The sequence below is a fragment of the Zea mays genome, chromosome 1 (genome assembly GCF_902167145.1).
Source record: "Zea mays cultivar B73 chromosome 1, Zm-B73-REFERENCE-NAM-5.0, whole genome shotgun sequence".
Lineage (NCBI taxonomy): Eukaryota > Viridiplantae > Streptophyta > Magnoliopsida > Poales > Poaceae > Zea > Zea mays.
In genome coordinates, this window is record NC_050096.1 from 185,773,856 (window position 1) to 185,845,944 (window position 72,089).

Sequence of the window (72,089 nt, forward strand, 5' to 3'; positions counted from 1 at the left end):
TGTATTATGGGTACTGCGAGCTCTGCTTATACCCGGCTATGGGAGATGACTAAGCCTAGGACAGGGCTCTCCCAATTCTCGTCTCATGCTTTTGGTGGGGTGACATACCTAATGTTGCCACAGTATTTCGAAAACCCCGCAGGTGTTGTGGGTGCTAGTTAAATAAATGCTTCCTCTAAACTTGTCACTTCGGTGAATGCTACTTGGAGTTATTTGGGGGCCTGCGTGCCACCTTTATTGTAATAAATTTATATACTCCGATCTATGTTAAAAACTATGTGGAATATTGTAACACTTGATGCAGTGATTGTCAGTTCATTACGATCTTGGTTGCGAAGGAAAAGTTTGAGATCCTTCGCAATTTTACTAGACCCTGGGTTTATATGTGCTCAAGTGTGAGATAATCACTGCGGGGCAAGTGGTTTGCATACTTGATCTCTTATAAATCTGGTAGAGTCGCCGCATGGCCGCCACCAAAAAACCAAGAATGTGACATATGGCAAGGAAACATATGTGGGTTGAGGGGTACGAGCCTCTGGTTGATGATCAATGGCCACATAACCCCCATTTTTGTCGAAAATAGCCAAGAACGACCATTTTCTATAATAACGAAGGCTATCACCTACGGATTTTGACTAAGAAATGGTCTCCACCAAAAATCCAAGAATGTGACCTTTGGCAAGGATACATATGTGGGGTGAGGTGTACGAGCCTCTGGTCGATGATCAATGGCTAACAACCACCATTTTTGTCGGAAATAGCCATGATGGACCATTTTCAATAATACCGAAGGCTAACACCTATGGATTTAGACCAAGAATTGATCTCCACCAGAAATCCAATATTGTGACCTATGGCAATGAAACATATGTGGGGTGAGGTGTACGAGCATCTAGTCGATGATCAGTGGCCACACAACCCCCATTTTTGACGAAAATAGCTATGAACAACCATTTTCAATAATACCGAAGGCTAACACCTACGAATTTTTACCAAGAAATGGTCTCCACCAGAAAACCAAGAATGTGACCTATGGCAAGGAAACATATGTTGGTTGAGGTGTACGAGCTTCAAGTCCATGATCAATGGCCACACAACCCCCATTTTTGACGAGAATAGCTATGAATGACCATTTTCAATAATACCGTGGGCTCACAACTATGATTTTTTTACCAAGAAATGGTCTCCACCAAAAAACCAAGAATGTGACATATGGCAAGGAAACATATGTGGGTTGAGGTGTACGTCCCTCTAGTAGATGATCAATGGCCACACAACCCCCATTTTTTGTCGAAAATAGTCATGAACGATCATTTTCTATAATAACAAAGGCTAACACCTACAGATTTTGACCAATAAATGGTTGTTGGGGCGAAGGCGAAGACGCTACCCTTCGCTCTAGGCCTTCGCCATCTCGCTGCACCATCGGAGGCAAGATGACGGCATGGACCACCCTCCGTCCTCCTCACCGCAAGACGAAGGCCTCCGACGAAGGCCTACAGCGAAGTCTTCTCATCCCGCGTCCTCACCCAACCTGGAGGCCCACGTGGGATTCGACCCATTGTAACAGGCCCCGCACGGAGAAGCGTGTTACGGGCCCGATTTGTAATAGCTTTTCTGTAATGACAGTCTGTAACCCTCCCTTATGGGAATATTCTGGGGATAATCCAGGTGCCTGAGGGCATAAACGTCCTTGGGTCAAGACGTTGGGCACTCGGGCACCTATAAATACCCCCGTACAGTGCCCTTGAGAGGCTGGATTAACAGAGCAATTGCCATCTCGAGTTAAACCTTGTTCGCATTCTCTCTATTCCCCCATTGACGAAGCAGCGAAGGCAGCGCTGCTAGCCGAGAAAAAGGGCAAGGCTCTTGCAGACACCACCCACCAAGAAGCCTACGAAGACGACGCACTCAGTAAGAGACAGCGCAACGACTAACCAACTCCCGATGGCACCCTCCGCACCTACAGCTCCGGAGGACAGCCACAAGAACCACCCCTAGGCTTCGCTCCACTAGAGGGCGAGGACGCCACAGAGGATGGCGAAGTCATTGACATCTCAGTAGAAGAACAGCTACAGCTGCGGGCCCTGCGCATCAAGAACCGCAACCTCCAGAAGCAGAAAGAAATCCTCGAGGCCAAGCGCCAACGTGTCTCTGCGCAAGCCAAGGTGCGCCAGATGATACGAGACGAGGAGCAGAGGGCTCAGGAACTCGAGCAAGAGATTGCGCTCATGCAGCGCGAAGGCCAACATGACCTGTAGCATGCCCCCTCCAAAAGCGCGCGCCAGTCGGAGGCCTATTCATTCCTCAGCGCGGACCCTTCATCCCGCATGCTGCAGCTTTCCAAGGCATCAACTACCTTGATGAGCGGAGCCCCCTGGCACCGCAACTGCAAGTGTCACCATGGCCCGCCAACTTCAGGGTAGGGACCTACCCCAAGTACAACGACAGCACTGACCTAGCACAGTACATCATGAGCTATCAAGTCGCCATCGCATCATCCGGAGGGGACGACGCCACGATGGCCAAGTCTTTCATCATCGCCCTTGAGGGTCCGGCCTTGACCTGGTACACCAGGTTGCCCCCATTGTCCATCGACTCCTGGAGAAGTCTCCGGGACAAGTTTCTGCTCAACTTCCAAGGGTACCACCCAGACACCGATGCCTTGGCTGAACTGTCACTCTGCAAACAGCTGGAGAAAGAAACCCTACAGGAGTACTACTGCAAGTTCCTGACTCTCAAGTCACAACTGCCCTCGGTCGACGACCAAATTGCCATACACTACGCCATCAGTGGCCTTCGGGCTGGCGTCCTGTACAGTCACTGCATCAGGGACCCACCCAAAAACCTCCAAGAACTCTATCAGTTGTTCAAAAAGTACGCCAGATCCGAAGAGCTCCACCAGCACAAGGTCGAGTCTCAAAGAAAGCCTAAGGACCCCCCTCAGTCCAGCCGAACATGGACAAGACCTTCGCAGTTAGACTCCGGTTGGGACAGCCACAGTCTGCAGCAGGTGCATAACATTGCCAACCAGCACCCCGCCGGCGAGGCCCCTCGCCGTCAAGATTATCCCCCACAGGGCCGCGACAATGGCACGCGTGGTCGGGGCCGAGGACGGGCGCAGTAGCCGCGCAGATTTTACTGCCTGTTTCACGGCGAAGACTGCACGCATCCAACGAGGGATTGCCCGGAAACGAAGGCCACCAAGGACAGGATGTCTCGGGCACAACCCGCCGACAACCCAAGAGTTGTCGCGCACACATATCAACACCACCTCCCACAACCATACAACCACGCCCCCGCCCAGCATCTACCCAACCACGCATACCAACACCACCAGGAGGTACAAGTCATACCACCCCACTCCCGCCTCCGCATCAGCCAAACATCCACCACCAAAATCACCCCCAAGCACCAAAACAGGAAGACTTCGCTAATCAGCCGTATCGCGGAGTCATTCACATGATCACTGGAGGGTCCAGCGTCCACTTCGACATGAAGCGACAAAAGAGGGACCACTACCGAAGCATCAACCACATCGCCATCACCGGCCCAGTCGTGCAAACGAAGTGGTCCCATGTGCCGCTGACCTTCGACGCCAGAGGTGTTGATCTGCGCAGCGCACCCCACGTTGACGCCATGGTAATCAACTGCAGTGTGGCAGACCGGGACCTGCACAAAGTCTTAGTTGACAACGGCAGCCAGGCGGACATCATTTTCCTCCACGCCTTTGATCGCATGGGCATCAGCCATAGTTTACTCAAGCCTTCGGATAATCCCCTATATGGCTTCAGTGGCAAGGGCACCTTCCCTGTGGGCAAGATAGAGCTACCCCTGTCCTTAGGCGTAGCGCCCAATGCGCAAAGCGAACAGATCACCTTTGACATCATTGACATGGTCTACCCCTACAATGCCATAATGGGTCGAGGCTCTATCAACAACTTTGAAGCAGCCATCCATGGATTATACCTCTGCATGAAAATTCCTGGTCCGCAAGGCGTAATAACGGTGTACGGAAACCAGCAGACTGCGCGTAACATTGAGAGAGACTTCGTTCCCGGTCAACAGAACGTACACTGCCTTACGACGCAGCGCAAAGTCCCCGAGGCTACCCGCCCAGCCGCCAACGAGCATGAAAAGGCACAGCTGTAGAGCAACGGCGGAACTAAGACAGTTCCCCTTGACCCGGCAATGCCCAAGCAAACGGTCATCATAAGCGAAGACCTGACTTCACAAGACAAGGAGAAACTCATCTCCTGTCTCTCCAGAAATAAGGACGTCTTCGCCTGGTCTGCCCTTGACCTGGTCGGAGTCAGTCGTACCGTCATCGAGCACAGTATGGGCATCGACCCTTCGGTGCGCCCAAAGAAGCAGCAGTTGTGCAAAATGTCCAATGAAAAAACAAAAGCCGCCAAAGTCGAAGTACACCGCCTGCTGGAGGCCAATTTCATCGAGCCAGTCGCCTACCCTACGTGGCTCACCAACGTAGTCATGGTGCAAAAGAAGAGCAGCAAGTGGCGGATGTGCATCGATTTCACCAGTCTCAACAAGGCCTACCCCAAAGATAATTTCCTGCTTCCACGGATCGACAAGATCATCGATAGTGCGGCCGGATGCGAAGTCATGTCAGTCCTCGACTGCTTCTCTGGCTACCACCAAATATATATGAAGGAGGAGGACAAGGCTAGTACCAGTTTCATTACACCCTTCGGCACGTACTGCTTCATCAGGATGCCGGAGGGACTCAAGAACGCTGGGTCAACCTTCTCTCGCCTCACCAAGACGGTGCTCGAGAGCCAAGTAGGCCGGAACATCTTCACATATGTGGACGACATCGTCGTCGCCAGCAAAAATAAGGCGGATCACCTGGCCGACCTCGCAGAGACATTCGCAAACATGAGGGACGCACGACTTCGCCGCAACCCCGAGAAGTGCATCTTCGGGGTCCGCCAGGGGAAGATACTGGGCTACCTGGTGTCGCACCGCGGAATCGAGGCCAACCCAACCAAGATTTAGGCAATAATCAACATGACACCCCCGCAGTCAGCCAGGGACGTCCAGCGTCTAACAGGCAGATTAGCCGCTCTGAATAGATTCATCTCCAAGTCTACCGAGCGGAGTCTACCTTTCCTCAAGACACTGCGTGGCACGAAAGACTTCGCGTGGGGACCAGAACAGGCGGCAACCTTCGCATCACTCAAGCAGCACCTGTCAGACTTGGCTATCCTCACCAGTCCAGACCCTTCGCTGCCGCTGCTGCTCTACATCACCGCCTCACCACATGCAGTCAGCGCAGCCCTAGTCCAAGAGCAAAACAGGGAGGGCACGACTCGGCAGTGTCCAGTCTACTATGTCTCCGAGGTCCTCACGGCCTCCAAGTGTAACATGACCGAGTTGGAAAAAATCTCCTACGCAGTCGTCATGGCCTCACGCAAGCTGCGCCACTACTTCGAAGCATTCAAGGTGCGGTCACCTCGGACAGGGGACTGGGAGAGCTGCTCCGCAACTCGGAGGCGTCTGTCCGGATCGCCAAATGGGCAGCCGAGCTCTCCGACTACCATATCACCTTCGAACCTAGAACAACAATCAAATCGCAAGTCCTGGCAGACTTCATCGTTGACTGGACAGGGCCAGTAACGCAGCAGGACGAGCCTGCAGAGAAAGTGTGGACCATTCACTACGACGGCGCATGGTGCCATGCGGGGGCAGGCGCGGCTGCAGCCATCACATCACCCACAGGGGTCAAACACAGATATGCAGCACGCCTCAGCTTTGCTTTGGAGTCCGACAGATGCACCAACAACGTAGCAGAATACGAAGCTGTCATCCTGGGTCTTCGCAAGCTAAGAGCGCTTGGTGTCACCACCTGTATAATCAAAACAGATTCCAAAGTGGTTGCCGGCCAGGTCGAAAAAGAATATTCAGCAAAAGACCCCGCACTCATGCAGTATCTCACGGCCGTTCGCAGTCTTGAGAGACAATTTAAGGGCTTTACCTTGCAGCATGTGGACCGAGCCAAGAATGAGGAAGCCGACGCATTGGCCAAAGCAGCCGCCAGAGGCGAAACCTTGCCCTCCGATGTGTTCTACCACATCATCGGCACGCCAGTCGTCCATAGTCCAGAGGGTCTACAAATAACCAACGACACCGAGGGCCATCGCATAGTCAACCTCATCATGACCGAAGATTGGCGGGCCCCAATAACCCTATTCTTGCAAGGATATTACCATCCAAGCGACGTCAACGAGGCCAAGCGCCTCAAGCACCAAAGTCGGGACTTCGCAATCATTGAGGGCTAGCTATACAAGAAGGGGGTCAGTCAACCCATGCTCAAATGCGTCACCGAAATTGAAGGCATCCAGATCCTGCGTGAAGTCCACAACGAAACTTGTGGCTCTCACTCGGGGCCTAGGGCCCTCGCTGCCAAGGTGATCCGTCAAGGGTTCTACTGGCCCGCTATAATCTGCGCCGTGAATCGAGTCATGAGGTCGTGTGAAGCCTGCCAGAAGTTTTCTCCCCGATCGGGCAACCCTTCGCAATTCACAAAGCTGATTGCCCACACATGGCCACTTCAACGCTGGGGGCTGGACATTGTCGGGCCACTACCCATGGCCCAAGGGAACCTCAAGTTCACCTTCGTCGCCGTCGAGTATTTTACCAAGTGGATCGAGGCAAGGGCAGTATCCACAATAACGTCGAAGACTGCCCAGAAATTCTTCTGGCAAAACATTGTTTGCCGATTCGGAGTCCCGTCCGAGCTCACAGTTGACAATGGCAAACAGTTTGACAGCCAGGACTTCAGGGACTTCTGCTTCTCCATTGGCACCAAGCTTGCCTTCGCCTTAGTATATCACCCACAATCTAACGGCGTCGTCGAGCGCGCCAACGACAAGATTTTCACTGCCATCAAGAAACGGTTTCTTGACGACAGGAAGGGTAAATGGGCCGACCAGCTACCTGAAGTAGTCTGGACACTAAACACGACCGAATGCCGGGCGACTGGATTCACTCCTTTTCATCTACTATACGGATTGGAGGCCATGACCCCGCAGGAAATAAAGCACGGATCACCTCGAACAAGTGCATCAGCCGTCCCCGACGTAGACGAACCAACATCCAAAGACCTCATCGACGGAGACCGCGTCTTCGCCCTGTAGGCCCTCAACAAATACCAAGCTCAAACGAAGGCCTGGCACGACCACGCAGTCGTCCCCAGAGAATTCACCAAAGGAGACCTCGTGCTCGTCTGAACCACTCGGACAGAGTCACGGGGCAAGCTGGAGCCAAAGTGGGAGGATCCATTCATCATCAAGTCGAAGGTGTCCCCCCAGCGCATATAGGCTAACAACGCCATCCGGCGAAGACCTATACCATTCCTGGAACATTGACAATCTCCGCAAATTTTTTGTTTAAATCCTCAGGGCCTACGCGCCCTTGTAATTCACCAAACAGTATTATTCAGGCCCACACTCTTTTCCTCCCGGGGGGGTGAGGTTTTTAACGAGGCGGAGCCATGTAATATATCTGCAAAAATCCCCCACAAAAACTAAGATACAACATGTCGAAAAAGACCGCATCGACGGTCTTCGGCATTCGACCACTCCGAAGTCACCGCGAGAGGCAGCTAGACTACCCTCGCTTGCGACACTCCGCGCAAAAGTCGCCTAAGGGTGCAGCCGGAATAGCACAACAAGTGCGTTAATCAGTCTTTTATTCAAAAGACACTCCGCACAAAAGTCGCCTAAGGGTGTAGCCGGAATAGCTCGAAGTCTTTCATTTAAAAGACACTCCGCGCAAAAGTCGCCTAAGGGTGCAGCCAGAATAGCACAACAAGTGCGTTAATAAGTCTTTCATTCAAAAGACACTCCGCGCAAAAGTCGCCTAAGGGTGCAGCCGGAATAGCTCAAAGTCTTTCATTTAAAAGACACTCCGCACAAAAGTCGCCTAAGGGTGCAGCCGGAATAGCTCAACAAGAGCGTTAATCAAAGTCTCTTCCTTACAAGACACTCCGAGCAAAAGTCGCCCTAGGGTGCAGCCGGAGTAGCACAAGTGCACTAGTCTTTCATTTAAAAGACACTCCACACAAAAGTCGCCTAAGGGTGCAGCCGGAACAGCACAACGAGAGCGTTAATAGAAGTCTATCATTACAAAGACGCTCTGCACAAAGTCGCCCACGTACGCAGCCAGACAAATACAAGCGTACAAATATGGCCAACCGACCACATCACCATTCAAATTACAATTACACACACACGGCGAGGGCATCGCTCATTACATCGGCTCAACCTTCGAAATGATACCCATCTCCCTGTAATTAAATAGCATTATCCTCAATTCCTCACCCTCAAAAAGCTCCCGAAGATCCCCCTCACCTATGCTTGCCCCAATCGGCGAGGACAACAATTCTCGTTTACCAACCCCATCTACCCGAAGTCGGCCACGCTCCATCCCCATGCGACGGCGCCTACCGCTCTACGAAAATTCAGCCACACTTTGTTTTCCCACTGTAGGAAACGGGTGACACCTAAGAGGGGGGGGGGGTGAATTAGGACTTCTAAAACTTTCGCTAAACTAGGCCACAAATAAAACCTTAGAGCAAACCCTATGCAAATAATCAAACTAGAATGTGCAAACTAGGTTTTATCTAAGTGTTGCTATCTCTACCGCAATGTCTAAGTTTCAATCTACACTATATAAGCATGAATACAAGATTGAAACTTAAATGCTTAATATAAATGCGGAAACTTAAAGAGCAAAGTAGAGAAGCAAACTCGCATGGATGACGCCAGTATTTTTACCGAGGTATCCGGAACCGCACAAGGTCTCGACTAATCCTCGTTGGTGCCCCTACGCAAAGGGAAGCCCACGCGAGGGCTAAGCACCTCGGTCGAGTAACTCCGTAGAGAGCCACGGGCCTTGTCCACGCGCAAGTGGTGCTCCGCTTCCGGATCCTCTCGGACGCTCCCCGCCGTCTCCACTATCGAGCTTCCGGCCGAAACGCCGCGGGCCTCGTTCCCTCCGGTACACGGTGGCGGCCGTGACACAAACACGGTTGTCACGGTCTCGCAAGACTCTCGCCCCACTCGGTACAATTACAACGGCTTGCGCAAGAGCCGAGGGATTGTGTGGTTTGTCTAAAGTCACTCAACTAACTAGGATTCACCTAGAGCAAGTGCTAATGCGGTCTAACTAACCTAAGCACTTCGCAAAGCACCTACGCTAATCATCGAGTGATTCTATTAAACACTTGGGTGTTTGAGCACTTGGAAATGTCTACAATATGCCTTGGTATGTTGCTTGGGCTCCCACTCCTCCAAATGGCCGGTTGGGTGAAGTATATATAGGCCCCAACTCAAATATAGCCGTTGGAAAGCAGTTCTGCAGCTTTCTGTGGCGCACCGGACAGGTGCACCGGACTGTCCGGTGGTGCACCGGACATGCCATGTGTACTAGCCGTTAAAAGTAGCCATTGTAGCTTCCGAAGATGGCGCACCGGACATGGCGCATCGGACAGTCCATGTCCGCTTGTCGTATTTTGGCCATAACTTTTAGCTCCGAACTCCGATTTCGATGATCTTGTACTTTTTGGAAAGCTTATGAAATTCTCTACATCTCAGAATTGAAGCCATATCAGTTTGAGTAAATTTGGCACACCGGACAGGCCAGTGTGCACCGGACATCCCATATGCTACTCTTGTTTTTTCAGCAATTCCGACTTCGTATTGTGGGCATAACGTTTAGCTCCGAACTCCGATTTTGATGATCTTGGACTTTTTAGAAAGCTTATAAAATAATCTACATCTCAGAGTTGAAGCCATATCAGTTTGAGTAGATTTGATTTTGCGAAACACTTCCAATTTAGTCAGCCCTTCCTCTCAACTTTGTCAAGTTCACTTTTGTTTTGCATCTTTGTATCCCACTTCTACTTCTTGATGTGTTGGACTCTTAGCATGTATAAAGTGTCTTCAATATGACTTTGTAATGTCTTATATGGGTATTATAATGTCTTCTTTGAGGTGTTGCATCCTTAGAGCCTCAGTCCAATCCACTTTGCATCCTGTGAACTACAACACACAAACACTTGGAAAATACATTAGTTCACATGTTGTGTTAATCATCAAACACCAAAATCTATTAAGCCAAATGGCCCGGGGTCCATTTTATTTACAATCTCCCCCTTTTTGGTGATTGATGACAACACAACCAAAGCAAGCAAATATTACAAACATTTGAATATAAATATACAATCTACATGCTAGGATGCATGTTTGTCCCCATAATGTGAGATTATGGACTTAAGCCTCCTCCTAACTCCATAATTCACTTACTTCCTATTTTAGACAAAAATGCAAAAACCACTTGAAAGATCAAAATTTTAATTTGGTGGTGTTTGGTGTTTGATAACATTTTCATTGCTTTGGTCCCTACAACTTCTCCCCCTTTGGCATCAACCACCGAAAAGGAAGATATTAAAAGCATATAGGAAGCAAATAAGACTTGCCCTCTCTAAAGAATTATCAATTAATATCAATAGAAGCACTAAAAGATTACTCCCCCTAAATGAGTGTTCTCCTTTAGAAAGAATTTTCTCCCCCTTTAGAGACGAAGAAAAACTCCCTCTGACAGAGATCTTCTACTTAGGAAAAAGCATGTGAGAAATAGAGGTGTAAGACATAATTTGAATAGACTAACTTCCCTTATGCATAGGTAACAAAATATGAGTTAATAGTATATGCATTTATAGCAACATGGGAAGTATAAGATATGAAATATAGTCTAATCAAATATTGGAGAAGACATGTAAATGATACTAAATGTAGTCTCAAGGATACCAATTGAAAGTCAATTGCGGACCAATTGAAGACAATGGCAGGCTTGTGAGAGATAAGAATTCTTGTAGATTTGCAGTGGAAGCTTGTTGTCTTTCTCCGGGGACTTCATTTTCCTTACAATGAGACTACTACATGAAATAGACTTGAAAACAGGTATTAGTCTCAAAGACTTAGATTATAGAGCAATCTCCCCCTGAAAGTATGAAAACAAGTTTTGAATTCTTATAGGAGACATGCACTTTGATTTGATATCAAGAGGGGCAGATTATCCATAATCCGAGCTTTGGCACATATAAGTTAAATGATACCAATTGTAGGATATAAGCTTTTGATGCATTAGTGTCATTTACTTAGGGATGTTAAATAAGCTAAGTGACATGCTTAATTAAACATTTTAAACCATGTAGGTTTGCTCAAGAATATGAATTTGAGAACGAGTTACCCTACCATGTGATTTACCTAGTATGCATGCATTGTTAATCTAAAGTAAGTACCAAATGAAATACTAGGCATGAAAGGTAAAACTAGATACAAGAAAATAGATACGCATATCTAAAAATAAGGAATACAATAAATCTAGTTACCTTAGTCATGGGTGGAGAAATTTGGGTCCAAAATATTCACTAACCCACTTGGCAATAAACTTGATCCAACATGATGTATCCCATGATATACATCCCAACTTTGCCAAGTCTCCAAATTCCCCGACGACCTTCGGTCCACTCACTTCCCTTTTGGGATCCAAACCTTCTTGGTGCTTTTCATAGTTGAAATTATTTCCTTTGGCACCCAGATGCGTTTGGCCCCCTTTCCTTTGTTGGCTTGCTTGTTGGCCTTGATTGCTATCACCTTTCCATTCTTTTTCTTCTTGATCAAATATGGTGTAGCAGCCTTTTTGTCGATGTAGGTGTTGGAGATTTTGCTTGATGTCTTTTGCTTGAGCTTTTGCCTTTGCTTGTCCTCGGTCATCGCCTTGCATTGGAAAGACTTGTGGCCTTCCTTGTGTCATAGTCTACAAATCACAGTTTCTCCCTCCATAGGCTTGTTCACTCCCGCAGTGGTGTTATCCTATGGAGGTCGGATTTGTTTGGCTTTGCCTTTCTTGACATACAAAGCCTTGCCAAGGCGAGCCACTTCTTGCCTTAATTGCTCATTTTCCTTTGCAACCTCATCTGAACATGTTTCTACAACAATATTCTCAACAAGAACTTGGTTGCAGGAGTTAGATTCATCAATTAAATCAAAGCAAGAAGTAGAAGCATCCTTTTTAATAATTTCAGGAATTTCAACTAAAGATGCTCCTCGGGTGCTACCAATGTTTTCTAGCTTAGTAGTTAGCTCATTGTTGTGTATGCTAAGAATTTCCATTTTCTCTAGCAAATTTTCAATAACTTCTTGAGAGCTAGCTAACTTAGCCTTAAGTTTTTCATTCTTTTTCATAAGGCCATCATCGGTAGCAGTGGATGGAGCACTAGACTCTAATAGCTCAATTTTAGTTGACAGCTCACAATTTAAGTTTGCAAAAGTTTCAAATTTTTCTAGCAAACCTTTATAATCATTTTGGGAGCTAATCAACTTATTTTTCAAAGTTTTAAGTTGAGCTTTTTGCTTAGTGCAAACATCTTGGAAAAATTTAACGGCTTCCGCAAGTTCATCTACGGAGGGCTTTCCCTCACCATCATCATCACTACTACTATCATCACTAGAGGATGGAATGCTCATTTTACCTCTTGCCATAAGGCATTTGTGTGATGACCGTGATGAGCGTGATGAGGATCGGTGGTTGTGTGTCCTTGGAGGTTCATCATCACTTGAAGAATCATCCCAAGTTCTGACACTTGTTAGCGCCTTGCCTTTGCTCCTCTCCTTTTTGGGTTCGGCCATAGTTGGACAGTTGTCCCTGAAGTGGCCCTTCTCCCCGCATGCGAAGCACCCTCCCTTTCTTTGCTTTTTCTTGTCAATGTTAAAGAGAAGATCTTCGACCTGCAAGGGCACACCCATTAGATTAATCTCGCGGATCATCCCCATTACCTTTCCGACGCGTCGGATTGTTTCTTCGTCCTTGGAGGATGATGTGCATGGTTGATTATCTTCATCATCATCACTTTCTTCTTCTTCCTCTTCTTCACTTGAGGAACTTGGAATGGGAGCCTTCTTTTTGCCCTTCCTTTCATCACATGCAAAAGCATATGGCTTTGAGGAAGTTGGCTCCTCTCCCCGACACATTTTTCGCGACATCTCAAAAGCCACGATTTTCCCAATCACAATGGTCGGGGTCATGTTACTCAAGTCCTCCATATTGTGAAGGATGGTGATGATGCTCCCATATCTTCGTTGTGGTAGCAGGGAGATAATCTTCCTTACAATGTCCGCATCACCTAGCTTATTTATGCCAATAGAGTTGAGCTCATTGATGATTAGATTTAAACGAGAATACATGTCTCTAACAAGCTCATCATCTCTCATAGCAAAAGAATTATACTCATTTAAGACTAGGCAATGTTTTTGCTCACGGACATTTGATGTGCCGTCATGGAGCTCATGCAATTTTAGCCAAATCTCATTAGCAGTTTTCAAGGTAAATACTTGATTAAAAATATCCATGCTAAGAGATTCATACAAGCAATTTTTGGCTCTAGCATTTAAATGAATTTCTTTTTCCTCACTCGTGGTGGGTTTCTCGGGATTCTTGGGGGTTTCATCCCGTCATGAGTGACTCGCCAAACACCTAGATCAACGACCTCTAGGTAACAAGCCATTCTAGCACTATAATATGGGAAGTTAGTGCCATCGAAGTGTGGTGGCCTATGGGTATCCATCCCTTCCTCTAAAAAGCGTCAGCTCTTTTAGCGGTGAAGCTAAAGCGTTTCAAATGAGCCAAACCAGGCTTTGATACCACTTGTAGGAAACGGGTGACACCTAAGAGGGGGGTGAATTAGGACTTCTAAAACTTTCGCTTAACTAGGCCACAAATAAATCCTTAGAGCAAACTCTATGCAAATAATAAAACTAGAATGTGCAAACTAGGTTTTGTCTAAGTGTTGCTATCTCTACCGCAATGTCTAAGTTTCAATCTACACTATATAAGCATGAATACAAGATTGAAACTTAAATGCTTAATATAAATGCAGAAACTTAAAGAGCAAAGTAGAGAAGCAAACTCTCGTGGATGACGCTGGTATTTTTACCGAGGTATCCAGAACCGCGCAAGGTCCCGACTAATCCTCGTTGGTGCCCCTATGCAAAGGGAAGCCCACGCGAGGGCCAAGCACCTCGGTCGAGTAACTCTGTAGAGAGCCGCAGGCCTTGTCCACGCGCAAGTGGTGCTCCGCTTCCGGCTCCTCTCGGACGCTCCCCGCCGTCTCCACTATCGAGCTTCCGGCCGAAACGCCGCGGGCCTCGTTCCCTCCGATACACGGTGGCGGCCGTGACACAAACACGGTTGTCACGGTCTCGCAAGACTCTCGCCCCACTCGGTACAATTACAACGGCTCGCGCAAGAGCCGAGGGGTTGTGTGGTTTGTCTAAACTCACTCAACTAACTAGGATTCACCTAGAGCAAGCGCTAATGCGGTCTAACTAACCTAAGCACTTCGCAAAGCACCTACGCTAATCACCGAGTGATTCTATTAAGCACTTGGGTGTTTGAGCACTTGGAAATATCTACAATATGCCTTGGTATGTTGCTTGGGCTCCCACTCCTCCAAATGGCCAGTTGGGTGAAGTATATATAGGCCCCAACTCAAATATAGTCGTTGGAAAGTAGTTCTGCAGCTTTCTGTGGCGCACCAGACAGGTGCACCGGACTATCCGGTGGTGCACCAGACATGCCACGTGTACTAGCCGTTAAAAGTAGCCGTTGGAGCTTCCGAAGATGGTGCACCAGACATGGTGCACCGGACGGTCCGGTATGCACCGGACAGCCCATGTCCGCTTGTCGTGTTTTGGCCATAACTTTTAGCTCCGAACTCCGATTTCGATGATCTTGTACTTTTTGGAAAGCTTATGAAATTCTCTACATCCCAGAGTTGAAGCCATATCAGTTTGAGTAAATTTGGCACACCGGACAGGTCAGTGTGCACCGGACATCCCATATGCTACTCTTGTTTTTTTAGCAATTCCGACTTCGTATTGTGGGCATAACTTTTAGCTCCGAACTTCGATTTTGATGATCTTGAACTTTTTTGAAAGCTTATAAAATTATCTACATCTCAGAGTTAAAGCCATATAAGTTTGAGTAGATTTGATTTTGCGAAACACTTCCAATTCAGTCAGCCCTTCCTCTCAACTTTGTCAAGTTCACTTTTGTTTTGCATCTTTGTATTTCACTTCTACTTCTTGATGTGTTGGACTCTTAGCATGTATAAAGTGTCTTCAATATGACTTTGTAATGTCTTATATGGGTATTATAATGTCTTCTTTGAGGTGTTGCATCCTTAGAGCCTCAGTCCAATCCACTTCGCATCCTGTGAACTACAACACACAAACACTTGGAAAATACATTAGTTCACATGTTGTGTTAATCATCAAACACCAAAATCTATTAAGCCAAATGGCCCGGGGTCCATTTTCCTTACACCCACCACCCTTCGCCGTCTACACCCAGTACTCGCACCAGGAAGATCCTCAGCACCTTCCACACGCGACAAAGTCTCCGCCGCAGCCACATCCAACGCAACAAAATAATCCAAGCCTTCATCCGAGGACTCCTCCATCCAAGGAAACGAACTACCAGACTCACCGTAGGACTCAAAACATTCAGACATAAAACCAGGCACACTTTTCATCAGCAGGAACTACAATTGAAGTCTCCGCCGCAAAATCAGTATTGTCAGTAGTGATTGCTTGCGCAGGCCCAAATGTCGGAACCTGCACAGCAACCGAGGTTCAGTATCACACAGACAAAAAGTTCACACATGCAATCCCTAACCCCTATTCCGCCACCTGCGAAGGCTCGGCCGCCACCGCGGGGTCTTCGGTAGCTGGTGCGACCACCGCCTTCGAGGCGTCCTCACACGTCGGCGCAGGTGTAGCACTCAAGTTGTATACAAAGAATAATAGAGAAATCTCCTCAATTCTATGTGCCTCATTTGCATCATACAAAGAGCATACATAAAATTTAATGATGAATTGAAACAAAGGATACCACAATAAAATAAAGTGCATTTTGTTGGAGTTCTATATGTTTGTGCATTAAATAAAAATAATAAGGATAATAACAATGAGATAATAAATCTAAATGTTGAATTAAACCCTAAGTGGAAATTAGGGTTTGAAAATAAGGAAAAGAGAAGAGATATGAAAATATAAATAAAATGTATAAATAAATATCTTCAGGCTTAGTATTTTTAATTGCAAAAATAGAGTTTATAAATGAAGATCCACAAAAGTTTGAATTAAACTTGAATTCAAATTGGGTTTGAAAATGGAGAAAAAAAGAAGGAAATGGAAAAGAAAAAGAATAAAACCAACTAACCTACCTGGGCCACGGCGCATCAAATCGGCCCACTTCCCCATCATCCCTTGCGGCCCATTCACCGCGCCAGCCGCCTCTGTCCACTCCTCGCGCGGTCACTTACAGGTGGGCCCTGCATGTCATCTCCTCCATTCGCACTCGCGTACCAAACCGAGCTCGCGTTGGATCTTCGCCATGGAAAATTCCACCCGCGGATCTCGCGGAGGCCGTTGAAACTGAACCCCGGAGGGCTCGGGAACCTCCCGCTAATCTAGAGTTGACCGGCGAGCACTACATAAAGGGTCTGAGTTATGTTTTCACCTCTCCGTCCTCCTAAACCACCGCCGAGAGAGAGAAGCCACGCCGCCTCCGTGACCGCTCGCATACGTTGGCACCGGTGGCTCGATTGTGAGTCCAGTACCTTCTTCGATGCCCCGCGGTGCCTATCCGACCCTCACACAGGTGGATTGGGCGCTAATTGGGGCCTAATTGCTCATCGGAGCTGTGTGTGTGCCGCGGTTTCACTCGTCACCGTGGCCAGGGCTTCTACCACACCAATCGTCGGTAAGTCTTCGTCCGTCGTGTTCCCCCAGCTCTCTTCCATGTGTAACACTGTTCTGGTCGGGTTTGGGGCACTGGTGTGGCGGGAGGCAATAGCTCCGGCGAGTCACGGCCGCGTCGGGGGGCGGCGCCGCCGCGTGTCTGGTATAGGGAGAAGATGGGGCCACGTCCGTAGATTTGGGATTGGACGGCCCTGATTAGATCCTGGGAAAGACTCGTCGTAGTGATTGAATCCAAGCCATCTGTAGGGAATCGTGTGGATCTGGGGGTCGATGGCCTTCCTGCCGTTGGATCGTGATCCCGCGATCTGTATTACATACCGGTCCGGTTAAGTAATCGGTTGATCTGGACCCTCGGATTCTAATCGTGCGGTCCAGATCTAGCCATACCCCTTGGCGGTGCAAAACTTGCATAAGGACCCCTCGGTTTAGTCAAAAACAACCCGCCGTCCCGGGGCGCTATTCACTGAGTCTCTGGTTTCTTGCGCCAGAGCCCCTGCGCTTCTTAGGAAATGAGGCCCAGTCCAGAGCACGTTTAAAATGTATAAATGAATTAGTAAATGTATTTTTAATACAAAAATAATTCCTAGAACTTAGTTAATTCATAGAAAATTCATTTTAGCTCCAAATTTAGCCATTCCAATTTCTAAAATTTTGTAATAATATTCTTTATCATTTAGTATCACTGTTTTGACATGAAAGCAGTAATAAAATTAATTTGTCATTTGATTCTATTTTAAGCACATTAAATCTTAGAAATTCATAACTTGAATTCTATAACTCCAAATTTAGTGATTCCAATTCCTATGATCTCATTTTAATGTGTAGATTTTTACTGTATATTTTATTTGCATGTTTGATGTGATGTTAATTTATGCTGTACTATGTATGTATTGTGTTGATGCGAGTAGACGAGCAAGCCACTGTGGATTCTGAGGTTCAGCAAGTAGAAGTAGCTGAGCAGGAGCTCATTGAAGGCAAGTTGTGTCCTTGATCACTTACTTTTCCTAGCCATGTTCTTATTAATTTTAATGATCTGCATAGGTTAATTTTGATGGGAGCCTTTATGTTACCCCAGTTTTGATTACCTCTATACCTTGTTCACCCCTGAAATATTTTTGGGTAGTACTTGCTATTGCTTTATATGGATTGGGCATGGAGATACACTATTCATGATTATTCTGTTATTATCTTGTTATTATTACTGTTCATGTTAAGATCATTAAAGTAATGGGAACATGGAGCGACCACCCGGGAAAACAGTGCTACCACAAGGGTTTAATGGGACGCCCTTGGCTGATTAACTAGGAAAGCTAGTGGAGGGCTACCTTACCCGAAAGGGGCAAGGGCAGTAGGGGAGTGGTCAGTGTAGGGAGGTCCCTGGTTGATTTTGCTGCGATGGCGGTCAGCCAGGAACCCTGCATTGGAACTTCCTATAAACTGTAGCGGGTAGTCTGAAGCTAGTGGAACTTTGTAAAGGCCTCGTAGTGTTACCCTGCCTCGCTTCCTTGGTAGAGGTGTATGGGATTCATGACCCCTTGGCAGATGGGTAACACGACTTGTGGGTAAAGATGCGCAACCTCTGCAGAGTGTAAAACTAGTATACTAGCCGTGCTCACGGTCATGAGCGGCTCGGACCCTCACATGGTTAATTATGGAACTTAAATTCAATTTGACATTTGCATCGCATTTGGGATTATTTTACTATTACTGTTCTTTATTATTATTAAGGTTTGGTATTTACTTACACTTAGTAATTGCTAATAAAATTTTGACCAACTTATAAAAGCAATGCTCAGCCTCAGCCTTTATTCCATTGATCAGCCTTACACCTCATGAACTCCCACCTTTGGTGAGTTCATGCCACATTATTCCCCACGACTTGTTGAGCTATGAACGTATGTGAGCTCACTCTTGCTATCTCACACCCCCCCACAGAAGAAGAACAGGTGGTCGAAGAGGAGCCGCCTAACACTGAGGAGTTCGATCTGATCTAGGTGGCGTTTCTCGGTCGACATTGGCGCCGGCGATCCTTAGTTCGTTTTATGGTTATACTTTTATTTTGTAATAAGTCTTCCGCTATGTAATAAATACTCTGATGTTTTATGACATTTATCTCTATACACTCTGTTATTATATATGTTGTCTTCTTTGGCGCATGTATGAGATGCACCCGGCTTTGTTCTTTAAAACCGGGTGTTACAGAAGTGGTATCAGAGGAAATGTTGACTGTAGGACGAAACCTAGATAGAAATGGACAAAACCCTTACCTACTTACCTTATTCTGATTCATTCTATACTTACCTTACTCTGATTTTTTCTACACTCATCTTGATCCTGTCTCACTTTCTACTGTTCTACTCTGATCATTCTTACCTTTTCTATTCTAAGACAAGAGAGAATTTCACACCTTGGAATCCTACACCTATGATATTTTAAGAGATAGGAGACCTAAGAAAAAAATTAAAAATTATTTTTTCTATTAAAAATGTTGGTTGATTGTTCTGATGCTCAATGCCTGATTTGCTTCTTTGATTGATTGAAATAGTATAGACGGGCATCTTAGCATGTACCACTATAAGGTAATGTATTAGCTTTAGTTGGTGACACACTAAGCAACTTAGCTAATAAATCCCCCACAGTAACATTTCTCGTAGTTACTCGCCTTGTCTATAATTCTTCCTTTCTTTCGTACCCTATGTTTCTAACCTAGATGGGCAACCCCTATAGTGTTAGAAGAGAGCACTATAGATGTGATCCTTGGTATGACATGGTTAAGAGAGGCAAAGGCAGTTTATACACTGTGCTAAAGGAACCATAGAACTCACCAATTCCAAAGGACAAAGATTTGAAGTTGAAGTTGCAGTAACTACCACCATCAGACTAGCGTCATTCTTAGTAGATGAGAAGTTGGTGGGTGACAACATCCGTGCAGTTAGGGATTTTTCCGGATGTCTTTCCGGAGGAGTTATTAAGGATGCCACCAGATATAGAGAAGTTGAGTTCGTCATAGATCTCTTACCTGGAACTGCTCCTATTTCTAAACGGCCATATAGGATGTCTGTAGAAGAACTAAAGGAACTTAAGAAGCAATTAACAGAGTTACAAGAGGCTAGGTACATTCGTTTAGATTCTTCACCTTGTGGAGCGCCAGTTCTATTTAAACAGAAGAAAGATGGATCGCAAGGGATGAGCGTGGATTAAAGGACCCTTAACGATGTCACTGTAAAAAAAACAAGTATCCATTACCCCGCATTGAGGATTTATTTAATTGGATAAGAGGTGCAAGAGTATTCTTGAAGATTGATCTCCGATCGAGATACCATCAGATGAGGATTAGACCATCGGATATTCCCAAGACGGCTTTCTCGACTCGATATGGATTATATGAGTTCATTGTTATGTCATTTGGACTAACCAATGCACCAGCTTACTTCATGAATTTGATGAATAAGGTGTTTATGGAGTATTTGGACAGATTCGTCGTGGTGTTTATCGACGACATTCTTATCTATTCTAAGAATGAAAGTGATCATGAACAACATCTAAGGATGGTGCTACAGAAGTTGCGAGATAATCAACTCTACGCTAAGTTCAGCAAGTGCGAGTTTTGGATTGACAAGGTGCCATTCCTTGGTCATATTATTTCTAATGGAGGAATAGCAGTGGATCCTGCTAAAGTGAAGGAGATAATGGAGTGGAGAGTGCCCACTACAGTTACGGAGATTCGGAGTTTCTTGGGACTCGCAGGATATTATCGGAGATTTATTGAAGGATTTTCTAAGATTGCTAAGCCCATGACCTCGCTTTTGGAGAAAGGAAGAGAATTTAAGTGGGATGAGAAATGCCAAGAGAGTTTTGATCAATTGAAGGAGAGATTGATGTCACCTCCAGTACTGATTATGCCGGATCTGCAGAAGGGATTTGATATTTATTGTGATGCATGTGGCCAAGGACTTGGATGTGTGCTCATGCAAGAAGGACATGTGATTGCCTATGCATCTCGTCAGTTGCGGAAGCATGAACTGAACTACTCCACTCATGACTTGGAATTGGCAGCAGTGGTGCATGCACTTAAGATTTGGAGACACTACATTATGGGAACTAAGTGCCAAGTATACACGGATCATAAGAGTTTGAAGTACATATTCACTCAGAAGGATCTCAACCTTAGGCAACGCCGTTGGTTGGAGCTCATTAAGGATTATGACTTGGAGATTCACTATCACCCAGGCAAGGCAAATTTGGTTGCAGATGCCTTGAGTCGGAAGGAGCATGTTCACTCCGCTTTCGTTGTCCAGCTACCTGATGAATTAGCAAAAGATTTTGAGAGACTCAACCTGGGAATCGTTACACATACGGAAGGAGTGACTATTGAATTGGAACCTACCTTGGAGCAAGAGATTCGTAAAGGCCAGATTGGTGATGCCAAAATCCAGGAGATCAAGGATCTGATAACTGAAGGTAGAGGCCCGGAGTTCACAGAGGATGAGCAAGGCACGATATGGTTCAAGAATCGGATCTGTGTTCCCGACATTGATAGTCTTCGGGAAACTATATTGAAGGAAGCACACGATTCAGTTTATTCTATCCACCCTGGGAGCACTAAGATGTATCAGGATTTGGAGCAAAAGTATTGGTGGTATGGACTAAAGAGAGATGTGGCTGCACATGTGGCTATGTGCGATGTGTGCCAAAGAGTTAAGGCTGAACACCAGAGGCCAGCCGGACTATTGCACCCACTGAAGATACCTGAGTGGAAATGGGAAGAGATTGGCATGGATTTCATTGTTGGATTACCCCGCACGTCTGCTGGATATGATTCTATATGGGTGGTCGTGGACAGGCTAACCAAGGTAGCCCACTTTATTCCAGTGAAGACCACATATTCTGGAGCCAAGTTGGCAGAGTTGTACATGGCACGGATTGTCTGCCTACACGGTGTGCCAAAGAAGATCGTGTCTGATCGAGGATCACAGTTTACCTCTCGATATTGGAAGAAGTTGCACGAGTCATTGGATACAAGATTAAATTTTAGTTCGGCTTACCATCCACAGACTGATGGGCAGACTGAGAGGACTAACCAAGTGCTAGAGGATATGTTAAGAGCTTGTGCCCAAGCATGGTGGTAGTTGGGATAAGAGTTTGCCGTATGCGGAGTTCTCTTATAATAATAGCTATCAGGCCAGTTTAAAGATGTCACCGTTTGAGGCTTTATATGGCAGAAAGTGCAGGACTCCCTTGTATTGGAATCAAACTGGTGAAAGGCAGTTGTTTGGGCCTGAGATTATACAGGAAGCAGAGGAACAAGTTCAGCAAATAAGGGAGAATTTGAGAACTGCACAATCCAGGCAGAAAAGCTATGCTGATACCCAGAGAAGACTACTTGAGTTTAAGGAGGGAGATTATGTTTATTTGAAGGTGTCACCACTCCGGGGAATGAGAAGATTCAAAGTCAAAGGAAAGTTGTCCCCTCGCTTTATTGGACCTTTCTTAATCTTAAAGCGAGTGGGAGAAGTTGCATATCAATTGGAGTTACCAGATCATCTCGCGGATGTTCACGATGTCTTTCATGTATCTCAGTTGAAGAAATGTCTCAGGGTGCCTGAAGAACAGTTACCAATGGAGGACCTTAGTGTTCAAGAGGATTTGACTTATGCTGAGTACCCCATCAGGATTTTGGATACATTGACTCGAGTTACGAGGAATAAGGTTATAAAGATGTGCAAAGTTCAATGGAGTCACCACGGTGAAGATGAAGCAACCTGGGAAAGAGAAGAAGAGCTTCGCATAGATTTTCCCCACCTTTTCCCTAGATCTTCTTAAATCTCGAGGACGAGATTATTTTTAAGGGGGGTAGGATTTGTAGCACTCAAGTTGTATACAAAGAATAATAGAGAAATCTCCTCAATTCTATGTGCCTCATTTGCATCATACAAAGAGCATACATAAAATTTAATGATGAATTGAAACAAAGGATACCACAATAAAATAAAGTGCATTTTGTTGGAGTTCTATATGTTTGTGCATTAAATAAAAATAATAAGGATAATAACAATGAGATAATAAATCTAAATGTTGAATTAAACCCTAAGTGGAAATTAGGGTTTGAAAATAAGGAAAAGAGAAGAGATATGAAAATATAAATAAAATGTATAAATAAATATCTTCAGGCTTAGTATTTTTAATTGCAAAAATAGAGTTTATAAATGAAGATCCACAAAAGTTTGAATTAAACTTGAATTCAAATTGGGTTTGAAAATGGAGAAAAAAGAAGGAAATGGAAAAGAAAAAGAATAAAACCAACTAACCTACCTGGGCCACGGCGCATCAAATCGGCCCACTTCCCCATCATCCCTTGCGGCCCATTCACCGCGCCAGTCGCCTCTGTCCACTCCTCGCGCGGTCACTTACAGGTGGGCCCTGCATGTCATCTCCTCCATTCGCACTCGCGTACCAAACCGAGCTCGCGTTGGATCTTCGCCATGGAAAATTCCACCCGCGGATCTCGCGGAGGCCGTTGAAACTGAACCCCGGAGGGCTCGGGAACCTCCCGCTAATCTAGAGTTGACCGGCGAGCACTACATAAAGGGTCTGAGTTATGTTTTCACCTCTCCGTCCTCCTAAACCACCGCCGAGAGAGAGAAGCCACGCCGCCTCCGTGACCGCTCGCATACGTTGGCACCGGTGGCTCGATTGTGAGTCCAGTACCTTCTTCGATGCCCCGCGGTGCCTATCCGACCCTCACACAGGTGGATTGGGCGCTAATTGGGGCCTAATTGCTCATCGGAGCTGTGTGTGTGCCGCGGTTTCACTCGTCACCGTGGCCAGGGCTTCTACCACACCAATCGTCGGTAAGTCTTCGTCCGTCGTGTTCCCCCAGCTCTCTTCCATGTGTAACACTGTTCTGGTCGGGTTTGGGGCACTGGTGTGGCGGGAGGCAATAGCTCCGGCGAGTCACGGCCGCGTCGGGGGGCGGCGCCGCCGCGTGTCTGGTATAGGGAGAAGATGGGGCCACGTCCGTAGATTTGGGATTGGACGGCCCTGATTAGATCCTGGGAAAGACTCGTCGTAGTGATTGAATCCAAGCCATCTGTAGGGAATCGTGTGGATCTGGGGGTCGATGGCCTTCCTGCCGTTGGATCGTGATCCCGCGATCTGTATTACATACCGGTCCGGTTAAGTAATCGGTTGATCTGGACCCTCGGATTCTAATCGTGCGGTCCAGATCTAGCCATACCCCTTGGCGGTGCAAAACTTGCATAAGGACCCCTCGGTTTAGTCAAAAACAACCCGCCGTCCCGGGGCGCTATTCACTGAGTCTCTGGTTTCTTGCGCCAGAGCCCCTGCGCTTCTTAGGAAATGAGGCCCAGTCCAGAGCACGTTTAAAATGTATAAATGAATTAGTAAATGTATTTTTAATACAAAAATAATTCCTAGAACTTAGTTAATTCATAGAAAATTCATTTTAGCTCCAAATTTAGCCATTCCAATTTCTAAAATTTTGTAATAATATTCTTTATCATTTAGTATCACTGTTTTGACATGAAAGCAGTAATAAAATTAATTTGTCATTTGATTCTATTTTAAGCACATTAAATCTTAGAAATTCATAACTTGAATTCTATAACTCCAAATTTAGTGATTCCAATTCCTATGATCTCATTTTAATGTGTAGATTTTTACTGTATATTTTATTTGCATGTTTGATGTGATGTTAATTTATGCTGTACTATGTATGTATTGTGTTGATGCGAGTAGACGAGCAAGCCACTGTGGATTCTGAGGTTCAGCAAGTAGAAGTAGCTGAGCAGGAGCTCATTGAAGGCAAGTTGTGTCCTTGATCACTTACTTTTCCTAGCCATGTTCTTATTAATTTTAATGATCTGCATAGGTTAATTTTGATGGGAGCCTTTATGTTACCCCAGTTTTGATTACCTCTATACCTTGTTCACCCCTGAAATATTTTTGGGTAGTACTTGCTATTGCTTTATATGGATTGGGCATGGAGATACACTATTCATGATTATTCTGTTATTATCTTGTTATTATTACTGTTCATGTTAAGATCATTAAAGTAATGGGAACATGGAGCGACCACCCGGGAAAACAGTGCTACCACAAGGGTTTAATGGGACGCCCTTGGCTGATTAACTAGGAAAGCTAGTGGAGGGCTACCTTACCCGAAAGGGGCAAGGGCAGTAGGGGAGTAGTCAGTGTAGGGAGGTCCCTGGTTGATTTTGCTGCGATGGCGGTCAGCCAGGAACCCTGCATTGGAACTTCCTATAAACTGTAGCGGGTAGTCTGAAGCTAGTGGAACTTTGTAAAGGCCTCGTAGTGTTACCCTGCCTCGCTTCCTTGGTAGAGGTGTATGGGATTCATGACCCCTTGGCAGATGGGTAACACGACTTGTGGGTAAAGATGCGCAACCTCTGCAGAGTGTAAAACTAGTATACTAGCCGTGCTCACGGTCATGAGCGGCTCGGACCCTCACATGGTTAATTATGGAACTTAAATTCAATTTGACATTTGCATCGCATTTGGGATTATTTTACTATTACTGTTCTTTATTATTATTAAGGTTTGGTATTTACTTACACTTAGTAATTGCTAATAAAATTTTGACCAACTTATAAAAGCAATGCTCAGCCTCAGCCTTTATTCCATTGATCAGCCTTACACCTCATGAACTCCCACCTTTGGTGAGTTCATGCCACATTATTCCCCACGACTTGTTGAGCTATGAACGTATGTGAGCTCACTCTTGCTATCTCACACCCCCCCCACAGGAGAAGAACAGGTGGTCGAAGAGGAGCCGCCTAACACTGAGGAGTTCGATCTGATCTAGGTGGCGTTTCTCGGTCGACATTGGCGCCGACGATCCTTAGTTCGTTTTATGGTTATACTTTTATTTTGTAATAAGTCTTCCGCTATGTAATAAATACTCTGATGTTTTATGACATTTATCTCTATACACTCTGTTATTATATATGTTGTCTTCTTTGGCGCATGTATGAGATGCACCCGGCTTTGTTCTTTAAAACCGGGTGTTACAGCAGGGGCTGGTGCGGGGTCTTCGCCGGCTCCAGTCGGCGAGGGGGTCGACGAGGGGCCCTCGCCGGCATCAGATGGCGGCGCCGGATCCACACCCGCGGCCTCAGGCAGCGCGCCGTCTAGACCACCAAGGTCCTCGACCCCTTCGGCATGCGCCATCTGCAGCAACAACACACTTATTCAGCAAAACCACGCACGCCCACACATATAACCACACAAAAATAGCCTTTACCTGATCTATTGCCCGATCGGACCGCTCCCGGACCGTTTCTCGGCCGTGCGGGCCCCACATCCTATCGAAGAGCGCCCTCGCCGACTGCTTCAGCACAGGGTCCTCGACCTTGAAGATTTCGCGTTCAAAGTTTTCGTCCGATTGGTCGAAGACCTCGAAATGCCTGCACTCCTCGCGAGACAAATCATTCACGGCCCCCTCGTAGGTGACGAGGGAGGCAAAGGACATAAGACCCGTCATGATCGTTGGGAGCACCCCCAGCTCCTCCTGCATCCATTCAAGGAAGAGGAGGCCCGCTTCTTGGCCAAGCGCCTCGAAGGCAGCGGTCCGCGCACCCAGCTCCCGGTACGAGTCCACGAACTGCGCATGCGTCCGCTCAACCTCCGCGCGCGTCGAGGCCTCGCCTTTGTCCACGCGGTTGCGCAGGACGTCGAGCCTCGCCTCCAGCTCCTCGGCGAGTTGGTGGGCTAGACTGCCCTCCGCCCGCGTAAGCTTGGCCTCGGCTTGCGCAGCTTGCGCATCAGAAATGGCCTGGTTCGCCTCCCTCCTCTCCTCCGCCAGCTGGCGCCAGAGATCCGCCTTCTCGGCCTCCATGGTGGCCACCTTCTCCGACAGCCTGCGGCTTTTGCTTTTCACAGCCGACTTCTCCCGCACAGCATCCGCATGCTGTGCCCGGAGACTCTCGACCTCGGCAGCAAACTCCGCAGTCAAGGCACCCGACGTGACGTGGTCGGCGAAGTCGGCCGCCTGACACATAAACCCATGAGACCCGCACCCTCATAAAAACAACAACCGTCAAAGTCCAACACAACTTACATGCTTCGGCTGCTGCGACGCTTGCCTCAGTTGCTGGGACATGGAGCCCGCCACGTCCTTAGCGGCAGCGGCCGACAGAATCTCGCCGCTCGCGCAGAACGCAGCCCACGAGTCCCGCGTGGCACCCTTCGCCCCAATCACTGCTGTTGGCGAAGTGGCCGCCACCGGAGGCGGGACAACAGCCAGTTGCCCCACATCCGACCCTGCACCATGATATTGGTTAAATACCTAGTCTTAAAAGAAACTTACCAACAAAATAATCCCCAACACAGATGTCCGTGTTGAAGTCAGCAACACGCGCCGCCGCCTCGTCCGTACGCGCCAGCGAAGGCAGTCTTCGCCCCTTCGCGGGCCCGCCTGAGGGTGGCTTGCCCGCGCCAGAAGCAGCAGCCTTCGCACCAGTTGAAGCCTTGCTGGGCCCGGGGGCGGTCGGTTTCGCAACTGGCAATGGCTTACTACTGCCCGGGGTAGCAGATTTCGTGGCTCCCCGCGCCTTCTTCGCCTCACGAAAAGGATCCCCGATCCTAATGACCGCCCGGTGCTTCTGAGCAGCGTCTTGACGATCCTTCTCCATCACTACCGATACAACAACAACAATATTTTGCCCGTAAGGAAAAACCTTCAAGTCGTGAGCCATACGAGACGTAAAAAAGTCCTTGCCAGCCGTGCGGGGGATCAGAACATTCTTTGGCCATCGACCCCCGGTAACCTTCAGCATTCGCGCCGAAGACTCCCGGAGTTCGGGCGAAGACATCCCTCCCCCGAGGGCTGCGCACGTCCCCATCAATTCCACAGCAAAACTATCAGAGACCCCTAGTCCCCCACTGCAGTACCTATTTTTCTCTTCTTCGCGGCTGGGGCAGCCTCCTGAGAAGGGCCTTCCTCAGTCACGACCACTGGTCCTTTCCCGCGGCGGTCGACGGCCACGACAGCGTCATCCTCGGGATAGCCGCCATATGGCAAGCAATTCAGCCCGAAGACCCTATTCAGGCGAACGTTGGATCCACAGATATCCCAACTCCGCAGAGCCTCCGTCCTCGACACATAACGCCCCACAATCCGCACAACCCCCTCTTCCACTTCACGCACGAATGCGGCGGGATCCCGGCCACGCAGATCCAACGCGAAGGCAGGACTTCGCACTAGCTGCTCGCCCAGGGAGGGCATCTGGCGAGGGCATACTTCGCCCAACGCCCAGCCATGCGCCAAGGGCCACACTCCATAGCCGATGAATTACTCAACTAAATCGCGCCCGCTACTAATGCGGGCAGCGCAACGAAGAGCCCCTTCGTCACTATCATCCTCCACCACCTCAAACGGCAGGAACGCCACATAGCAGTGCGAGCACATCACAGCCACCGGGAGTCCTGGGAGGTCTTCGACTTCGCCTCCCACCACATAAAACCAATAATCATACCAATTGCCCCACTTGTTGCGGGCACAAGGAACCAACTCCACAACCTTCGCCGAAGTCTTGCCAGTCCTCGGCGTAAAGGTGCATGACCCAAACTGTGCAATCTTGCTTCCAACTTTCCTCTTCTGCCAATGCAAACAATAATTTTTGGCAAAGACCTCTACGTAGGGCTGACCGCCATACGAAGTCACAACCTAGACATACTTCGATAGGGCCACCACGGCATTAGGTGTCAATTGATGAATCTGCACGTCAAACCTCTGCAACACCTCCGCCACAAAATGATGCGCATGTAACCGAAGGCCCGTAGTAAAAAATGCCTCGAACACAACAATCTCACCCTCCGGCTCTAGAATCTCCTCCGCCCCCGGAACTCGTCCAACTCCGTTCCCAAAATACCTCAACTGCTGCATGTCTTGCACGCGAACCGAGGAGATCCGCGAAATGCCAAACTCCACCGTGTGGCCCGGGTGCAGCTCCACCGCCGCCAAATCGCTCATGGTTTCCTCAGACAACGATTTGCCCAACATCGTATTCACAGCGGATGATGAAGAAGACGACATTACTACGTACCGTCGGCGACGGCGCACAGTCTGCTTGACGCGGGCCAGATCTTCGATGAACAGGAGCAAGGAGGGCAGGCGAGCGGGCGAACAAGTTCAAAATGCTAGGGTTTTGCGGCGCACAGAAAGGTAAGAGAGCCTGAGTCGCACCGCACCCCCCTTTTTATACACAGGACACGACGCTTCGGGAACCCCGCAGTCCAACAGTACCACATCCGTCAACGGTCACATCAAAACCCCCTGCGGAACCACTTCGAGCGAGGGCAGCGTCTCCACCATCTAGCGATGTCTTCGGCACCAGATGACTTAGTCGAACCGGTCCCTCGGAGGGCAAATGTTGGGCGAAGGCGAAGACGCTATCCTTCGCTCCAGGCCTTCACCATCTCGCTGCACCATCGGAGGCAAGATGACGGCATGGACCACCCTCCGTCCTCCTCACCGCAAGACAAAGGCCTACGACGAAGGCCTACAACGAAGTCTTCTCATCTCGCGTCCTCACCCAACCTGGAGGCCCACGTGGGATTCGACCCATTGTAACAGGCCTCGCACGGAGAAGCGTGTTACGGGCCCGATTTGTAATAGCTTTTCTGTAATGACAGTCTGTAACCCTCCCTTATGAGAATATTCTAGGGATAATTCAGGTGCCTGAAGGCATAAACGTCCTTGGGTCAAGACGTTGGGCACTCGGGCACCTATAAATACCCCCGTACAGTGCCCTTGAGAGGCTGGATTAACAGAGCAATTGCCATCTCGAGTTAAACCTTGTTCGCATTCTCTCTATTCCCCCGTTGGATCATCTTGCCCAGAAGAGCAAGTTCCAACAATGGTCTCCACCAAAAATCCAAGAATGTGACCTTTGGCAAGGATACATATGTGGGGTGAGGTGTACGACCCTCTGTTCGATGATCAATGGTCACAACCACCATTTTTGTTGGAAATATCCATGAACGACCATTTTCAATATTACCGAAGGCTAACACCTACGGATTTTTGACGAAGAAATGTTGTCCCCCAGAAATCCAATAATAGCTTTCTCTATTATTTAAAATGGTCGTTCATGGCTATTTTCGACAAAAATGGTGGTTGTTTAGCCATTGATCATCGACTAGAGGCTCGTACACCTCGCCCACATATGTTTCGTTGCCATAGATCACATTCTTGGATTTCTGGTGATGACCATTTCTTGGGCAAACATCCGTAGGTGTTTGCCTTCGGTATTATTCAAAATGGTCGTTCATGGCCATTTTCGACAAAATGGGGGTTATGTGCCCATTGATCATCGACTAGAGGCTCATACACCTCACCCCACATATCTTTCCTTGCCATAGGTCACATTATTGGAATTCTGGTGGAGACCATTTCTTGGTCAAAAATCCATAGATATTAGCCTTTGGTATTATTGAAAATGGTCGTTTATGTCTATTTTTGTCAAAAATGGGGGTTGTGTGGCCGATGATCATCGACTAGAGGCACGTACTCCTCACCCACATATGTTTCCTTGTCGTAGGTCACATTATTGGATTTCTGGTGGAGACCGATTCTTGGTAAAAAATCCATAGGTGTCAATCTTCAGTATTATTGAAAATGGTCCTTCATGGCTATTATTGACATAAATGAGGGTTGTCTGGCCATTAATCATCAGCAGAAGCTCATACACCTCACCCCACATAAATTTCCTTGCCATAGGTCACTTTCTTGGATTTTATCTAGAGATAAATTATTGTCAAATTCGTAGGTGTTGCCTTCGATATTATTGAAAATGGTCATTCATGGCTATTTTTGACAAAAATGAGGGTTGAATGGCCATTCATCATGGACCAGATAATCGTACACCTCACCCCACATATTTTCCTTGCCATAGGTCACATTATTGGATTTCTGGTGGAGACCAGTTCTTTGTCAAAAATCTGTAGGTGTTAGCATTCGGTATTATTGAAAATGATCGTTCATGGTTATTTTCAACAAAAATGGGGTTTTGTTGCCATTGATCATCGACCAGAGGCTCATACACCTCACCCCACTTATGTTTCCTTGCCATAGGTCACATTCGTGGATTTTGGCTGGAGACCAATTCTTGGTAAAAAAATCCATAGGTGTTTGCCTTGGTATTATTCAAAATGGTCGTTCATGTCTATTTTCGACAAAATGGGGGTTGAATGGCCATTCATCATGGACCAGAGGCTCGTACACCTCACCCACACACATATTTCTTTGTCATAGGTCACATTCCTGGATTTCTAGTGGAGACCATTTCTTGGTCAAAAATCCATAGATGTTAGCCTTTGGTATTATTGAAAATGGTCATTCATGGCTATTTTCGATAAAAGTGGGGGTTGAATGGCCATTCATCATGGACCAGAGGCTCATACACGTAACCCACATATGTTTCCTTGCCATAGGTAACATTATTGGATTTCTAGTGGAAACCAATTATTTGTCATGAATCTATAGGTGTTAGCCTTCAGTAATATTGAAAATGATTGTTCATGGGTATTTTCGAGAAAAATTGGGTTGTGTTGCCATTGATCATCACCCAACATATGTTTCCTTGCCATAGGTAACATTCTTGGATTTCTGGTGGAGACCATTTCTTGGTCAAAAAACCATAGATGTTAGCCTTTGGTATTATTGAAAATGGTCGTTCATGCCAATTTTCGTCTAAAATGGGGGTTATGTGGCCATTGATCATCGACCAGAAGCATGTACACCTCACCTAGATATATTTCCTTGCCACAGATCACATTATTGGATTTCTGGTGGAGACCGATTCTTGGTCAAAAATCCATATGTGTTAGTCTTCAGTATTATTGAAAATGGTCGTTCATGGCTATTATTGACAAAAATAAGGTTGTCTAGCCATAAATCATCGACCAGAGGCTTGTACACCTCACCCCACATATATTTCCTTTCCATAGGTCACATTATTGGATTTTTTCTAGAGACAAATTATCGGTAAACTCCGTAGGTGTTAGCCTTCGATATTACTGAAAATGGTCGTTCATGGCTATTTTCGACAAAAATGGAGGTTGAATGGCCATTCATCATGGACCAGAGGCTCGTAAACTTCACCCCACATATGTTTCCTTGCCATAGGTCAGATTCTTGGATTTCTGGTGGAGACCGGTCTTGGTCAAAAATCCGTAGGTGTTAGCCTTTGGTATTATTGAAAATGGTCATTCATGGTTATTTTTTACAAAATTAGGGGTTGAATGGCCATTTATCATGAACCAGGGGCTCATACACCTCACCCCACATATATTTCCTTTCCATAGGTCACATTATTGGATTTTTTCTGGAGACAAATTCTTGGTAAACTTCGTAGGTGTTAGCCTTCGATATTACTGAAAATGGTCGTTCATGGCTATTTTCGACAAAAATGGGGGTTGAATGGCCATTCATCATGGACCAGAGGCTCATAAACTTCACCCCACATATGTTTCCTTGCCATAGGTCAGAATCTTGGATTTCTGGTGGAGACCGTTTCTTGGTCAAAAATCCGTAAGTGTTAGCCTTTGGTATTATTGAAAATAGTCATTCATGGCTATTTGACAAAATTAGGGGTTGAATGGCCATTTATCATGATCCAAAGGCTCGTACACCTCACCCTTATATGTTTCCTTGCCATAGGTCACATTATTGGATTTCTGGTGGAGACCAGTTCTTTGTAAAAAATCTGTAGGTCTTATCCTTCGGTATTATTGAAAATAATCGTTCATGGCAATTTTCGACAAAAATGGGCTTGTGTTGCCATTGATCATCGACCAGAGGCTCGTACACCTCACCCCACATATGTTTCCTTGCCATAGGCCACATTCTTGGATTTTGGCTGGAGTCCATTTCTTGGTCAAAAATCCGTAGGTGTTAGCCTTCGGTATTATTCAAAATGGTCTTTCATGGTTATTTTCGACAAAAATGGGTGTTGTGTGGCCATTGATCATCGACCAGAGGATTGTTCACGTCACCCCACATATGTTTCCTTTCCATAGGTTAGATTCTTGGATTTTGGTTGGATACCTTTTCTTGGTCAGAAATCCGTAGGTGTTAGCCTCCGGTATTATTGAAAATGGTCATTCATGGCTATTTTCGATAAAAATGGGGGTTGAATGGCCAATCATCATGGACCAGAGGCTTGTACACCTCAACCTACATATGTTTCCTTGTCATAGGTCACATTATTGGATTTCTAGTGGAGACTAGTTCTTTGCTAAAAATCTATAGGTGTTAGCCTTCAGTAATAATGGAAATGAACGTTCCTGGCTATTTTTGACAAAAATTAGGTTGTGTTGCCATTGATCATCGACCAGAGGCTCGTACACCTCACCCCACATATGTTTCCTTGCCATGGGTCACATTCTTGGATATCTGGTGGAGACAATTTCTTGGTCAAAAATCCGTAGATGTTAGCCTTCGTTATTATTGAAAATAGTTGTTCATGGCAATTTTCGTCAAAATGGGGGTTGTGTAGCTATTGACCATCAACTTGAGGCACGTAAACCTCACCCCAGATAAGTTTCCTTGCCATAGGTCACATTATTGGATTTCTGGTGGAGATCAATTCTTGGTCAAAAATCCATAGGTGTTAGTCTTCAGTATTATTGAAAATAGTGGTTCACGATTGTTATTGACAAAAATGGGGTTGTCTGGCCATTGATCATCGACCAGAGGCTCGTACACCTCACCCCACATATATTTCCTGGCCATAGGTCACATTCTTGGATTTTTTTTTCTGGAGACCAATTCTTGGTCAAAATCAGTAGGTGTTAGCCTTCGATATTATTGAAAATGATCCTTCATGGCTATTTTCGACAAAATGGGGGTTGAATGACCATTCATCATGAACCAGAGGCTCATACACCTCACCCCACGTATGTTTCCTTGCCATAGATCATATTCTTTGATTTCTGGTGGAGACCATTTCTTGGCCAAAAATCCGTAGGTGTTGTTAGCCTTCGGTATTATTGAAAATTGTCGTTTCGACAAAATTGGGGCTGTGTGGCCATTGATCATCTAGCAGAGACCCGTACACATCACCCCACATATGTTTCCTTGCCATAGGTCACATTCTTAGTTTTCTGGTGGAGATCGTTTCTTGGTCAAAAATTCGTAGGTGTTAGACTTTGGTATTATTGAAAATGGTCATTCATGGCTTTTTTGACAAAAACGGGGGTTGGATGGCCATTCATCAAGGACTAGAGGCTCATACATGAAAGTCGCCTAGAGGGGGGTGGATAGGCGAAACCTGAAAATTATAATTCTAAATCGAAACTAGATCCCTTAATTAGTGGTTAGAACAAGATTCACAATTATCGGAGTATAAAACTAAATCCTTTGCTTGCAACGAGTATTATTTTCAAAGAGTGCGGAATTTCATCAATAGCAATACTACTAGAAGTGGAGAATAATGCAAGAGAGCTTAGATAAGAAGAGGAGTAACACAAGTTCTTTCTTGCAAGGAGTTGCTTCTCTAAATGTGAATTTAACTTGAAGCAACACAAAAAGATATTATCAAAGAGTAGCGCAAGCGAACTTAGAAAGGGAGATAACAAACAAATCACAAGCAATAAACACAAGAGATACGGGTGATTTGTTTTACCGAGGTTCGGCTCTCGAAGGCATAGTCCCCGTTGAGGAGTCCACTAAGGACGAGTCTCTTTCAACCCTTTCCCTCTCTCCACCGATCACCAAGACCGGCGAGCTCTTCTTCTTCTCAAGGATCACTTAAGACCCCGCAAGGATCACCACACTCTTAGGTGTCTCTTGCTAGCTTTACAAGCCTCCAAAACTTTGGAGGAAGTTCAATGGGAGTCAAAACTCCACGCGCAAATGATCACAAGATGTAGCACACACTTTCTCTCAATGATTCTCACAAGGCTCTATTGCTAAACTCACACGAGAATCTCTCTTTTGCTTGATCTCTCTTTTGTGGCACTTGTGTTGGTTGTAGTGGTCTAAATCTTGTGTATAGGATGGATCAATGAATAGAGGTGGTTGGGAGGGCTTGGATATGTCAACTATATAACTTGGAATGTTGCTTGGACTCCCACACCTTGAAGTGGCCGGTTGGGGTGGTATTTATAGCCACCAACCAAATTGTAGCCGTTGGAGAAGGCTGCTGGCGATGGGCGCACCGGACAGTCCGGTGCGCCGCCACGTCACCCTGTCGTTAGGGCTTGGAGCTGGTCGACAGTCCGGTGCCCCTCTGACCTTCTGCTCTGACTTCTGCCGTGTTACTATGATGCACTGTTCATCCGTCAGAGTCGACCGTTATGCACAGATAGTCGTTGCTCCGCTGGTGCACCAGATAGTCCGGTGAATTATAGCGGAGCTGTGCCTGGAAACCCGAAGCTGAGGAGTTTGGAGTGTACGACCACTGGTGCACCGGACAGTCCGGTGCGCCAGACCAGGGAACACTTCGGTTTCCTTTTTGCTCCTTTCTTTTGAACTCTAACTTGTTCTTTTTATTGATTTGTGTTGAACCTTTGGCACCTGTAGAATGTATAATCTAGAGCAAACTAGTTAGTCCAATTATTTGTGTTGGGCAATTCAACCACCAAAATCATTTAGGAAAAGGTTTAAACCCTATTTCCCTTTTAATCTCCCCCTTTTTGGTGATTGATGCCAACACAAACCAAAGCAAATATATAAGTGCAGAATTGAACTAGTTTGCATAAGGTAAGTGCAATGGTTGCTTGGAATTAAACCAATTTATACTTTTATAAGATATGCATGGATTGCTTTCTTTCTTCTAACATTTTGGACCACGCTTGCATCACTGTTTTGTTTTTGCAAATGTTTTTGGAAATTCTTTTTCAAAGTCTTTTTGCAGATAGTCAAAGGTATATTAATAAGATTTCAAGAAGCATTTTCAAGATTTGAAATTTTCTCCCCTGTTTCAAATGCTTTTCCTTTGACTAAACAAAACTCCCCCTTAATGAAATTCTCCTCCTAGTGTTCAAGAGGGTTTTTCTAATTTGAAGGAAGATCAAAATATTTTAGATACCAATTTTGAAAAACTCCTCATCAAAATATAAATACCAAATGAGATAGAATTTCTTAGAGGAATACCAATTGAAAACATTAAAACCTTTATCTCAATTTTTTTTGAAATTGGCATGGTGGTGCAATCCTTTTGCTTTGGGCTAATACTCTCTCGACCTTTGGCATGAATCGCCAAAAACGGAGTCTTTAGAGCCCTTTTTACTTTCTCCCGCATTGGTACAGGTAAATATGAGTGAGAGATTATACCAATTTTGTGAGATGGCGGAATACTGGCAAAAGGATAGATAATACCGATGGTGTAGAGTGGAAGCGATGTCTTTGCTGAATACTCCATTTTCCCTTTCAATCTAGGACTTAATACACAAGATACTCATGGAAGCATATTAGTCTTAGCCTTGGCACATGAGAGATAGGAAATATGCAAATGTACCAAAGGGAAGAGACATGGTTAAAAGGATATGTCAATTAAGCGTAAACAGTTCTATATAATATAGATTGCTCCCCCTAAATATGTGCCTTGAGAGGAATACAAATTTTGGCCTTAAATGCCAAGTGCACATAATTAGGTTAATGAGAACATATCTATATCATAGAAACTGTGAAGTGCAATGTGTCATAATAAAAGTGTGATGCTCACGACAGACTATGCACTTACGAAAGCATGTTGAAAACATTTTAAGCAATTTCCCTTAAGGATTTCAAAGAGACTTAAGGACCCTCCACCTTTGAAACAAAGGTAGCTTATCCTCGTTACAAGGTTAAGCTTCAAGCTCTTTGACAGTAAAATTACTTCACCTAGTTTTAACAAAAATACATTAATGTTGGAATGAAATTTGTCGGGGACCATAATTAGGGGTACCCTCAAGGCTCCTAATTCTCAGCTGGTAACCCCCATCAGCTTAAAGCTGCAAAGGCCTGATGGGTGCGATTAAGTCAGGGATCAGTCCATTCGAGGGACTCGATCACGCCTCGCCCGAGCCTAGCCTCGGACAAGGGCAGCCGACCCCAGAGGATTTCCGTCTCGCCCGAGGCCCCCCTCCAGCGGCGAACATATTTCCGGCTCGCCCGAGGCCCTGTCTTCGCCAAGAAGCAACCCTGACCAAATCGCCGCACTGACTGACCAAATCGCAGGGGCATTTAATGCAAAGGTGGCCTGACATCTTTATCCTGACGCGCGCCCCCCAGCCAGCAGAGCCGAAGTGACCGCCGTCACTTCGCCGCTCCACTGACCGGCCTGACAGAAGGACAGCGCCGCCTGCGCCACTCCGACTGCGGTGCCACTTGACAGAGTGAGACTGACAGGCAGTCAGGCCCGGCCGAAGGCACCATAGGAAACTCCGCTCCGCCCGACCCAGGGCTCGGACACGGGCTAAGTCCCAGAAGACGGCGAACTCCGCTCCGCCCGACCCAGGGCTCGGACACGGGCTAAGTCCCAGAAGACGGCGAACTCCGCTCCGCCCGACCCAGGGCTCGGACACGGGCTAAGTCCCAGAAGACGGCGAACTCCGCTCCGCCCGACCCAGGGCTCGGACACGGGCTAAGTCCCGGAAGACGGCGAACTCCGCTCCGCCCGACCCAGGGCTCGGACACGGGCTAAGTCCCGGAAGACGGCGAACTCCGCTCCGCCCGACCCAGGGCTCGGACACGGGCTAAGTCCCAGAAGACGGCGAACTCCGCTCCGCCCGACCCAGGGCTCGGACACGGGCTAAGTCCAGGAAGACGACGAACCCCGCTTCGCCCGACCCCAGGGCTCGGACTACGCCCTGGCCTCAGCCTACGGTCTCCGCCTTGCCCAACCCAGGGGCTCGAACTCGACCTCGGCCACGGAAGACAGACTCGACCTCGGCTTCGGAGGAGCTTCCACATCGCCCAACCTAGGGCGCAGACCAGCCACGTCAACAGGAGGCGCCATCATCACCCTACCCCGAGCTGACTCGGGCCGCAGGGAACAAGACCGACGTCCCATCTGGCTCGCTCCGCCAGATAGGCAATGATGGCGCCCCGCATACTCTGTGACGACGGTGGCTCTCAGCCCCCTTACGGAAGCAAGAGGACGTCAGCAAGGACTCAACCGCTCCGACAGTTGTCCCTCCGCCAGGCTCCATCGCTCCTCCGACGGCCACGACATCACACCAGCTGGGTGCCAAGATCTCTCCGGCTGCCACAACGGCATGTACTTAGGGCGCTAGCTCTCCTCCGCTAGACACGTAGCACTCTGCTACACCCCCATTGTACACCTGGATCCTCTCCTTACGCCTATAAAAGGAAGGACCAGGGCCCTCTTAGAGAGGGTTGGCCGCGTGGGGACGAGGACGAGACAGGCACTCGCTCGAAGCCGCTCGCTCCCTCTCCCGCGTGGACGCTTGTAACCCCCTACTGCAAGCGCACCCGACCTGGGCGCGGGACGAACACGAAGGCCGCGGGATTCCCACCTCTCTCACGCCAGTCTCCGGCCGCCTCGCTCTCCCCCCTTCGCGCTCGCCCTCGCGCTCGACCCATCTGGGCTGGGGCACGCGGCGACATTCACTTGTCGGTTCAGGGACCCCCCGGTCTCGGAACGTCGACAGTTGGCGCGCCAGGTAGGGGCCTGCTGCGTGTTGACGAATAGCTTCCCGTCAAGCTCCAGATGGGCAGTCTCCAGCGACCTCTCCAACCCGGGACGGTGCTCTGTTTCGGGAGTCTTGAGTTCATGTCCCTCGACGGCAGCTACGACATGATACTCCTTCCACCGCCGCGCGACAACGACAGTGGCGGCCGACAGCCCGCCCGCCGGCGGCGGAATCGACGACGTCTTCCCCGCGTGGTGGAAGAACAACCTTCGAGCTCATCCCCCCTGTTCCCCGCCGACGGAGGGGAAGACGGGGCAACCAAGGCCAAGCAGGAGGCAGCGCCTCGTCGGCTGTCGAGCGAGTCGATCGCGCCGGCACCCCAACGGGGGGCGCACCGGGTATCGACTTCGCGCTTGAGACGAAGGCGAGCGCCGTCTCCCCGCGACACGCCAATCCCGAGCAAGCGGATGACGCCAGCACGCTCGCGAAAAGCTTGCTGGACGTCACCCTCGTACCTGAGACGACGGTGCAGTCAGTCCCCGACATGACATTATCGCCGCTCGTCGACCAAGAGGTACCGACCGATCCCCATCCCACGTCATTTGGATTTAGCCTCAACCCGCCTAGCGACTTCGCTTTGGCGGGTGCTCTCGTAGAGGCAAGTCCAAACCCTCTGGGGTTTCGTATGCGGTCACCTTGGGACCGGCTGACGGACGTCTCGACCTACGGGCCCTCTGGGTCCGAGGAAGACGACGAGCCCAGCATCTGTTGGGATTTCTCTGGACTTGGCAACCCCAGTGCCATGCGAGACTTCATGACCGCATGCGACTACTGCCTTTCCGACTATTCCAACGGTAGCCGTAGCCTCGGCGACGAGGACTGCGACCCAAGCCGCGAATGTTTCCACGTCGATCTAGGGGGTCCCTCCGAAGGCAACCATCTCGGCATGCCGGAGGACGGTGATCTCCCTAGGCCGGTGCCTCGCGTTGACATCCCACGGGAGCTAGCTGTGGTCCCCGTTCAGGCGGGAGACCATGACCCACAGCTCGAGCAAATTCGCGGGGTGCAGGCCAGGCTCGACGGGGGAGCAGGAGCGCTTGAGCCGATCCGCCGGGACGTCGGGCAGGCATGGGCGAGCCAACCCCCGGCCGGAGAAATACGTCATCTACCCCAGGGCTTCCAGCACCGCGTCGCCGACGACGTCAGGGTCAGGCCACCACCCACATCTAGTGGGGTCGGCCGGAACCTGGCTGCAGCAGCGATGCTTCTCCGCGCGATGCCGGAGCCATCAACCACCAAGGGGCGGCGAATCCAGGGGGAGCTCAAGAATCTCCTAGAAGGTGCCGCGGTCCCACGGGTCGAGAGCTCTGCCTCCCGAAGGCAGGGGTACCCTTCAGAACCTCATGCCGCGACTTCCCGATTCATGCGGGAAGCCTTGGTCTACACCGGGCGCACGCGCAACACAGCGCCTGCGGCCCCAGGTCGCCTCGGCAACGAGCACCATCACCGCGACCGTCGGGCCCACCTCGATGAGAGGGTGCGCCGAGGCTACCACCCCAGGCGTGGGGGACGCTACGACAGCGGGGAGGATCGGAGTCCCTCGCCCGAACCACCCGGTCCGCAGGCCTTCAGCCGGGCTATACGACGGGCGCCGTTCCCGACCCGGTTCCGACCCCCGACTACTATCACAAAGTACTCGGGGGAGACGAGACCGGAACTGTGGCTCGTGGACTACCGTCTGGCCTGCCAACTTGGTGGAACGGACGATGACAACCTCATCATCCGCAACCTCCCCCTCTTCCTCTCCGACACCGCTCGCGCCTAGTTGGAGCACCTGCCTCCGGGGCAGATCTCCAACTGGGACGACCTAGTCCAAGCTTTCGCTGGCAATTTCCAAGGCACTTACGTGTGCCCCAGGAATTCCTGGGACCTTCGAAGCTGCCGGCAGCAGCCGGGAGAGTCTCTCCGGGACTACATCCGGCGATTCTCGAAGCAGCGCACCGAGCTGCCCAACATCACCGACTCGGATGTCATCGGCGCGTTCCTCGCCGGCACCACCTGCCGCGACCTGGTGAGCAAGCTGGGTCGCAAGACCCCCACCAGGGCGAGCGAGCTGATGGACATCGCCACCAAGTTCGCCTCCGGCCAGGAGGCGGTCGAGGCTATCTTCCGAAAGGACAAGCAGCCCCAGGGCCGCCCATCGGAAGATGCTCCCGAGGTGTCAACTCAGCGCGACGCCAAGAAGAAGGGCAAGAAGAAGTCGCAAGCGAAACGCGACGCCGCCGACGCGGACCTTGTCGCCGCTGCCGAGTACAAGAACCCTCGGAAACCCCCCGGAGGTGCCAACCTCTTCGACAAGATGCTCAAAGAGCCGTGCCCCTATCACCAGGGGCCCGTCAAGCACACCCTTGAGGAGTGCGTCATGCTTCGGCGCCACTTCCACAGGGCCGGGCCACCCGCGGAGGGTGGCAGGGCCCGCGACGACGACAAGAAGAAAGATCACCAAGCAGGAGAGTTCCCCGAGGTCCGCGACTGCTTCATGATCTACGGTGGGCAAACGGCGAATGCCTCGGCTCGGCACCGCAAGCAAGAGCGCCGGGAGGTCTGCTCGGTGAAGGTGGCGGCGCCAGTCTATCTAGACTGGTCCGACGAGCCCATCACCTTCGACCGAGCCGATCACCCCGACCATGTGTCGAGCCCGGGGAAATACCCGCTCGTCGTCGACCCTGTCATCGCCGACGTCAGGCTCACCAAGGTCCTCATGGACGGAGGCAGCAGCCTCAACATCATCTACGCCGAGACCCTCGGGCTCCTGCGTGTCGATCTGTCCTCCGTCCGAGCAGGCGCTGCGCCCTTCCATGGGATCATTCCCGGGAAGCGCGTCCAGCCCCTCGGACAACTCGACCTTCCCGTCTGCTTCGGAACACCCTCCAACTTCTGAAGGGAGACCCTGACGTTCGAGGTGGTCGGGTTCCGAGGAACCTACCACGCGGTACTGGGAAGACCATGCTACGTGAAGTTCATGGTCGTCCCCAACTACACCTACCTGAAGCTCAAGATGCCGGGCCCCAACGGGGTCATCACCGTCGGCCCCACATACAAACACGCGTTCGAATGCGACGTGGAGTGCGTGGAGTACGCCGAGGCCCTCGCCAAGTCCGAGGCCCTCATCGCCGACCTGGAAAGCCTCTCTAAGGAGGTGCTAGAAGTGAAGCGTCATGCCGGCAACTTTGAGCCAGCGGAGACGGTTAAGTCCGTCCCCCTCGACCCCAGCGGCGACGCCTCCAAGCAGATCCGGATCGGCTCCGGGCTCGATCCCAAATAGGTAGCAGTGCTCGTCGACTTTCTCCGCGCGAACGCCGACGTTTTCGCGTGGAGTCCCTCGGACATGCCCGACATACCGAGGGATGTCGCCGAGCACTCGCTGGACATCCGAGCCGGAGCCCGACCCGTCAAGCAGCCTCTACGCCGATTCGACGAGGAGAAGCGCAGAGCCATAGGCGAGGAGATCCACAAGCTAATGGCGGCAGGGTTCATCAAAGAGGTATTCCATCCCGAATGGCTTGCCAACCCTGTGCTTGTGAGAAAGAAAGGGGGGAAATGGCGGATGTGTGTAGACTACACTGGTCTCAACAAAGCATGTCTGAAGGTTCCCTACCCTCTGCCTCGCATCGATCAAATCGTGGATTCCACTGCTGGGTGCGAGACCCTGTCTTTCCTCGATGCCTACTCAGGGTATCATCAAATCAGGATGAAAGAGTCCGACCAGCTCGCGACTTCTTTCATCACACCCTTCGGCATGTACTGCTATGTCACCATGCCGTTCGGCTTGAGGAATGCGGGCGCGACGTACCAGCGGTGCATGAACCATGTGTTCGGCGAACACATTGGCCGCACGGTCGAGGCCTACGTCGATGACATCGTAGTCAAGACGAGGAAAGCTTCCGACCTCCTTTCCGACCTTGAAGTGACATTCCGATGTCTCAAGGCGAAAGGCGTCAAGCTAAATCTCGAGAAGTGTGTCTTCGGGGTGCCCCGAGGCATGCTCTTGGGGTTCATCGTCTCCGAGCGGGGCATCGAAGCCAACCCGGAGAAGATCGCAGCCATCACTAGCATGGGGCCCATCAAGGACTTGAAAGGCGTACAGAGGGTCATGGGTTGTCTTGCGGCTCTGAGCCGCTTCATCTCACGCCTCGGCGAAAGAGGTCTACCTCTGTACCGCCTCTTGAGGAAGGCCGAGTGCTTCACTTGGACCCCTGAGGCCGAGGAAGCCCTCGGGAACCTGAAGGCGCTCCTCACAAAGGCGCCTATCTTGGTGCCCCCAGCTGCCGGAGAAGCCCTCTTGGTCTACGTCACCGCGACCACTCAGGTGGTTAGCACCGCGATTGTGGTCGAGAGGCAAGAAGAGGGGCATGCATTGCCCGTTCAGAGGCCAGTCTACTTCATCAGCGAGGTACTGTCCAAGACCAAAATCCGCTACCCACAAGTGCAGAAGCTGCTGTATGCGGTGATCCTGACACGGCGGAAGTTGCGACACTACTTCGAGTCTCATCTGGTAACTGTGGTGTCATCCTTCCCCCTGGGGGAGATCATCCAGTGCCGAGAGGCCTCGGGTAGGATTGCAAAGTGGGCGGTGGAAATCATGGGCAAAACAATCTCGTTCGCTCCTCGGAAGGCCATCAATTCCCAGATCTTGGCGGACTTCGTGGCTGAATGGGTCGACACCCAGCTCCCAACAGTTCTGATCAAGCCGGAACTCTGGACTATGTTCTTCGACGGGTCGCTGATGAAGACAGGAGCCGGCGCAGGCCTTCTCTTCTTCTCGCCCCTCGGAAAGCATATACGCTACGTGCTACGCCTCCACTTCCCGGCGTCCAACAATGTGGCTGAGTACGAGGCTCTGGTCAACGGGTTGCGGATCGCCATCGAGCTAGGGGTCCGACGCCTCGACGCTCGCGGTGACTCGCAGCTCGTCATCGACCAAGTCATGAAGAACTCCCACTGCCGCGACCCGAAGATGGAGGCCTACTGCGATGAGGTTCGGTGCCTGGAAGACAAGTTCTACGGGCTTGAGCTCAACCACATCGCCCGGCGCTACAACGAGACTGCGGATGAGCTGGCTAAAATAGCCTTGGGGCGAACGATGGTTCCCCCGGACGTCTTCTCCTGAGATCTGCATCAACCCTCCGTCAAGATCGACGACACGTCCGAGCCCGAGGTACCCTCGGCTCAGTCCGAGGTACCCTCGGCTCAGTCTGAGGCACCATCGGCTCAACCCGAGGCACCCTCGGCTCAACCCAAGGCACCCTCAGCTCGGCCCGAGGCGCCCTCGGTTCAGCCCGAGGTACCCTCGGCCCCCGAGGGTGAGGCACTGCGCGTCGAGGAGGAGCGAAGCGGGGTCACGCCTAATCGAAACTGGCAGACCCCGTTCCTGCAATATCTCCACCGAGGAGAGCTACCCCTCGACCGAGCCGAGGCTGGGCGGTTGGCGCGGCGCGCCAAGTCGTTCGTCTTGCTGGGAGATGGGAAGGAGCTCTACCACCGCAGCCCCTCAGGCATCCTCCAGCGATGCATTTCCATCGCCGAAGGTCAGGAGCTCCTACGAGAGATACACTCGGGGGCTTGCGGCCATCACGCAGCACCTCGAGCCCTCGTTGGAAACGCCTTCCGACAAGGTTTCTACTGGCCGACGGCGGTGGCCGACGCCACCAGAATTGTCCGCACCTGCGAAGGGTGTCAATTCTACGCGAGGCAGACCCACCTGCCCGCTCAGGCTCTGCAGACGATACCCATCACCTGACCTTTTGCTGTGTGGGGTCTGGATCTCGTTGGCCCCTTGCAGAAGGCGCCCGGGGGCTACACGCACCTGCTGGTCGCCATCGACAAATTCTCCAAGTGGATCGAGGTCCGACCCCTGAACAGCATCAGGTCCGAGCAGGCGGTGGCATTCTTCACCAACATCATCCATCGCTTCGGGGTCCCGAACTCCATCATCACCGACAACGGCACCCAGTTCACCGGCAGAAAGTTCCTGGACTTCTGCGAGGATCACCACATCCGGGTGGACTGGGCCGCCGTGGCTCATCCCATGACGAATGGGCAGGTAGAGCGTGCCAACGGCATGATTCTACAAGGGCTCAAGCCTCGGATCTACAACGACCTCAACAAGTTCGGCAAGCGGTGGATGAAGGAACTCCCCTCGGTGGTCTGGAGTCTGAGGACAACACCGAGCCGAGCCACGGGCTTCACGTCGTTCTTTCTAGTCTATGGGGCTGAAGCCATCTTGCCCACAGACTTAGAATACAGTTCCCTGAGGACGAGGGCCTACACCGACCAAAGCAACCAAGTTAGCCGAGAAGACTCGCTGGACCAGCTGGAGGAGGCTCGGGACAAGGCCTTGCTACACTCGGCGCGGTGCCAGTAGTCCCTGCGACGCTACCACGCCCGAGGGGTCCGGTCCCGAGACCTCCAGGTGGGCGACCTGGTGCTTCGGCTGCGACAAGACGTCCGAGGGCGGCACAAGCTCACGCCCCCTTGGGAGGGGCCGTTCGTCATCGCCAAGGTTCTGAAGCCCGGAACGTACAAGCTGGCCAACAGTCAAGGCGAGGTCTACGGCAACGCTTGGAACATCCAACAGCTACATCGCTTCTACCCTTAAGATGTTTTCAAGTTGATCATACACCTCGCACCCACGCAAAGTTTAGTAATCAAGGAAGGGTCGGCCTCGCCTCGGCAAAGCCCGACCCTCCCTCGGGGGCTAAAAGGGGGGGGGAACCCCCTCTGCGTCGAAATTTTCCTCGAAAAAAGATCTTTTCTGCCAGAATGTCTTTCGTGCTTTTTGACTACTTCGAAAGTGGATCCTGAAAACGATGGAGTACACATAAGCAGCCAAGGCTGACCGAGCCGAGGGACTCCTACGCCTCCGGGATACGGATACCTCACTCATCACCTTCTGCGATAAGTAACTCACGTTCGGATAAGTGATTCCGCGGACCGAACAAGTCTTCACGTTCGGAAGCTCTTCTGCCGAAGCGATCCTTCGAGCCTTCTCGACTGCGTCGGTGACAGAGCCCCATGGACGGGTAAGAGTGCGCGTAAGCGGCAAGGCCGACCGAGCCGAGGGACTCCTACGCCTCCGGGATACGGATACCTCACTCATCACCTTCCGCGAGAAGCAACTCTTGCTCGCGCAAACATTTCTGTTACTGACAAAAAAGTCCAGATACTCGAAACAAGAGGAAAAAAGACGCAGCTTTACAACACAGCGAGGGTGTGTTTTGGCCTCGGCGGCCGCAGGAAACGCACGCTACAAGACAATCCGATCCTGCAGGCTCGGATCTTGACGCTGGAAGGGAGCAGCAGCACCCTCGGCATCGACAACACTTTCGGCAAGGTCCGACCTAGCCTCGGACGGCGACACGGTCCGGAGATCTCCACTCCGAAGGACGATGTCATCGCCACGCCCGGGCTATCGCTGATAGGGTCTTCTCCGGGAATCCGGCCCGAGCAGGCGGCTCGGCCGGTCACCCTAGGGCCTCGGCCAGTTGTCCTCCAAGGACGTCATCCCGACCCGAGGCCTCGGCTGGTCAATTCTGGCGTCGGTCCCGCTAACGGACGGCCCGGCCAGGCTCCGGCCAACCAGGTTTTCTTTTCGAGCCAACTCTGCCGCTGTTCATGCTGACACCGCTACCCCTGGCCTTGGCTCATCGGAGAGCGGCCGAGGGGTTCCTTTAACTAAGCTAGAGAAGCCTCAGACAACAAGGCCGACCGAGCCGAGGGACTCCTACGCCTCCGGGCTACGGATACCTCACTCGTCACCTTTACACGGGGCGACACACGCTTGGTGAAGCGGTTCAGACAACCAACAGGCGAGTCTTAGTGCTCGAAAGTGAGGAAAAAACACGGCTCCGTGCCAAAATTACATACATGTTCAGGCCCCGACAGCCACAATGAACAAAAACACTGGCATTCAAAGTGCCATTACAAACGGAACTCCGGTTCCACCTCCGCAGGTACGAACAACCCCACTCGACGGGGGGGGGGGGGGGGGGGGGGCTGCGGAGCAATAGAAGACCGACGAACGGCGCGCCGTCGCCCGCTCCGGTAGCGGCAACGACGACGACTTCTGCCCCGGGGGGGGGGGGGCGAACAGCGGCAGCGATGACCTCAGGGCGGATGCCGCTGCCAGGAGGCCCCCCGCCCGTGCCCAAACTCGTGAGGCAAGGACGGGCAGAAGGCCGTAGAGTTGGAGGTCAGTCCGTGGGCGGCACTGGCTATCTCATCGGCGAAAGAACCTCTTCCAGCTGCCGTGGCGGAAACCGGCGCCGGGAGCGGCCCCGAAGCCACTCGGGTCCAAGAGCCGGGCACGCTGCAGCTGCCGGCGCCACAGACGACAACCGCCCTTCCCCCCGATCACTGAGGGAAGGAGCGGGCCACCACCCACGCGGGGGCCGACCCCAACTCGGCACACTCCCCTCCCCAGCCCTGGTGATGAAAATCCTTGAGGCTGAGGGAGGGGCAGAGGCCGCAGCCTGGCTCGCTTTCCCCCACCATCAAACTGGAGGTCACCGTCTTGGGTGACCGCCGGCGGGGGGATACAACCGGGCTGCATGATGAAAATCCTTGAAGCCGGACGATGGTTGAAAGGTACCAACTCCCACAGAGTTGCGTTCCTCCAACGACGAGGCGGAAAGGCGGTGGATATCCCCCATCCGGGGGCTTGGAAGGTGGAAAGACACGATGCATAAGGGAGCGCGAAGACATGGCCGCCTTCCAAAGGGGGTCACCCTCCTTTTAAAGGCGACTCTCCCTACTTGCGCCCCCAACCGTTGCGGGCCGAGTCTTCTCCAACACACTCCAAGGACCTCCCCTGCGGCGCGGGGGCTGGGTCCCACACGTCATGCAAACCTGGCTCGGAGCAGAAGAAGCCAAACCGCCGTGCGCGGTGCGTACAACCGCCCAGCGGTTACGAGCGACCCTCCACTTTGGCCCAGACCAGCGGGCGAAAGGGCGGGCAGCCATGCAGGCGGCATGCAACCGCGCCAAGTGGGCGCATTTCTCCGACTCCCAACACGCCCGGCATGGGGCCCAGGCCCACGCGTCATGCAACCGGTGCGCCGAATGCTTCGTGCATGCAACTGCACCGCCACTTGCGCCACTACCGCGCCTCCTTGACTGCGGAACCAATACCGCGACTCGAGGCGACCCAGCACGTGACCCAGCAGCGCCAGCCTGGCGCGACGGTCAATGCGGCCAAAAATGGGCCGACAGTAATGGCGGTGGCAGGCGGGCAGGAGCAGCGGCCCCGTCGTCAGCCAAGCTCACGTCCCATCCGGGGGCAGCAAGAGAACCCTCTCTCACGGCGTGAAGACAACGCGCCCGTGCTCCGTCCCTCGAACGGCTCGCGCACGCGCAACGGTCGCCCCTCCAACCACTCGCCCCGTCGCATTAACTCTGCGGTGGGACAGGCGGCGTCTTTGGCAGGAGAAGCGGGCAACGCTTCGCCTTCGCCATAATGACCGCGTCAAAAAAGGTACGCCGCATCGTTCGATTTCGTATCCTTTTCCTTTTTTCCTCTTTCTCTCTCTTGCAACAGGGACCGGGAAAGGGGGATACCCCAAAAAGGATCCTTCCCTGTGAAGGAACCAGGCTCCGAGCCTCCCTACTGATCAGAGGTTCGAAGGCTGGCCCCTCGGAAGGGTTCGACAGCCGCCTCAGATCACGTGGGCCCTACACCCACTACTGGTCAGAGGTTCGAAGGCCGGCCCCTCGGAAGGGTTCAACGACCGCCTCAGGCTACTCGGGCTCCGCGCCCACTACTGATCAGGGGTTCGAAGGCTGGCCCCCGAAGGGTTCACAGCCGCCTCAGACGCCGAGCGAGGGATGACCATGGGTACGTTCGATACATAACCAAGGCTCGGGCTGCGCTCCCGAGGTACCCTAGGACATTTCCGAGACCGGCGGGAACGATCTTGTAACGGAATCCCATCAGAGGGAGGCATCGAGCCCTCGGACCCCGTCGCCAGGGGACCGGGTCCGGCAGATCACCCGCAGGTACTTTTGGGCGTGCCTCTGGGCCCCTAGCCAACCCCTAACGAACGGGGCACGGACGTCCACTCGGATTACCCGCTTGCAGCTCACCGAAGACACCATGTTCGGCGCCCATCGAGGGCAACATGGCGCTTTCCCCCCTCCTCCTTGCGGAAAGGCGACGCAGGGGCGTATGTAAAAAAGCCGAGTCTGTCCCTGATCGCCCTCTCGCCCTGTGCAGAGGCTCGGGGGCTGCTCTCGCACACCCGGCTCCGGCCGAACCGTTGACAGCGTCAACATACCAGCCCAAGAACTTGGGACCCGACCGTACACCCGGGCTACGGCCAGCTCGCATGAGGGAACGACCAGACCAGCCGAAGCATTGCGCGAGGCATTAAGACCTCGAAGGAGTGAAACCACTCCTCCGAGGCCTCGGGGGCTACACCCGGCGGGTGCGCTCGCGCGCACCCACCGGAACAAAACGCAACCGAGAAAGGCTGGTCCCCTTGCAAAAAAGTGCGACAAAAGCCTCCAAGCGAGTGCTAACACTCCCTTCGAGGCTCGGGGGCTACTGTCGGGGACCATAATTAGGGGTACCCTCAAGGCTCCTAATTCTCAGCTGGTAACCCCCATCAGCATAAAGCTGCAAAGGCCTGATGGGTGCGATTAAGTCAGGGATCAGTCCATTCGAGGGACTCGATCACGCCTCGCCCGAGCCTAGCCTCGGACAAGGGCAGCCGACCCCGGAGGATTTCCGTCTCGCCCGAGGCCCCCTCCAGCGGCGAACATATTTCCGGCTCGGCCGAGGCCCTGTCTTCGCCAAGAAGCAACCCTGACCAAATCGCCGCACCGACCGACCAAATCGCAGGGGCATTTAATGCAAAGGTGGCCTGACACCTTTATCCTGACGCGCGCCCCCCAGCCAACAGAGCCGAAGTGACCGCCGTCACTTCGCCGCTCCACTGACCGGCCTGACAGAAGGACAGCGCCGCCTGCGCCACTCCGACTACAGTGCCACTTGACAGAGTGAGACTGACAGGCAGTCAGGCCCGGCCGAAGGCACCATAGGAAACTCCGCTCCGCCCGACCCAGGGCTCGGACACGGGCTAAGTCCCAGAAGACGGCGAACTCCGCTCCGCCCGACCCAGGGCTCGGACACGGGCTAAGTCCCAGAAGACAGCGAACTCCGCTCCGCCCGACCCAGGGCTCGGACACGGGCTAAGTCCCAGAAGACGGCGAACTCCGCTCTGCCCGACCCAGGGCTCGGACACGGGCTAAGTCCCAGAAGACGGCGAACTCCGCTCCGCCCGACCCAGGGCTCGGACACGGGCTAAGTCCCGGAAGACGGCGGACTCCGCTCCACCCGACCCAGGGCTTGGACACGGGCTAAGTCTCGGAAGACGGCGAACTCCGCTCCGCCCGACCCAGGGTTCGGACACGGGCTAAGTCCCAGAAGACGGCGAACTCCGCTCCGCCCGACCCAGGGCTCGGACACGGGCTAAGTCCAGGAAGACGACGAACCCCGCTTCGCCCGACCCCAGGGCTCGGACTACGCCCTGGCCTCAGCCGACGGTCTCCGCCTCGCCCAACCCAGGGGCTCGGACTCGACCTCGGCCACGGAAGACAGACTCGACCTCGGCTTCGGAGGAGCTTCCACATCGCCCAACCTAGGGCGCAGACCAGCCACGTCAACAGGAGGCGCCATCATCACCCTACCCCGAGCTGACTCGGGCCGCAGGGAACAAGACCGACGTCCCATCTGGCTCGCTCCGCCAGATAGGCAATGATGGCGCCCCGCATACTCTGTGACGACGGCGGCTCTCAGCCCCCTTACGGAAGCAAGAGGACGTTAGCAAGGACTCAACCGCTCCGACAGCTGTCCCTCCGCCAGGCTCCATCGCTCCTCCGACGGCCACGACATCACACCAGCTGGGTGCCAAGATCTCTCCGGCTGCCACAACGGCATGTACTTAGGACGCTAGCTCTCCTCCGCTAGGCACGTAGCACTCTGCTACACCCCCCATTGTACACCTGGATCCTCTCCTTACGCCTATAAAAGGAAGGACCAGGGCCCTCTTAGAGAGGGTTGGCCACGTGGGGACGAGGACGAGACAAGCGCTCGCTCGAAGCCGCTCGCTCCCTCTCCCGCGTGGACGCTTGTAACCCCCTACTGCAAGCGCACCCGACCTGGGCGCGGGACGAACACGAAGGCCGCGGGATTCCCACCTCTCTCACGCCGGTCTCCGGCCGCCTCGCTCTCCCCCCTTCGCGCTCGCCCTCGCGCTCGACCCATCTGGGCTGGGGCACGCGACGACATTCACTCGTCGGCTCAGGGACCCCCCAGTCTCGGAACGCCGACAAAATTTTTGAGAGGTTAAACTAGGTATGGAGCAGGGATATGCATAGACATGCTTTCTCTTCCTTTTATACAAGATATGCAAGGAATGTATAGAAGAGGAAGATTTAGGTACATGTGAATGAAAAGAAGTAGTTTTACCCTTTTGTACCTTCACATAGAGATGCTCTCTTCATTGTGCTTTGACCTTAGTCTTAGTTACTTAAGACCTATATTCAAGATAGTGTATGGAAATATTTTGCACAAGAGAGGGTTCTACAACTAGTGATCCTTTTCTAAGTCATTGTTATTATATATCAAGTAGATCACAAATTGCATAAATGTATCATGAATTCTCCTTTCAACTTAGTGCATATCAAGAGAGATATCGATAGAAATTATATGAGGCACTAAGAAACATAAGTGTTAATTGAAGTTATTCAACGATCAAACAAATAACAGATGCGATCAAAAGAACAACATATGCATTAAATTATCGAACAAGCTTAAATGAGGAGAATCCAATAAATATGCTACTTTAACAGTGAAAGTTACAATCCTTGATAAAGGTGACATTACTTTACCAAGTTGGATTGAAATGTAGTAGCATACTTCATGAGAAACTTATTCTCATACTTGAGACTATATGAGATTACCAAGACAAAGTGTTAGTCTCAATATAATCAAGATATAGAAATAGGCTGCCCCTAAAGATATGCATCAATTGAAAGAATTGGATAGATGCACTCACTTTTAAAGACAAATAGGGAGAAGCATTATTCATCTTGATCAAGGCTTATAAAATTTGAAATAAACAACTTAGGCCTAGTATTCTCACAATGAGGAAGATTTAGAATGCTTAGAACCACACCAATGATTGTTTTGAAGATCTTATTGTCCAAGTAGGTGTTGTTGTTCTTGATGTCTTCCTCTTTCATTTGAGTGTCTTCCCTTTGTAGTTGTCTCTTTTTCCTTCCAAACTTATTGAAAATACTTAAGAGAGATGTTAATAGCACAAGGGAGTATATGATGAAGGATGATTTCTTTAGAAATTATAAACAATTCATCATCCATAAGTTACACAGACATGAAGTAAAATTCTTCACATTAGTGCACATCATCAGAAAAGAGGAATATGCACCTTTAAAACATTTTGATCAATCATAGGAAATTTACTTCTTCATATTGATTTTATTATCATAACTTAAAAGCATATCAATATGAGAACAGATATAGCAAAGGCATGAATTAGATTCTAATGGACAAGTGCATTTATGAGAACGAGATTGAATGCACATCTAGCTGATTTAAGTCCAATAAAGAATCTATTCTTCACATATATAGAATATGATAAGTTAGAGTAAATAACCATTGATGGGAACTATATTTGATTAAGAAGATGAGTTCCCATACCTTTGCTTTTACCTTTCTTCCTTTGGGTGAAGAGCAACCATTGAGGCTTGTGGATTTAAACATGCACTTACTCTCTTGTAGATTTCCATAAGTAAGCTCAAGAGATATGTCATTAATAACACAAGCACTAGTTTCCATTTTTGTAATCATTTTGATAAGGAATGAAAAGTAGATTACTAAAGCATGGAAACTTCATAATATGAAACAGATTATTCCATGATGTATGCTCAGTTTTAACTTATAAAACAAGCATAGTTAATTCCTTAAGGTTATGGGAACAAATCTAATTCATAACATGGAGAGCGATGAATGTAGAAGAATCATATCCAATTTAAGCAAGAAGAAATACAACATAAATCATTGGATTGATTTTCTTTGACATGTTGGATTACGCATTACCATAGAGAAACTTATTCTCTATATGTGAGACTATTTAGATCAATTGGGCAAAAACATCAGTCTCACTATTCTAGTTATAAAGAGAGATTCCCATTATAAGTGTCCTAAGGATTTGAATTCCTTACATGACACCTTATTCTTTTAAGAGCTTGGAATATCTCTCTATATCTAGAACATGGCAATAATAGGATAATTAGTGTAAAGCATGCCATGAGGTACTTACAATAATTTAAAGCATGTAGATTGCCATAGTATAGAAATGATGAATATGCAATCTACCATATGAGAGGAATTTCTTCAAAGAATGGTGACATAATTTAAAATACATTTGGAGTGCTTCCTTTTTCTATGTGACTACACAAGACACATAAGAAATGATAATTTAAGATACTTGCACTTAAAAACATAAATGTTACCATCCTTTGGCTTTCCTCCATGTTGTAGGCCTTGATTTTTCCGCACAGGATAATTCTTTATTTCCTACAACATCAATATCTTCCCCGAGATGATATGAGTTTTAGACATAATAATTCAAAACAACTTTGGGTCAATCTTGGATATATAGATCATTGAAGATTGATAGCTTGAGTTAATAAGAATTGAATTGACTCTCTCAAGCACCCCAAAGCTTCATATCATCTCCTTCTCCTGCAAAGCTTGTCAAGCATATTTTGGTACCCATCGCTTGATGGGTCCATCAAGGTTAATCAACAAAGATCTAGGAACCCAAAAGTCCTTTGTGTTAGCACTTGGTAAACTAATTACCTTTCTAGCACAAGTTGCAATTTTGGGTTGCCTAGTTACATGTGAAATAATTGACAAGCTAGAAGTGGGATAGTTACCAATGGGACAATCCTTGCATTGATGTCCCTTCTTTCGGCATATGTAGCAAAGGCGATCTTCAAGTCTTGAAGATTTATTTTTTCCTTGTTTCTTGCTTGCTACAGGGTTAGTTAGTATTTTCCTTTCTAACACTATGCCTTTTTGTTTTAAATGGGGACAAGACCTAATTAAGTGTCCCTTCTTTGAGCATTTAAAACAAAGTTTATCATCCTTGTTAATAATCAAGCCATTTTCAATATAGGGACATGACCTAATTAAGTGTCCCTTTTCAAAGCATTCACTACAATTCTTACTTCTCTTAGTGTGAAGTGTGGCTTGATTATTACCTTGGATGTTACCTTGCATGGAGGCACGGTTGAGGCTTTTGGCAGAGGTATTGATTTTCTTCTTTTGTTCCTTCCTCTTGGCAATCCTCAAGTCCTTGACATTTTCTTCAAGGGATTTAGTGCATGCCACGGTTAATCCCATCTCAAGCTTCTTCACCATGTGATCACGGTTATCTTGAGAAGGTTGAGCAGTGCACTTCCCTTTTAGTTGTGTCAAGCTCATCTTTAGCCTCTCATTTTCTTCTTTGAGCTCTTGACATGTATCATCTTTTGTTCCTAGAAATTTTAGCTCAAAGGAGGATTTGCTTGTCGACGAACAACAAGCATTAGCACATGGTAATATAGTTTTAAAGTGAATACATGTGCATGAGTGAGGTTGTTGGGATTTTAAGTTTTCTATCACAACCTCATGAGCAATGTTTAACATGATATGATCATTCATAAGATTTTCATGAGAACATAGAAGCATTTCATATTTTTCTTGAAAAGCTAGATTTTCAATTTTTAGCTTTTCTACTTGGTCCTTAAGCATGGCATTCCTAGTTACCAATTGAGCGACACAATATAAAGAGTTATCTTGCTCAATTGAAATAGTCTCATACCTTTGGACCAAGTCAACATGAGAGCACTTTAGCTCATCATGTTCTTTAGTCAACTCTTCAAAGCATTGGCTTTTTATGGCGATAACATCTTCTAGCATTTGAAGAGCTTCGCTTTGCTCTCTTGTTCTTTTTAGAAGTTTGAGCATGACCCCCTTATCTTCTTGGCTTAGATGAGCATAGAGTCGCATGAAGCTTCTTTCATCCTCCTCATCCTCATTTGTGCTTCTGCTATCATTTTCATTAGCCACACAACATATGTGGGAATCGAAATGGGAAGACAAACCTTTTGGAGAGGTGGATTCATCGTTTGGTCTACAACGTTCATTTTCTTCTTCTTCCTTCAAAGGGTTAGTTTCACAAGAACTAAAGGAAGTAGAAGCATCAAATGAACTGGCTTTAGTCTGATAGTGTAGTTCATGAACCCGGCAGAAACCCTCACCGAACGGTTCCACCCCCTGGCTGCGAAGGGCCCAAATGTAAACACTTAATCTAACAATAGCATTGGGGGTCAGTTGATGAAGGTAAATCCCAAACTTCTTCAGCACAATAGCAATCATCTCATTCAGGGGGAATCTTAGGCCAGCTTTAAAGAAGCTTTTGAACACTACTACCTCATTCTTTTCCGGCTTCGGAGTAGTCTCCTCTCCGCCAAAACGAACCAGCTCCTTTTTTGCTTCGCTGAAGTAGCCCAGCTTCACCATTTTTGTAAGGTCAGCTTCAGAGATGGTGGACTTTCCAAAGTCCAAATGACTAGGTTTAGTTGGTACCCCACAGCTGAACTCATCCTCAGAACCAACTTCTTCAACATCAGCTTGTGTTGCTTCGGCAGCAGGTGTGTCCTCTGCTGTAACTAGCCCGGAGCGCCTCATCGCTTCAGAAATCGGAATAGTTTCAGCAGCTTCGGCCTCATCTCCATCACGTTCAACTCTAGCAGTAGAGCGCACTCTGGCCATTTGATTTTGAATTTCTTAAAAATTCCTTGGAAATTAATAACCTTTTTTTCGAAGCTCTTCTTCTGATGAAGCAGAGACTAAACTGGAGCTTCGTTTGAATGCGAAAGTCAAGCTTCGGCTATGGTTAAATTTTTGGCAGCAAAACAGTGCAATAGCAATGAATGATGTGGTAACTTCACACCTACCTGTCTGTTTATATAGTGCTGCAGGTAAGAAGGTGAATCGTCAGGATTTTTACACCGGGAAAACAGTCGCTCGCACCCACTGCACGGTGGGCCGCAAAAACCAAAAAGTGAACCTGCATGGTGGGACCGTTCCGCGCTCGGAAACTGTATCGTTTCTTGACAACGAGCTCAGAGAAGGTGTTTTTCGGACCTTCGGCTTCCTGAAGCCTAAGAGACTTTTTTCACGGATCAAGCTCGTTACGAAAAACGATCTAGCACCGCGAAGGGGCTACTGTTGGGACCATGCTTCGTCGCCGAAGGTCCTGCGGAAAGAAATAGCTTCGGCTGAAGCTGCTCGAACGTGATGCCGAAGGTACCATTCATGAAGCTTCGGTATTATAGCATATCTGAAGATGAAGGGTCGAACCGACTTAAAGATAGAATGACCTTTTAGTCCATAAGGGTCTGAGTCATTGTTGTAAACTTTTATGAAGGGCATGATTGTAATTCCTCACAGGCTGTGTCCTGTGCCTATAAATAGTGAACAGTATTCCTTTACTGTTCACGCAATCCTGTAATTGCAAACGCATTGCTCGGGAATTATTACTTGTCAAGGCAAAGATATAAATGTACCTAAGCGTTATGTTTTAACATTTCAGATTCATATAATAAAATATGTGAATGATGTTATTTGTCCCTGATATATTTATCTTTAATGTTTCATGTTTTATTTATTATTTCATATTATTTTGTAAGTCTAGTCACGAAGGTGCGACCTTCGTGATATTTTGCTTATGGTCTTCGTCCGAAGTTCATTAAATCCTTGGGGAAATAATGCTTCAGCGGACGAAGGGCATTAATATTTAACATTTTATGTTGTCTTGTTCTTAATTCATAGCATTTGAGAACAAGTCTCCAACACTAAGGCACAAAATAAGTTTTGAAGAAATACAACTTCATCAGCTATGATATAGAGGAAAAAATTTATTGTTGATGAAGCATTAAATTTTTTTGCGATGATTGGAGGATTTTTCACGAAGCATAAAAGCTCTTCTTTACGAAGCATGAAAAGAAGGGAAGGTGTTTTTTCGCCAAAGGCTCAAAAACGGTATGTACATAAAAATTTCATGCATCGCAAAGAAATGAATTACAAAACCATTTACATATTACATCCAAAACCCATGAGCACCAAATATTACAAGCATAGTCCAGCAAATGTTACATTCATATTTTAGCAATGTTTTTACAAATAGCTATTCTTCTTCTTTCAAAACTTTATCTGCAGCTTCGGTCAGCAGCTGAGTAACAACTTCGTCCATAATAGTTTCGGCCATGCTAGTAATTTCTGCTGACTCCTTTGCCTCTGGGTCGGCCAATGACTCGAAGGGATTGGGGATAGGAGATAGTTCAGCTGCGGTAGAAAATGTGAATCAATTCGAAGCCATAAAAATAAACAATAAAGTTAAAACCCATTAAAGCAATACCTATTCGTCATTCAAGTTCTGCAGATTTTTCAGCTGCTTTTGTTGCTTCTCTAGCATCATGAGTATCTTTTTCGCTCTTCTTTATTATTTCGTGGGCCATCCCTCGGCCGCCGTTTTCCCAAATGCCAGTGAAGAATTTTCCACCAATTAAGCTTGCTTCGGCCGAGGGGTCTTTTGTATCGTCAACAGAGAAAGCAGCTTCGGCTTGGGCCAGAATTTTCACATGTTCACACACTGCTTTCTCCAAAATAGCTGCAACTCCTCTTGCACCAGAGAAGGCGCAGACGTCCCCGCGGTCATTTAAAATCTCCTCAAAGGCTTCGGCCTCGCTGCTGATCCATTCAATTGGGCCTTCGGGATCGCCCCGTACGAAGTTGCCTTCACTTGAATATGCGCCAACATTGGCAAAGCTAGTTTTTATCTTTTTCACACATTCTACAGATTTTTCATAACATCTTTCTTTTGAGGAGCGAAGTTCTACAATTGTTTTTTCCCAATAATTTTTTCAGTAATCACTGGCGTCTCGGTCAGCTTCAGCAATAGCGCATTTCAATTTAGCTTCGGCCAGTTGCTTTTGGAGGTTTTCAATCTCGTTCCTTTGGACTTCAGATTGGGCCTTGTAGTTAGCTTCATCCCCCTTTACCTTGTCTATCAATGTAAGTAGAATTTTATCTTTTTCCAAAGCTTTGTTCCTCAGCTTAATAACCTCTGTTCGAAGGTTGTTGAAAGCAATAGTGTAGCTCTCGTCTTCGGCATTCTTTTGCGCCCTCAAGGTGTTGCTAAGTATTAAACCCTATATGAAAAGAATTAGTATAAGAGCAAAAGAATAATTCAAAATTTATAAACTTCCAAATATACAATTTTCATACCTTTAGACTGTTATATGCGAGGTTATCTGCAAGATCGTCCTTCGTCATAGCGCAGAGGCCAGCTTCAAGCTTTGAGAACCCCATACTTCTAGCCATCTCCCAGCAGACAGATAATTATTTGTTGTCTGGGAGGCAGTATAAGAAGTTATCTTCGTCTGTGCCATTGAACACTAAGGCCCCTTTCAGATACTTCAGTTCTTGGGCATAGTGTTTAGCTTCAAAAATCTCTTCTTTAGATAATCTTTTCCCGAAGCGTGTCGTACAATATAATCAAAATCTTCGGAAGATGCTTCGGGAGTAGGAGTGGCAGTTTTTTCAGACATAATTTGTTCTACAACTTCTTTTTCCATTTCCTTTTCTCCGGTTTCCAAGGATATCTCCTTGGCGGGCTCTGAAGGCCCAGCTTCGGTCTCGGCCTGGCTCTTTGCAGCTTCGGCTTCGGTCAGTTTTGTCTCAGTCTGCGCTTTTGAAGCTTCGGTAGTTTTCCCTCGAGTAGAGCTTGAAGTTTTTATCGTCTCCAGCACATCTAGTACACTGGCCATCTTTTTCCTCTTGGGGGTCGCTGTAAGACCTTTTTGTGCCTTCAGCACTGTCACTTCTGCCGAAGGGCTTACAACTTCTAATATTTTCGTTCCTTCGACTCCTATCTCTTCAATATTATCGGCCTTTGGCTCAGCTAATTTGGCTAGGGATGCCTTCGGCTTTGCAGCCGGCTCTTCAATCCTCTGCATAAGCGCAGGTTCTTTGGCTTCAGTAGCCGAAGAGGTCTCACCGCCAAATACAGGCACTGTGACCGGTTCAATATATCGCGGTCGGTGAGTAAGAACCTTCACCTTTTTCCTCTTCGGTGTGGGCTCACTTGGAACAGCTGAAGCAGCATCCTTCCCCAAAGTTGCACTCTTTCTCTTCTGCCCCCGTGGCGGGTAGCGGTAGTCAGGATACATGAATCCAATAGCATAAAAAACTCTATTTAGTCTCTTCTTTTTTCGGCTCCCGAAGGCCGCAGATAGTGCGTTATCTTCAGACTTGGAGTAGGCTCCAAGCAGTTCATCACTAGTGTTTTCAACACACTTCAGCCAGTCATCGTCTGGTTCAATAAATTGGTCTCTAAACCTGAAGGTATATTTCAGTCGAACCAAACCACCTTCGTTAGGGTTGCTGATGGTCTCTTTTGGCATCTCCCAGTTGTCTACCAATGGCCATATCCTGTAGGCCACATGTTCTTGGACTAAGTCCATTGTCCCGATGAAAGAGCAAACTATGCCGAAGGCCCTTCGGCATCCTTCGGCTGCTTCATCAATTTCTACCTTCGGTTTCCGAAGGCCGAAGCGGGACCAAATGGGGCGCATGATGATCTCTATAATGTCTTCCCTCGCCTTTAAATCATTTTTCACATAGAACCATTCTTTCATCCAGTCTCCAGGCCATCACTTCCGAAAGGTTGGCACTGGGCAGCTTGAGCCTGAACGTGCAACGAAGCTATAGCAACCAAAATTGTTATGATACTGTTCCTTACCCTAGGGCTTCGTCTCATATAAAAGTTCGTGCATGCTGCAGAAACATTTTGCACTTGGCTCCAAACCTTGACTCCTCACGACCCAGACGAAGATCCCCATTCTGATAATTGCTTCGGGGGTAATCTGGTGAAGGAAAATCTCATATATCTTTAGAACTTCAACCACAAATCTGCTTAAGGGGAACCGAAGCCCAGCCTTGAAGAAGCTTTGGTAGATTACGACTTCATTCTCTTCAGGAACGGGAACAGTCATGTCTCCGTTGTCAGCCCTCACAATAGACATGTCTCGAAAATACCTTCCTCTCATGTTATCAAGATGGCTCTGTCTGATAGTCGATTTCCCGAAGACTGCGTGACTTGGTCGCCAGGGCCGATCTTCGGAGTCTTCGCCCCCGCTTTCTGCATTATAACTATAGCTGTCATCGGTATCTTCAAATAAGCCTTCTAGAATTTCTTTCGTAATCTTTTCTGTATTTGTCTTTGCAATTGACTCAATGAATCCAGCAGTCTTTTCCTCAAGAAGCTTCTCCTCTTCGGTTAGCTTCGTTTCAGCAATTGTCTTCTTGTCTTGAGACATCTTGTCTTTGGAACTGACGAAAATATGTCCTTAATCTGAAGCTCAGAAAACTTAAGAAACAAAGCAACTATTGGAAAGCAAGAGCTAATAAATCAAGCAAAGCAAAGTAAGCGTACCAAATATGCTCGGGGTGAGTTCTTATTTATACGCCCAGCGCGCCCCAAGTTGGAGGGCCCCGGTTGTCATTAACTGTTGCTATTCTAGCAAAGGGAAGGTGTTTTTTTGGACCTTCGGCTTAGGGCCTTCGTCCATATCGCAATCTGAATTCGTTATTCTAACAAATTAACCTTGCGAGTGGCTACTGTTGGGGGCCTTCATCTTCCGAAGGTCCTCAAAAACATGATTTAACAACGTTTCTGGAGTATAATACATGAACAGGTACCTTCGGACTCGGATCAGAACCACAATATGAAGAAGTACAAAGAATGCGTAGGTTGGCGCAGAGCCGAAGCTATGCGCAGGGAACCTTTGGCGTGATAGCAGAAAGGGGAACCGACTTAAAAGGGAAAAGGCTATTCAGGCCTCGATGGATTACTATAGAGTCATTAGCAAATGTAAAGGGCATGAGTGTAGTTTTACATGGGTTGCGTCTCGTGCCTATAAATAGATGAACAGTGCCCCGTACTATTCACGCTGACTTGGCATTTGCTTTTGCGTCACACTTGTACCCTTAACTTCTTTCAAGCCGAAGGTACATTTGTAACTTGATGTCATTTCTATTTTCCCATAGTAATGAAATAGAAATGAGCTGATAATATATAATTGTTCATGTTATATTTTATACTTCATATGATTCTTTCTTCATTATTATATGTTACATCGATGAGGGTATGTCTGTGACAGCCCTCCCAAGTTATGAGGCCCACATGCACCAACCCTTGCCATTAACGGCCTCAGATGTCTGTGCACGTGTACTGGGTAACTTAACAAGGCTATCATGAGTTCAACAACTCGAACTCATTATCCCAAGGATCTCCCACATTCATGCATATTACAGTAATCACACTCGATACACACACTTTGGAGATGGAGCGGAAGACTTTACAAAACACATTTTACATTTCCAAAGCTCAAGTTTTACAACATAAGAAGAATTGTAATTATTACAAGTCCTGATAGTACCCAAAGTGCATAACTTATTATAATAATTGGAAGGGTGAAGCCTTTCCATAAGAGATACACATAAACATTCTAAGCTTCAAGGCCTCCACATGAAGTAACTAACCAAAAGATAAGGGAATAAAACTTCTCCTGCAAAAACAACAAGGGATAAAACCCTGAGTACGCAATTACTCAGCAAGACTTATCCGACTAAAGAAAAGACTCTCAAGGGTATGCTAGTTGATTGGGAATCAAGGTAAGGTTTATCAATGATCAAAGACTCCTTTTGCAGAAAAGCTTGCTACCAGTTGATCCTTAAGCCAAGTTTTATGTCACTAGTTAGGTTATTACCTGAATCTATATTTGCCTAGTCTAGTTCAAGCACTTGGCCTATACTAGCTTCATTTTATTCATTCTCATATTTCACTTGCTAACTACGATGATGGTCACCGGGATGAGTCTCCATAATCGAGGAGCAACGACGATTCGAACCGATTATACCCAGCTGGGGATCTCTAACCACACGACATATGTAGCACTTAACCCTTGCATATGTCAACCGTTTCCACGGAGTCCTCCACTACATGAACAGGTCCGCGCCACCCGAGAGCACATTACCTACCAGGCGTGCTCTGTGCCAGGAGGGTACATGCTACTTTCGCCATCTCTCCACTCCCAGTGCGCGATTGTCTCTTCACGTATGGAATAGCCGGGTTCAAGCTTACCCTGTCCCATACCAGGGTATGTGGCTAGTTGCAAAGTCTCAACCACAACAGGCCAGTCAACGGTACAGTCCTTAATCGACACAGACGGGCGACTCTGTCTGCTCAGCGTCTGGTCTAGATTTATTAACCATTTCCCCATTTTTGACACCCGGCAGGGGTACTCTTTTCCAATGATGAGCCCACTCCGGTCGAAGTGGAGTCATCACTTAGTTTGCTTTGATTTTTGAATCAAAAAGCCCATAACCAATGTTCCACAATCATTCTTTTTGAAAACAATTGATTTTTCAGTTTCTAAGCAGGGCTAAGCAATATCGGTTCTCTTTATAAAACAGGGATTAAGGAGTTTCCAAGGAATGGTAATGCATCAATTGTTCATCACACAACACCTATCACCTAATGCATCAGATAAGGTGAAAAAGTATTTAAAATATAAGGAAGAGGTAAATGCACCGGGGCTTGCCTTTGTTGCAGAGAAGATCCAAAAATCCTTCTACCAAATAACCAGTTAGATAGAACCCCACCAATGAGTATTCAGGTACTGGAACAAACTTCTCTTCGATGTCCACTTCTTTAGGAGCTCAACAGGAGAGACCGAGGAGCACCACACGACCACGTAGCAAGACGACGATTTGCCGAAGCTCCAAAAGACCAAGACGTTGGAATGGCAAGGCGAAACGCGACGACGTATAGAGCACAGACGACAAGCAGAGAGAGGATGTCCGCGACACGGCGAGAAAAAGGCACAGGGTCCGGCGGCGACTGAGGACGCCGGTGAGTTCCACGGACGGCAAAGTACAAAGGTGAAGGACAACGGTGGTGCGTCGAGGCTTGCTGAATGGCAGCGCGTCGGGCAGAGCCCCACGCCGGGTGCCACAGCGACGGTGTGAGTGGCGGGGACCCGGGGCTAGACGGCGGCGAGGCTACACGAGCTCGGAGCGAGGATCTAGACCGACGACGAGCTTGCTGTGACCCACGGTTCGGACAGGAAGGAGTCGAGGACAACGTGTGCTGACATCCAGGCGCGATGGCGAACAGTAGAACAGTGACCGGGATTCATGCAATAGGTGAGGTCAAATCTGCAGGAGGTCGATGAATTGGCGAACGACAAGGCAGGCAACTCCCTGGCGGCACAACAAGCACAACCTGGGGTTGGACGACAGCGATCCGAGCGAGAGATTGACGGCCGGAGACATTGCACGATGAGCGCCAGGGAGCCGGGATGGGAGCAACACTGTGGGACCGTGGAAGCCGGCATCCTGGCCGAAGGCCAAATGGAGAAGGATGATGTCCGAGCGTGGAGAGGAGGGTGCTGAGAACTTTTCTCGCCGACAGTATAGCAGGGAAAATGTCCTAAGCACCAACTTGAGGAAGATACGTATAGGCTTCAGAGCCAATGTGAAGAAGAGAAGACGTACAAGACTGGTCTACAGAAATATTTTAGGAATTGAGCACATAGGATAAGGCACAAGGCGTTTGCTGCTTGAACGTGGACACGCGGCCACATAGCACGACACCATGCAGGGTCCAGGCACAGCTCGACACAACTGATAAGGATGACACAAGCAAGCAAGCAAACTGAAACAAGCAAAAATAAACATCAGCCGGTGTATAGCTGGATAACGACAGCCCCTCCCTCTCTGTCCAAACTGACCCCAGTTCAGCTAACTGGACAAAGTTCAGTCCACAACACGCCTGTCCACTCGACTTGGAGCAAAGCTTTCTTCCAATTTTCAGTGGTAATAGATTGACCTTGGTTCACAAAGTTTGTTCACAAAACCATGCTCAACAAGTTTGATGCAATAGCCCTAGGTCAAAGACTCACATATCAAAAGTTATGGGCTTCAAAGTGGGGTGAAAATACTGAAATTCAGATTCAGCTAACTGAACCAAAAGCTGAACTCGCACCTGACAGAGAGAGTTTGAACACAATTTACTCCAACACCAGTGCAGCAACCTACAACCGACCTGTACCAAAATTGCTTACTGATACTCAGTCTTTAACTTTGTTTTAATGGTTACTAACAAAAGCTCAACTGACCTCAAGTTATCGAGCACCAAAAGTTGGGGAAGCACCAGCGAACTCAACAATTCAGATTAGCTGAATTTGGTTCAGCACACCAATGTCTGACAGAGCGACTTGGAGCAGCATTTTCTCCCCTTTCTAAACAAGCTCAAGGAGATGAAACTTAATGGAAGTTACTCACCACACTACCCTCTAACACTTTGCTATGGAGAGCGCATGCCACAACATCAGAAGTTTATCACAACAGAGATCTGAAGTTTGTTAAAAATGCTGAAACTGCACTTTAATTTCTGAATCAAAGTCCAGAAATCACAAGTCTGACAGCTCCACTTTGGACCACCTTTTCTCCAAGCTCCAAGTAGCTTTAGGGGTATAACCTTTAACCAAACTTGCACACCAACATGTGGTCTTCAAACTTGCCACAGCAACCCTAGTCCAAAACCACATGGATCAGGCACCACAAAGCTCCAAAGTTGAGCCAAACACACTAAAATTCAGACTTGGACAATTACACCAAGTCTGAAATCCAAACCTGTCAGCCCCTCTTTGGACCAGTTTTACACCCAGTTGCACATGGTTTTAGGGGCAGGTTGCCTAAGCAAATTTGTATCCCTAGTGTAGCTCTACAACCTTGTTATAATTTCCACCTTCAAACTGTTTATAGATCAAAAGTTATAAAGGTCTAAAAACAGCTAGTCGATATTATTTTCAGCAAACTACAAATCTGAATCAAAACTGAACTTAGCACTTTACTCCAACTTTTCCTATAAAACATGGAAATCTCCACACATGGAAGTTGCTCAACTTTCCAAAACCTACAACTTTGATATATGGACCTTTAGCAAATTCTCTCTAGATTTGAAATTCCACTTTTGGGCTACTTTAGTGTTTCATTTGAGATTGCTTTTATGCACGCAAGTCTCTCATCTTTTGTCCATCCCTTAAAATAAAGTTGCCCTTTAACTCAAGGTCCAACTTTGATACATAGATCCCATGGCCAAAGCATTTTTAGCTTAGGAGTGGTTTACTTGCACTTGATCTCTCACTAACTCTCAAACTTCTTTGGCTCTCAACAAGACAACACACCACATATGGTTTGAAAATTTTGACCTAGTGAAATACATTCTAGGTGTATCAATCAAAATGATGTTGTTGCATATGATGACATGCCAATGTTTTAGTTCTCGTAACACCAGAGGTGTTACAATGTCCTTCATAACCTTCATCCGAAGATCATTATATCCTAAGAGAAATAATGCCTCGAAGGACGAAGGGCATTAACATTTAACGTTTTCGTGTTGCCTTGTTCTTAACTCATAGCATTTGAGAAAAAGTCCCCAACAACACCGCTCTCCAACTTTGGTATAATCTTCACTCTTACGTTTACCATAGAGGGAGAAAGTAAAAAGGGCTCTAATGACTCCGTTTTTGGCGATTCATGCCAAAGGGGGAGAGAGTATTAGCCCAAATCAAAAGGACCGCACCACCACCAATTTCAAAAATTTTAGTCTTTCAAATTGTTTTAAAAGTAGTGTTTTCAAATTGGTATCTTATTATTGATATAATCTCAATTGGAATACCCTCTTCAAAATTAATATCAAAACCCTCTTGAACACCAAGAGGAGGATTTCATTAAGGGGGAGTTTTGTTTAGTCAAAGGAAAAAACATTTGAAACAGGGGGAGAAAATTTCAAATCTTGAAAATGCTTCTCAAAATCTTACTCATTTACTGTCACACCCGTTTCTAAGGGCAGAGCCGGGTGCATAGCATATGTGTGCCAGGATCTTTTTCCACACATACGTTGACGTCACAAGTGTAATATATCAAAAGAACAATGCATGAAAGTGTAAATAACTATTATATTAACATATTACACTTCGAACAGACATAATGTCTTAACCTTTATTCATCAAAGTACAGCGAAACAAGGACATCCATCCACAGGAAGATGACCGGGGGTATCACTAGACTAGCATCCATGGAGCTCAGCATCATAACTTCATCTGCAAACTTCTGATCAAAATTAAGCAAGGGTGAGCTCACTTATGGTAGGGGCTCAGCAAGTGGGGGGAAAACTAATGCAGGTTTAATAAGGTGAGGCTAAGGTTGAGCAGTAAGCATTTTAGTTGATCAACATTTTATTAACAACACATGTCTTACTAATAAGTGTGAATCCCAAGTATTCCCATTAAACAAAGGTATAAGAGTATATCAAAAACACTTAAGTGAAACCACTTAAGCAAACCATTGGCAGATCATTGGATCTCGATTTATTTCCATCTTCAAGTTCAATTATCATGTGAGGAGTCCAGGCTGCTCATAACCGTGAGCACGGCTGATATATCAGTTTTACACTCTACAGAGGTGGCGCATCTTTACCCATGAGTCGCGATTCCCTTCAAGCCCGGGTTAGCTAGACCCGTATTCACTTCCGAGGTGAATGGCCAGGGTCTCACTACGAGGCTTCTCCCTAGAGTCCTCATTACGCAAATGCTGGAAATGGTCAACTGCATAAGGTACACCTACCGTAACCAACTTATAGTCCTGTCCACAGGGTAAAGCTTTGGGAACTATGCCCATATCCAATCTACCTGAGCCGGTACTATAAGCGCTTGTTAGGTGCCCCCGTTCCTGGTCGACCACGACTAACACCCAACATAAGACTTTCCTAGTTATTTAGCCAAGACCAGAGCCATGATAGTTCTCATGGTAGCACTGTTTTCTCGGGTGGTCACTCCATGTTCCAATTAATATGCAATAATCTTGATTAACCATCGGGTTAACAACAATAATGTAAACTTACCATTTGGAACATTAATATCATAAGCGGGAGTGACTGCATAAAGTTAAAGTTGTAGCAATAGCATAGCTACGAAGGTAAAGTATAATACCCAGGTTTGATCAAGGAATAAGGTTGGAAATATTAGGGGTATCTAAATAGGTCACCCATCAAATTATGCATATATATATCCAAGAATAAACTTTATTGAATCTATTGTTTGGGATCAAACAGAGTATGCAGAGGGAGAAGTCCACTTACCTTGCTTATTGAAAACTTGAGGTTCTTCCACGGATAGGAATAGATCTTGATTCTTAACTACTAGATCAACCACTGAATATCACACAAACAAACAAGAAGAACAAACACCACTCAATAACATACCACATTCACCATACGTAAAGCTAAAAGAAAGCCTAACGAAAAGAGCGTTCGCTTTTCAAAAATGTCGCAAGTCATGGTTATAATAAGAGGGTATTCTTTTCAAAAATGTGTGATCTATACTTTATAAAACAAGACATGAGCTTAAAAAATATCTTAATTAAAATATACAAATATTAGGTTCACCAAATTAATCTTTTATAACACGTCATATGTGATATGTCTACAATTTAGATGATAAAACAAGTTATAACAATATTAAACCTTTTAAACCTTTTAGAAAAAAAATATAGGTTATATATCTAAGGTTAATGAGTTATGAAACACATTATTAGCCATTACTTTTATAAAGAGCTTATAAATAGATTAAACAACTTTTTATGTGAAAAAATCATAATTATATTATTAATCACCTATTTAAGACGAGTTAGGTTATGGGTCTTAAGTGGATTTTTATGCAAAAGATAATAAACAAATAACTATCTTTTAATTTCATTAAAACACATAGCCTATATTATTATATTCAAAGTCAATATATAAAGTAACATTTTAAGTTATAAAAGAACATAAACTCTTATTACTTTATTTTATTCCTTTAGGAAAAGCAAAATGATTCGTATTTAATGTGGACTAAATTCTATGAAATCATTAATCATACCATAAATCTAGTTAAGACCAAATTGACTATCGGTTTGATTAATAAATTATGATAAAGGATAATTAATCTATTAATTATCTTTAATTCCATTGTAGGAACAAATGATCTAATTCATTAGAAGGAAGTTATATATAAACTATCATTTTAGTTTATAAAAGTAATGACCCTTGTTATCTTTTAATTCAAAAATTATAAATAATCTATTAATTGGACATATGTTTATTTTCTATTTTTAATAAATAAAACAAATGGTCTACATATTCTTTTAAGTTTCTATTTAATACGGCTAGTCTAAAACATCTATAACGAACCTTATTAAATCAAAAACATGATATATATTAAAAAGATCATTTTAATATTAGAAACAAATTATCTTCTTCATTAGTAAGAAACCTATGTTTATCAATATGCTATCAATTTCTTTATTAGAAAAGTATGAGCGTCTAAATAGGTTATTTTAACATTATTATAAAATTCTATCCTTTCAGTTTTCTCCTTTCTTTTCTAAATAGAATTTATACGTATAACTAAAAATTGTTTATTTAATTCTTCTAATATTAATATACTAAGAATTAATTGTAAATTACTAAATGGGACTTTTAATAACATATTCATGGTTATTATGACATAAATAAATATTTTACTAATTCTAAGTAATTAAGTGCTATACTTATGAATACTTTTATTATGAATAGTAAAATATATATTTTCATTTGACCGGAAATATGTGGCTTAGTATTTCTTCTATTTCAATTTCTTATATCACTAAAATTATACTTATATCAATACTAACCGATTGTCGCTCCACACACTAAAACGAAATTAATTATAAACATTTCTAGTATGAAAATCACTAAGTTAGTGAATAGTCACCGTGCTCGTTTTTAGAATTATAAAATCATACGCATTTTCAAAGCGTTGACGCGGGGTTCAATTTTGGTTACACATATGTCGGCGTTTCGACCCCGGGGGCTCCCTGGACCGACGAGTAAATTGTCGCTGCGTGTCCCAGCCCAGATGGGTCGGCGCGAGACGGAACACAAGGGGGGAAAACAGTAAGGGGAAACCTCGGCCTCGTGTTGTCCTGTGCCCAGGGTGGATGCGCTTGCAGTAGGGGGTTACAAGCGTTCGCGAGGGAGAGAGAGAGTGAGACTGTCCGCCAGCCCGTTCTCCCGCGCGGCCACCTTCTCGTACGAGAGCCCTGGACCTTCCTTTTATAGATGTAAGGAGAGGGCCCAGGTGTACAATGGGGGTGTAGCAATGTGCTAACGTGTCTAGCAAAGGGGAGCCAGAGCCCTATGTACATGCCGTCGTGGCTGTCGGAGAGGTGTTGCTGCCCTGTTCATGTGATGTCGTGGCCGTCGGAGGAGCGCTTGAGCCCTGTGGAAGTACAGCTGTCGGGGTTGTCGGATCCTTGCTGACGTCTCCTTGCTTCCGTAAGGGGCTGAGAATCGCCGTCGTCATGGAGCACGCGGGGTGCCATAATTACTTGTTTTACCGGGGCGAGCCAGATGGGACGCCGGTCTTGTTCCCCGTAGCCTGAGCTAGCTAGGGGTAGGGTAATGATGGCCCCCCTGTGACGTGGTCGGTCCGAGCCTGAGGTCGGGCGAGGCGGTGACTCCTCCGAGGTCGAGGCTGAGCCCGAGCCCTGGGTCTCGGGCGAGGCGGAGACCGTCTTCCGAAGTCGAGGCTGAGTCCGAGCCCTGGGGTCGGGCGAGGCGGAGACCGTCGTCCGAGGTCGAGGTTGAGTCCGAGCCCTAGGGTCGGGCAAGGCGGAGACCGTCGTCCGAGGTCGAGGTTGAGTCCGAGCCCTGGGGTCGGGCGAGGCGGAGACCATCGTCCGAGGTTCAATTTTGGTTACACATATATATCGAATCTCTAAAATCATACACGTGAATCGCCAAATCGCATCAATATTACAACGATAAATCGTAAGATTCAAAATATGATTTAGAAAATAAATCAGTGGGTTGTCTTCAACCTTGAGTGAACGGAGGGATTTGGTCGTGGTGAGACAAGGCACGATGTTGGGCGCGGATGGTCCAGTTGGTGTGTTGCGCGATCGCGTTGACGACGGACGGCGTAACTCCGGCGATGCGTTCGGACGGCGGGGCGCGAACGGACGGTGAACGGCGTATGGACATGGGCGGAGCTCCGGCGAACGGCGGATGGACACGAACTGTCCGTCGACGAGATTCACGGCGATGAGCTGGGGCTCGACGGTGGGTGCGCGTGAGCAGAGCGGCGGCGTGGGCGTGGTCGACAGAGTGTTGTGCGGGCGAGCTCCGGCGTGGTGGCGTCGACTCCGGCGAGGTTCCGGCGAGCGCGAGCGAAGGAGAGAGTGTGGGGAGTGCGAGCGAGCTTCGGGAATGAAGAGAGGAGGAAGGTGCTCGACTTTTATAGAGGGAGGGGAGAGAGAGGGGCGCCGGGGTCTTCATGGCTGCCATTGATAGCGTTCATCAAAGAGGAAGACGTGGGGAGGGGTAACGACTCATTGATGCTCCTTTACTCGAGTAACGGACGGTCGGCGCGTCGGGGCTTCACTCGGTCTTCCGCGGTCGGGGTCGCGATGCAGGGCACGGGTCCTAGGCAGGGCGTGTCGGGTCGCCGGTGCGCGGCGGGGCGGCTCAGGTCCGTGCAGGTGGCGCGTCGGTGCCGGCTGGAGTCGAGGTTGGAGCGTCGGGCACGGGCGGCGTTCCTGGGCGTCACGGCTCCATGGGCAGAGCGCGGTCGGGTTAGCAGGGAGAAGGAGAGAGAGCCGGGTGGGGGAGAAGTGCAGGGGGCGGCGGCGGCTGGCAGGGAGCCAGGGGGCGCGCGCGGCTCCCTCTAGTTGGGCCCCTAGTGGGCCGATTAGGATTAGGGTTTTGTTTTTTTATTTTTTTTCTTTTCTAATTTCGAAATACCTATTCAAATAATCATAAAATTCATAATAATCAAACCAAATTTTTTTATAAATAAAATATTAATTCTTAGACTAATATTTATTATATTATTTATGTGAATTTTAATTTAAGAAGAAATTATATTCAATATTCAAAATCAATCATGAGCATAAAAAATCATTCCAAAGGCAAATAAATAACGAACACTTAAGAGAAAATTAATTACCATAAATATCATTATTAACTAAATGTATTATTTTTATTTAATGATTTTCATAGTGTCACAAATCTACCCCTCTTAAAAAGAATCTCGTCCTCGAGATTAAGAAAGGCTAGCACGAAAGCAAAGGAGATACATGGTTATTTGTAGTTTCTTAGTTCACATTGAACTCCTCCAAACTTAAGGAACTAATCTTCTTCTTTGCTCCGCAATGAATACTAATCAGGCGACCTTCATCATCGTACTTATAAAATGGTTGGTCTTCTGGATTATTGCTTAGGTCATGCTTGGCAGCTTTCTTCTCTAGTCGGTCTAGACGCTTCTTGGGGCATTCACGAATAAGATGTCCTTCATTTTTGCAATAGTAGCAAGCACCTCTTGCTTTGAGTTCTTTGCGAGTCATCTTTGCTTGACCAACAGGGGGTGAGGGTTGATTGGGTGTATGTATCTCATATAGCTGAGCCTGACTTGATTCTTCTGTTTGGGTATCCATATGTTTCGTGGCTTTTGCTTGTGGTTGAGGTGGACTAATCATGTATCCAAACATTTTTCTATTCCTTTTGTTGTTCTTCATTCCATTCATCGAATATCTCTGTGACTCATTTTTCTCGTTCATAGTCGTTAAGGTAGGAGTATTGTCATTGGCATCATTTACTTCATTTCCATTGGGGTTCATCATCTAGTCAGAGGGTAAAAGAGTTAGTGAGACAGACTGCATAAGAGGCTTGTATGACATTAAGATAAAGAGCAACATTTTGATTTCCAATATAAGATTAGTTAAGGAACAAGGATGGTTTCAGATTTCTACTAGCTTCATCATACTTTGAGAGTTTACAGGTGTTATATTCCTTAACAAAGATCTTTTGAACTTTATAGGTTTCAGAGCATGATATCCAAATAATGTTTCTGATCCAAGAGTATTTCTTTGAGCATAAATTGAGAGAAAGACTTGAGCGGGATTTTAGGGCAATAGAGTAGAGAATCACATTGTTTGCATATAGCATATGACACCATACTTTATTCTCTTTATAAAGAGGCAAAACACAATAGGTGCGAGAGATTCTGTAAATTTATTCATATATCACTTAGCACAATTACAAATCTTGAAAGGGGCAACACCTTGACACATTTTTTGAGACATACTGCTTCTTCTAGCTAAATGATATATTATTCTTCCTTGTCAGATGCACCAATCAGAGCTGGAGGTCGATTGTCTTCAACTACTATTCTTTCTCCAGATGGGGTTTCCAAACACATGGTTCTCTCAGTATGTTGGATTACTGACTTAGTTCTTTGTAACCAATTCTTTCTAAGAATCACATCCTTTTCCATTGT